Below are 72,089 nucleotides of genomic sequence, written 5' to 3' on the forward strand. Positions count from 1 at the left end.
TTTTCCATCAGGCAAAATATGTTGGACATCTGGGAGGTGGACTAAGTAAAAATCTATTCTTGAAGGTATGTGATTCCAATACACTGGAAAACAGCATTCCCATTGCATAATAGCAAGTTTTGCAGTTTTTTTTTTCTTCCATTCTCCGCTGTGTGGCCCAGCACCTACAGTTTTCTATCAATGCAGGACAAGAAGAATAGGTTCTATATTGTTTCCGCTTTGGCCGATACTAAAGTAGATCTGAAAGGTATGCAAGTATTCCTAATTCTAATGAATATGTTATGCATGAGCATTTTGAGATTTCATTAACTAGTAATTTTTGAGCTGTCATGCTTATGAAGTGTGTCAGAATGAATATTTATGAGTGTTATTTACAACTTGAAAGCTGAGCAGTTCTATCTATAAGGCTTGGTTTGGGAAAAGGTGGCTTGAGAATGGCTCCTGAAGAATCACTGGGAGAAATACTTCAGGTTGGAATATGCTTATATTCACTTTTCTGTAAGCTTTGGATTCAAACAAATTAGAAATGATATTGTTGCTTTGATTTTTGAGAATCTTCTGGCATTTCAGCTGATACTTTGGAATTTATATCGACTGTATTATATTCTTTTGAAAAAATAAAAAAGAAATTATGCTATTCCAAAATTTTTGAGAGAATGTGCAGAAGAGTCCATATTTTACTCTCCATATCCCAAGAGAAGTTGCAAATTCACTTATGGCGTGGTTGTATGGTTTTTTATTGCTATATTGCCATTTTGAAGGTTGCAAAATCTGGCTAGTGGTTGTGTCATATATATGTCATTTCTTTTCTGATGCTGTTTCTTGCATTTTATTTGCAAGGTCCCACTGGGTTGTGTTACTCCTTTTTCCCTGGTGAATGAATCTGCACGGTATACATTACTCTTTCATTTAAGTAAATATAATATTTGTTTCTCTTCCTGATTTTCCATTCACGTGTTATAATTTTGTTACTCTTGGCCTTGAACTTAAAGTATTTTACTTTTCTTTTGAAACAATTTGAATCAGTTATTTTTTATCAGGCAATTGATGTTGCTTTGCCTACGTAGCAATACAAATTAACATTAATCAGCAACTGACCAAATATAAGTTGTAATTATGTCCATTTTTAATTTATGGAAAGATATTCCATTATCATCCTTACCATTTTAGCTGGCGGAGTTCATGTTAATGAGGCTGTGTGTGGTGCTAGTTTACTCCCTTTTTGCAATTTATTTTTTCTGTGAATTCTCTTAACTTTGTCTGCCCTTTTTTGTTGGTAAAGCCAAGTCTCTCTGTTGTTGGATCAAAGATTTAAAAGTCAGGAGCGTTGCTTCTTCCACCCATTGTCAAATGACATGTCAATCTGTAAGTGATAAAGGTTTCCACCACTTTGCATCCATGATTTGGCACTGCAATCATTATGATCTTTTTATTTTATTTTTCTTAAATAAGATTACCACTGATCCATGACATATGTTATATGTTTCTGTTTCCAGCACTTAGCACCCAGGGTCTTGACAAGTTTATTAAATCAATTGGGAGGGACCCCTCATATGTTGACTTGGAGGTAATTAGAATTAAGTTTGTCAGTAAAGTTTATTGAATACTAGATTGCTTTGTCAGACACTATTTGTATCTTGCAGGCTAACCCTTCGGTTGGGAAGGATCAACCTCCTGATCTTGCTTCTCTTGTTCCATCTGGTTCCACAGTGTTGCCAGTTCTCCCAGAAACAGCAGCTTCCTCAAAAGTTCATATGGAAAATCAAGTTTCTGCAGGTAACAAGTCAACGGCAAGTGCAGGTACTATCATTTGAAAATGCGATTCATTGTTGATATATAGAATGAGAGTTGATTCCGGAAAAACTTATCCTTAGCAAGACTGACCTTAAGTAAGGACTTAGTGGGCGATTGGCTCAGCACCAGCATTAAGGAGGCCCCAAAAAATTTCCATTTATATATATATTATATCCAGAAAAGAAAAAAAAGAAAGGCCCTTTCTTTTATTGTAAAGAGGCCCAAATTTTTTGAGAAGTCAGTTTTATTGCAATTGTAAAGAGACTACAACAATACATTCAATGTTCTTTTTAAAGAGTCCCAAAAAAAAATTAAGAGATCTAATTCAATGAAACTCAAATTTATCATGGGTCTTATAGTAAATTTGATTTCATTTCTCTGACTCTCTAACTCGGTTTTTTTTTTTTTTTTTCCCTATGAGTTCTTGATTTGAGATTTCTATCTTGATCTAGAGGTTTCTATAGCTTCCTCATGTTGAACTTGTGTGTTAATTGGAATGTGTTCCTAGTAGATTTATCCAATGATGAGAATTTTACTATTCGATTTCTCTAAAGTTCAACTTTTTTATACTCATCAGTATAGTTCTTTGATAAGTCTATTTTTTCTTTATGATAAAGTTCACAGCGTTATTTTTACCTTGTACATTTAAGTATTTCATTAAATTTATTTTTTTTTTATTTTTTTTTATACAAAATTGGATATTCTTGTGTGGGATTTGGGGTATGTAAACAAAGGCTTCCGTTTTTTGTCATTCATGTTAACCAGTAAAATGTTCTTTCATGATGCAGCAAATGCTTCTAAGCGATCCATTAGTGCCAAAAATACTAAGGACAAACCGGTCAATGGTGTGCATCAGTCAAAGTCCGTAACAGATGTTGGGAAATTGGTCGAAGATTTACTGGACAAAACATCTGCACTATTGTTTTCAGAGGTTAGAAGAATACTTTGCTTTTCTCCGTTCTCAACTTTAGAATACTTCTTTTTTAGGAACTTAGGCTCATGGAACCAAGTCATACAGATCACGGAGGAGACTATTAAGCAACATGGAGGGCAGCTGGGAACTGTACTATCCAATAGTATCAAAAGCCATCTTAGTGCAGAGTTGAACAGCACCATTGTAAGTATTTTTCTTTGATGATTGAATTTTTTGTTTTGAAGCAGTGGTTATTGATTAATTAAGAATCTATTAGATTATCATCACAATTTTATAGAGCACATGGATTTCATATTGAGGCATGGCTCTTTGCTGTCATTGCTGTATATCTAAGTCTGAGAAGTTTTTGAAACAATGGTTTGAGTCCATGGTTATGAGATCATCTTTGTTGCAGATGACGTTTAAAAACAGTGCATATAGTGAAGGGTTTCATGCTGGCGTGAACCATCATGCAAAGCGTACGTATTGATGATTTGTTCTCCCTCTCAAGAGAGTATTGCAGAATCACACTGTACAATGTTCCTACCAATTTTCAGTTAGTTTTATGCTATGCTATATCAAATATTCTTTACCACACTTGAGAGAATAGGTATAATCATCTAACTGTTTTGGATGCCTCGTTTTCTTTTTTTCTTTTTAATGCCCATTCATGTTTCTTCATTATGATGGATTGGTTGTTCTGGGTTTCTTGATATTTATCAATGCTGGCAACAAAATCTGACCTAGTGGATTTGACTTATTACTCCCTACTCATTAGCGTGTGTCCTTGGATTGCAAAAACGGCATATTTGGAGGATTAAAACATGTATCCATGTATATATTTACATAGTTAAGACATTCACAAGAATGCCCCATGTATAAAAAGCAGAAGTATAATATCACAAATTCACAACATTAGAAACAGGGTATTTTGGTGAAATGGTTGTCACAACATTAGAAACAGGGTATATTTTTCATGCGTTGTTGAATGCCAATTATGATGTAAAGGACCAGCTTTGCTCCTGCACCAAAAAGTCATTAAGGGTCAATCGGCTAATGTGTGGATGCAAACTTTGTCCAGAAGTAGAAGCATGAAAAATATACCTGATCATTTTTGAAGTGATTAATTCCGATTGACATGATAATTAGGAGTGCAGGATCGATCACATACCAAATTTTAACCAAAGGTCTAGAGAATAGAGCAAGAACGCCACCATGGATTCTCTGCATCAAAACATGAGTTCTGCATGAGGAGGCTACGATGCATAACAATAATTGAGAACGTACAAACTTAAAAGCTTACATATTTTAACGTCAACTCTATTTGTAACAAAATATTTTTTCACTCATTTTTGTCTGTTGAAATTCATGGGTTCCTTCATCTTATTTACAATTATCAATAGTAAAACTGAAGAATACATCATATATGATTTTTGAATTTTAATAGGCGACTTAGATTACAAATCAAACATGAAATTAAAGCTCTTGAAAGAAATTAGAATTACAGATTTTTTGTTTTCCTTTGGCGGGAAGATAGAGCGATGAATTCATTACTCACCTAATCACCCAGCAACGAATTTCAATGATCAGAACTGTTTATATTTTAGAGGATCATTCAAAGATTACCTTTACAAAAAATCAGTCAAATCAGAAATTGTTTAGCCAATAAATCATTTACCCTTTTATCTGACATACTGTATTTGTTTGCACAGTTTGGATGATTGATTTTTACAGGAACGACCCTTAAGAAGATACCGAAAAAATAGACTGTCTCGATCATTGAATTTCCCGTTATGTGGTGGCTGGGTGATTAGGTAAGCGTGAAATTACCGAAATTACCGCTCTATGATGAGTCTTTATATATAAATATATAATCCATATTTTCATTTTATTAGAATAATTAAGGGAGTTAATTACATTAATTGAACAACACTAACCAAGTCTAGAAGTAGCATTACGATCCTCATTTCCATTACCAGCACCCTGTACTGGTTCAATTGGGCGATATCTTCTCCGAAACGGCCACAACGACCCCAACCGACTCCACCTCAAGCACCGCCGACCCCTCCCTCTCTCTCCACCACCGCCACCAGAACCCTCCGACGACGACTCAAACCCATAACTCAAGTCGTCCTCGGACCCAACCGGAATCTCGACCCGGCAAACCGGGCAAGAATTGTGGAGCCTCAGCCACGGAACAATGCACTCGCTGTGGTACACGTGGTTGCACGGCAGCTCCCTCGCCTCCGCTCCCACCTTGAACTCCTCCATGCAAACCGGGCATTGCGGGTCGTTGGTCAGATGGGTCTCTCTGATTTTCACGGTGGGTATTGCGTTGATCACTGTTTCCGGTACCGGAGGGGGACCGGGTCGGTCGTTCTGGGTCAGCTCCTCGATCAAACCCTGTAGACCCGACCCGAAAAAGAAGTCTCCACGATCAACTCCAGGTGGTACTGGCAGTACTGGGTTTGGATTTTCCCGTCTGGAAATGGGCCCCATTGGCTGAGAAGGATCAATGGGTCGGACTATAATCCAAGTCCGGGGACGGTTTCGGGTTCCAGGTTCGGGTCTCGGGTCCCAATTCGAATTCTCTATACCGTCAAAGCTACGGTTCCGTCGCCGGCGGCTCGGCCTCCTGGGAGCTTGAGTTTCGGGCTCCGGGTCGAAGAACCCGGGATTGAAAAGGCGGATGGGCGGGTCGAGCATGAGGGAGAGCGCTTCGAGCAAACGGGCTTCCGGGGAGGCGTCGAAGTCGGTGTAGTCCACGAGGAGTCGGGGCCTGGCCCGGTCCATCTCGCAGAGGAACTGCCCGAAACAACGCGGGCAGACAATGTCTGATGGGTTGTTGTTGGTGGCTGAGGGGATGATCCTGACCGTCCGATGGCATTGGTAGCACCAGTAGAGCTGGGGGGTTGATCTGGCGCCGTTGATATCAACGTTTCTGATCACGCGAGGTGGGCTCAGAGACATGTCTGTGATGAATCAAATTTGGGTTTTGATTGTTTGGAAGTAATTAAAATGGGAATATATTGTAGAAGAAATTACAACTATTTATGGAAATGACTGAAAACAAAGAAAGAATGGCTTTTGGGGTACACAAAAGTAATGCTCTCTTTCTTTCTCTTCTGGGTTTCACACTGTTTCGTTGTAACAAAGAAAAGGATGAGTGCGAACTGCGTACTGAGCTATGCAAAATTTGAATTTGGAGGGAATATTGGTAACTGCTAATACCTACTTTCTTCGAGTCCAACTGTTTAGTGGGCCTAGACTGGGCCGATGACCCAAACACGAGCCAATCTGGGCTTACGTCATTGTTTTGATCTCCAGCCCAAAAAAGATGAAATGCTTAAGCCCATCGATCAAATTTTGTTAATGGGTCACATTACCAGTCACAGAATCACATGCAGGATCACAGACTCACAGCTCACATCCACGAGATAAAAAGTGAGCATAATTATAAAACCAAGAAAGAAAGATTCTAATGATTTGAATTTTGAACTTAAACAATGGCGTATTTAGGTAGCAAGCACATTCAACTGTGCAGATATAAAGTTGTTTACTGACTCACAACTTTTTAATGGAAAAAATGACAGCTCCTATCACCTATTCACCTCTATGTGCTATTCTCCAAAATTCATGCTAGCTCATGATTCAAATGAATGAGTAATCCAATTCTTTAATAGAAAAAAATTATTTCTATAATAATATATTATAAATTCCATTACCATATTCTTTTTTAGACGATGAGGAAATATTTTTATGGTTCACTCTTGTCATGGTTAAGACAATCAAATAAATTTTAGAGATAATTAGGCTTGAGTTTTTTAGAAAAACAATTTTTAGATGGAAACTGAGGGTGTTTAAAAATTTATAGGAAAATTCTTTTAACTCATAATAAAGTTCTTTAATTTATAAGAATTTTTTTTTAATTTATAATAAAGTTTTTTTAATTTATAAAAAAATCATTTTAATTCATAATAAAGTCATCCCTCTATTTGAAGGGTATTTCCCCTCCTAGGGTGTAGAGTGGACTTTGTAGAAGCTACATGTTAGGTTTTAACTTCAGAATTTTGGGCTCTACCTAATATAAAGCCGTCAAAAAAAAAAAAATAAAAGGATTTGATTAAAAACTCTAAATTATTATTGATCTTAATCTAAAAAATACTCATAAAATAAACTGAATTCTAAATCCCCCTATTTATTTTATATAATTTGTCTAGAAAGGAAAGAAGGGTCTGACCAAAGTTTAATTTAATTGTAGCCCATATTTTATGAGATGAAGTAATGCAATGATACCATTGGCAGACTGCAAAATAATATATGCCACTGTAGCTTATTTCCCAAGGAAACATATTCAATGAAGGTAGTGAGTAGTACTACAAGTACTAGTAATATTTTAATAATTAATGCAAACCAATCCCTTTGACAAAGGATGATGACTGATCCACATAAATTTGTTGGACTAAAATATTAACAGAATGATAAAATAGAGTGTAAATATATGTGCATACATGTGTATATTTATTGAATCTTACATAATGAGTGACGTAATGGCTTCCGTTACGATCTTCATTCATTTGATCAACTTTATATATAACTAACTTTATTCAGTTATATATGCATTCAAATGTGTGTCCTCTAACTTAATTCCCTTATCAAATATTCATTTTAAAAAATTGTTTTATGTGCCTGTCACGTATATAAAATTTAATTTTTGATGAAAAAGACAAATCGTAGGTACCTATATTTTATTCAAAATAAACATGCTTTACTATAATTTTATTTTATAAATATAACAAGGAAACGTATTGCATATATTAAACAAAGGTAGAGGACCAGAGGTTACTATGAATTGGTTCCTTCCGTTCCTCTCTACTTTTCTAAATGTATTATGATTAGACCGTATTTGGTATTGTACAATGGTTTATGGTTAATTAATAAATTTTATTTTTCTATGGATGTATGTATGTGCCGAAGTTATATATATATAAGGTTTTTTTTTTTTTTTTGAGGATTTTTGTCGCCAAACACTTGGTGATTGTACCGATCGAGCACTCAATAGTAATTTTTTTATAACAGCCGAGCGTTGCAACAATTACTCGTCACCGTTTCTTCCTCCGATTTTTTAGAGTACTTCCCGACGGTTTACCCCATATCCTATGTCCAAAATTCTGGAATTAAAACCTAACATAAAGTTGAAAAATCAGTGCCGAACTTTCAAGAGAAAGAAAAAAAAAAAAAAAAAAAAAAGACATTACCGTTAAAAATTCGTGAAAAGAAAAATGCGGGCAACTGCCCTAAAAAAGGACTGTATATACTCAAATGGAAAAAGGTTGCTAGCATTCATTTTCTTTTACGAAGAATTATTGCATTATATACGTACGTGTATATATGTGTATATTATAATTTATCAAAAGTTATACATATGTAACGTGGGCGTACATCCATTTTTTGTATGACAAAGGCCAACGTCAGAGCTAGGGATTTAAAACTGGATCCAAATAAAGAAGAAAGCCAAAACTATGTGCATTAAGTCAAGGAAGAGGAGAGGGATTAGGTGACTTAAACCGCTCACAACCAGTCCCATAATAATTTGACAAAAAAAAAAAAACCAGTTCCATAATTGCCAAGGAAGACCAAACAAGTGGAACATGAGTTCATAACATCATCTTTGCCTCTTAGGCTTCAAATTAGGCCTTTTAAAGGTGTGCATGGCATTTTATTAAGTGCCCAAAGTCAACAACATGGATATATTAAGAATTACAAGTTATTTTTCTTAAAATAAAAAAAATAAAAAAACAAAAAAGAGAGAAAAATTTGTTTAGGTGTTTCATGTTTGTATGGGACCGCGGGCAACGGGGCAAGTTTGTGTTTGAACGTTGAACTTTGAACTTTGAAGGCAACTCTAACAGGGTCATGCATGATACGTTCATGACATCTCTTTCTTTTGTTTTTTTGGTAAAAGAGGGGGCCAAAACATCATCTCTTTCTTTGACCTGCATTCTTTTTGTTTTCTTTTCCTTTCTTTCGGTATGTGAGGACAAGTTTTACGTTGATAATCTACAAAGTTATTGCCAAATTAAGACAGGTCATAATGGCACTACATAAACAGTGTTGAGACTCACAACTGCACTACATAAACAGTGTTGGTTGCTCATGATATATTGAGAAAGAGCATCGTTAGGACTTATCAAATTTATGTATCAAGTTTTGTTTCCTGAATGCTCGATGTGGAAGTATTTCATTAATTAATTCATATATGATTTTATTTCGGGACTCTTTATTTATTTTTAACAAATAAAATATTGACGTATATTGTGACATATGATTTGGGACTGAAATTTGGTACACAAGTTTGATATCTCTAATATTATTGATTGAAAATTTTTTTTTTTTTTGTCAAACATCTTATATATTCTGTTATTAAATTGTTAATTATGATAATTCATTGATTAGATAAAATCACATGTGCCTGGTATTGATTGTTGATATGACAATATATATATATATTATGTCAAATTGTAGATATGACAAAACAACAGTATTCCTGATACATTCATTTACATTTACAATGTAGGTATGTAATTGTTCAAGATGATGAAATTGAACCTCTATCATAATGCTGTTCATGAGTAATGGCCCTTATATGAGGTGGAAATTAACCTCACCATGCGTGTCAATTCAGATGCATGATAAGACTATGGGCCGGGCTTCCATTTATGGGAGACACCCTCATAGACTTTCATGAATTACTTTTCTGTGCCTGTCAAAAGCTAGCTTCTTTGATTTTCATCTTTTCACATTTTTGAGGTGGCAAGTTTAAAATAGAGTAGGAAGCTAGATTTGAAGGTGGTCTTGAATCCTTAGTGAAAGCTTTAGCTCAAAATGACAAAAGTAAATTAAAGAATAACAATTACTAGCTAGCTATAGCATTTTGACCGAACATGTATATATATATATATATATATATAAAATAATACTCTAAAATTAACTGATTAGTAAGTTAATACAAAGTTAATCACCTTGTTGGGCCAACCGCACACTATAATCTAAAAAATCCAAACTAAAATAATCAAATACAACCCAAAACTTGGTCTAGCTAGAAAATAATAAAAGGGTTAGAATGAAAAGTGCAAAAGCTACTTGAATGGGCATACATAAGCTTTTGTCATTAGTCATTTTCATTGCATTTGTGATCTCAAATTTATAAAAAGCATCAATATATTACTCCTCTTTTGATTATACATGGCACCACAAAGTTACAAAACAATGCAAAAAGTTAACAGAGGGTCGTTTGAAACTGGGTTTACTTTATTGAAGGAGCATTTCTTTTTGCATCCCCATGTTCCCATGGTTCTCAGTATATGGTTTAAGATGTTAAGCTAACCTGCAAAGTTTGGTAAATGCAAAACGAAATTTTTTAAAACAGAAAAAAGACTTTTCTTGGTGCTTTTTGAAATCATATGCTTGAAATGGACTACTAGAGTGATCACTTCCATCTCTTAGGCAAAGCCAAATTTTCCTTAAAATGTTAATTTTTTTAATAATTAACGACAAAAAAATTTCCGACTTACTTTCTCATTACAATCTATTTTTTAATGTTTTTTATGAGTACGACTGTGCAAAGTATTAAAGTAAATCTCATATACTTGCAATCAATAATTTATAAATGACACTTGTTTGTGGATAAACCCACACCGATCCAACAGCCAATCATGGCTGGACACGTGGCTGGTCAAACCCAACTTCAGTGTTTGACTTCTCAGTGGTCAGACTTTGACCTCCATATCATTACAGCTCAGCACTTCCTCTGCCAGCTCAGAACGGATCTCCATGCCGAGTCCTCTGTGCCCGATCCGACCCGAACCGATGATCTTCCATAGGATTGAGTGTTCATCTTTCCACGGTCATCCCGGTTCGGCTCGGCTCGGCGCAGGAGGAACCTCGTTTCGAGTTCTAGCGTCAGCCAGTTACGACTCGGAAGGACCCCTATCTATTGGATCGGTTCGGTCAGGATTTTCATGTCCGATCCGATCACACATGGGCTTCATGTATACGCATAAGAACATGTGTTCGGGTCAGCTCGGCTCTCCGCCGCCATTCCAAGGAAGACCACGTTGGGATGAACCGCCACACTTAAATGCACCTGACAAAGGTCTTCTGACAAAAAAAGGCAACCCAGCCTGCATTCATGACTACTGAGGCAGTTCACCTGGATCTTCCATACTTGCATTCAATGCAGCATTGAATGCAAAGGAGGTGGGTAGCTGTGCACGCCACTGTTCACGACCGAACGCGTGGACCTTTCTCAACCAGCCAACCACATGCAGGTAACTTACTTATCACAAACTCATTTGCCTATATATACCAACTTATATGTGCAAAATAGCAGATCTAGCTATCAACCTCTCACCAGACAAACACTTAAAAAAAAGCCTTCACTCACCCAAGAGCATACCCAACCTGCTGGGAATAAGCCCAGAACATTTGCCTTGTTCTTCATATTCTCCCAAGTTCATCCTTTGTTCTTCCTCACCTACCATCAAATACACCATCACTGACTTCATCATCGGAGCGTGTTTGGCTGGTACCACACCGGTCTATCTCCTTTGACCTTGTTTCTCTTACAGGAAGATCTCACATCATCATCCAGCAAGACTTCGGATCAGCCAGGTCACTATCTCTAAGTTGTTGCATCTCTCTTACGGAAATTTGCATCAACAGATTGGCGCCGTCTGTGGGAAGATCATCTTCAGCCGTTGTGTTCATCACCACAAGTGCTAATTTCTTCCTCCAAACAAGTCATCATGGCTACCATCTTTCGTGACAGCAGTTCTTCTTCAGGAGCATCCCGGAGTGATGAACAACATCAGCCTGAGACACCTGAGAAGACGAGGGGAGCACAACTCCCCAGGACACCAAAGTCCAAAGGCCCCTCAAAAATCAGGGCTGCTCACAAACTCCTTAGGGAGAACCAACGACATCTGGCCGCTGAGAATGCACTTCTCAAGCAGAATAACGAGCTGCTCGCAAAACAGGCCGAGCTGGCCGAGGAGCTTGCGCGTCATTGTGCTCAGCTCGAGAACAGCGATAGATCGGGTTTCCGATCGCGTCGAACCCGAACCGAGCAGGAGGTCCTTTCGCCGTCTCCTTCTCGGCAGAGTACTTCGGCCGAGCCGGATGATCAGCCCGCTCGGCAGGATGCGGATTGTACATTCCCAGCCTTCGAAGACATGCCCCCGGCCGAACAGGCCGAGTTCCTGAACGCCCACCGTCTCCTTCAGCGAAAGCAGGCGGCCTTCGGGAAACATTCTTCCGGGGGTTTGAGGGAAAACCGTGCTGATCTCAACACCAGTCAGTGACCTCCAGTTCGATCCCGATTGGGGGCCATCAGTCCAACCGGTTCAGCCGAACCCAGGGTCCCAATCAGGGATAGGCTCGACCCTACCACCAGCCAAGATCCTCCCCTATCAGGAGCTCATTCGGGCAGGCGATCCGTGAGTGACCGACTAGGATCTACCATGGTCATGTCTGATCGACGTCCGGTAGGCGAGAGGATCACTCGTCAGCCAGTGAATGAGAAACTCGGTAACCGCACAGAGTGCTCAGGGGAAACTGCGGCCGAGCCGATTCCACCCAATGTGGAAAATCTTGTCCGGACTTTGGTTCAAAGCCAAATTCGGAGTGTCCACGATCGGCTCGGCCAAGTAGAGGTTTCCAGGGGATATCTCGGCAGAACCGACCACGGGGAAGAGCTCCCCCTCCCGTACACCAAAAGGATCATGGATGCTGAGGTCTCCCGGGATACAAAACCCCCCAAGATGGATCAGTACGACGGGACCAAAGACCCATACGATCATCTTGACAGCTTCAGATACGCCATGGAGGCCCGCCAGACATCTGAAGCCACGAAGTGCAGAATATTCCCTTCAACCTTGAAGGGATCGGCTCGGGGATGGTTCCGAACTCTCCAGCCGAACTCCATTGACTCTTTCTCCGATCTCCGGAGAGCCTTCCTGACGAGATATCGGGTTGTATCCGAACGACTCTACAACTTGAACGATATGTCGCTCATCAAACAGCAGGAAGGGGAGAGCCTTAAGACCTATCTGATCCGCTTCAACATCGAGTATACGAAGTGTGTCGATTGCGACGACAGATCGGCTAAGAACGCTCTTATGCAAGGTCTGCTCGCCGGGGGACTTCGCTCCCATCTGATGAAGAACCCTCCATCCACCTACGATGAGCTTTCTGCTGAAGCCACCAAATGGGCGCGGGCTGAAGAGTGGGATGCTCAGGTGGAGGCCCTGAAAATCTAAGCCGACCCCGGCCAAATGGAAGGAAGAAGAGGTCGCGAGCCCCAAGCCTCAGGCCCAAACCAAGAAGTCCCGAATTGAGGAACCGCGCCAACTTCTGGGCAAGGGGCCCAAGTTCGTTTAGTACTCGGAGGACACACCAGATCGGCTCGTCCGAGTAGGAGCCTAGCTCAACCCTGAACAACGATCGGCCATACTTGACTTCCTCCGTGCCAATGCGGAAGTGTTCGCCTGATCTTACGATGACATGCCAGGCATATCGTCTGACGTGATCACCCACAGGCTGAACATCGACCCGGGATGCAAACCGGTCTGTCAGAAGAGGAGGTCGTACGATCCGGTCCGATATGCAGCCATGGCTGAAGAGGTGACCAAATTGCAAAACAACGGGTTCATCCGGGAGGTCAACTATCCCAATTGGCTTGCCAACGTAGTCATGGTGAAGAAAAATAATGGGAAATAGAGGATGTGTGTGGACTTCACCGATCTGAACAAAGCATGTCCCAAAGATAGTTTTCCACTACCCAGGATAGATCAGCTCGTCGATGCGACGGCGGGACACAAGCTCCTCAGCTTTATGGATGCCTATTCTGGGTACAACCAGATCCTCATGCACAAATCTGACCAGGAAAACACATCCTTCATAACCGATCGCGGCATGTACTGCTACAAGGTCATGCCCTTCGGCCTCAAGAACGCTGGAGCCACATACCAAAGGCTGGTCAACCACATGTTCAGATCTTCCATAGGCAAATCCGTAGAGGTCTATGTGGACGACATGCTGGTCAAAAGCATCAGGGCGGATGATCACGTCAGGGACCTCTCAGATATGTTCGGAGTCCTGAAAAAGTATCAGATGCGGCTGAACCCAGCCAAATGTGTCTTTGGGGTTCGGTCAGGAAAGTTCCTTGGCTACCTGGTCAGCCGACGGGGGATCGAGGCCAATCCAGAGAAAATCCAAGCCTTGATCAATATGAAGTCCCCAAAGACACGCAAGGAAATCCAGAGTCTGACTGGAAGAGTCGCCGCCCTGAACCGGTTCATCTCAAAATCCACGGACCTGTGCCTCCCTTTCTTCAAAGCTTTGAAGGGAGCAGGGAAAGGCATAGAATGGACCCCCCAATGCGAGCAGGCCTTTCAAGATCTGAAAAGGCACATGGGGGAACCTCCTATCTTATCCAAACGAGAGGAAGGTGAAGAACTTTTTCTCTACCTCTCCGTTTCTGACTTGGCTCTCAGCTCAGTTCTGGTAAGAGAGGTCGGCGGCGTACAGCATCCAGTCTTCTACACGAGCCGAGCCCTCGCCGACGCCGAGACCAGGTATCCAAGATTTGAGAAGATGGCTCTTGCCCTGGTCAGCTCGGCTCGGAAACTAAGACCCTACTTCCAGGCTCACTCAATCATCGTCTTGACTGATCAGCCACTCAGGCAAATCCTGGCCAAACCTGAGACTTCGGGTCGGCTCATCAAATGGTCAATCGAGCTTGGCGAGTTTGACATCATCTACCGTCCCAGGACGGCCATCAAAGGCCAGGCCATGTCAGACTTCATCTGCGAGTCAATCGCTTCAACGGAAGATCATGCGCCGACGCTACACCAACCGCGTCCGATCCGAACACAAACGGCGATCACAGCCAGGCTGATTTTCTCACCTGGACCCTCTACGTGGACGGATCTTCCAACGCAATGGGAAGTGGAGCCGGGCTTGTTTTGATCTCCCCAGAACAAGTCGTGATGGAATATGCTCTTCGCTTCAGATTTCAAGCATCTAACAACGAAGCAGAGTATAAAGCACTCATCGCCGGACTCAGATTGGCAAAAGAGCTCGGTGCGACCAAATTGAACATCTTCAGCGACTCCCAACTCATCGTCAATCAGATATTGGGAGAATATGAGACTCGAGAACCTAGCATGACTGCCTACCTCGAGAAGACCCGTTTACTGCTCGGGAACTTCCATGAGTACAAATTATCCCAAATCCCGAGGGCAGAAAACTGCAGAGCCGATACCTTGGCACGCCTGGCCTCAGCCACAGATACCGGATCCGCTAGGCACGTTCCGGTTGAAATCCTGAATAGGCCTAGCACTGCCGAAGAAGGATCGGCCGTCATGCAGACTGAGGCCGAGCCGAACTGGATGACGCCGATCATCAGCTACTTGGTCTCCGGGATCCTCCCCCAGAGAGGGACAAGGCACGTCTCATCAAGACAAGGTCAGCTCGGTTCAGCATGATCGATGGTCGGCTCTACAAGAGGAGTTTCTCCCTACCCTACTTGCGGTGTGTCACCCCCCAAGAAGGTCAGGATGTACTGAGAGAAATCCATGAAGGGATATGCGGAAACCACTCTGGAGGAAGAGCCCTCGCCTACAAGACTATCAGACAGGGTTACTTCTGGCCCACGCTGAACAAGGACGCAGATCATCTCTCCCGTGCTTGCGTCAAATGCCAACAGTTTGCCACGATCCCCATCAACCTCCTCAATTGCTGACCTCCATATCCAGTCTCTGGCCATTCGCGCAGTGGGGACTCGATCTGATCGGCCCTATGCCGAAGGCGAAAGGGCAGGTCACAATGGCTGTTGTGGCAGTCGACTACTTCACAAAATGGGCCGAAGCTGAGCCCTTAGCCACCACTACAGCCGAACGGATGGAAACCTTCGTCTGGAAGAACATCATATGCCGGTTCGGCATGCCGCACACAATCATCGCAGACAATGGCAAACAGTTCGACTGCAAGAAATTCAGGAGTTTTTGTTCACGTCCGAACATCAACTTGCGCTTCACCGCCCCTTACCATTCGCAATCAAACGGACAGGTCGAGGCCATCAACAAGATCATCAAGAAAACCCTGAAGATCAAGCTTCATAATGCTAAAGGGAATTGGCCTGAGCTCTTACCAGAGGTGTTATGGTCCTACCGAACTTCCTATCGCAACTCCACAAAGAAAACACCTTATTCATTGGCATTCAGAATCGACGCTGTTGTCCCGGTCGAAATGGGGACTCCTTCATTCCGGACCGGCACGTACAATCCAGAGACCAATGACACCGGACTTCGGCTCGGCCTAGACATGATCGAGGAGAGGCGAACCAACGCCAATCTTTACCGAGCCGCCTACCAACAGAGGATAGCCAAGTACTACAACCAAAGGGTCAAACCTAGAAGCTTCGGATTGGGCGCCCTCGTCATGAAGAAGAATCCTCTCACCATAAAGGAGAGCTCGTTCGATCCGAACTGGACCGGACCATACAGAATCACAGGCATAGTCAAGCCTGGCACTTACAACTTGGCCACTCTGGCCGGGAAGCCTCTCAAGCATAGCTGGAACGCTGAACACTTGAAGACTTATTATCAGTAAAATGTAGTTAGGATCGGGGACTGTCCGACCTAACATTTGTTCCAATCAATGAAAGGATGAACACATTTTGACTCATCTTCTTCTCATTTTTCGAAGCAAACACTAAGGACTCTACTCCTATACACTTTCAACAAAAAGGAAAGATCTAAATGTTTCCTTCGAAAAAATAATAAACTCATGTGCCGAGCTGAAGTGCCATTTTCGGTCCGACGCTCGGTACATTACAGACTCATCAGGTCTATAAACTCATGTGTCGAGCTGGCGCGCCATTTTCGGCCCGATGCTCGGCATATTACAGACTCATCATGTCTATAAACTCATGTGTTGAGCTGGCGCGCCATTTTCGGCCCGATGCTCGACATATTACAGACTCATCAGGTCTATAAACTCTTGTGCCCAGCTGGCGCGCCACTTTCGGCCCGATGCTCGACATAGTACAGACTTATCAGGTCTATAAAAATCCATGTCCGAGCCGAAGTGACTTTCTATAGTCCTAACGTTCAACAGGATATTTCTAAAAGAAAAATATACCCTCATCCCAAACTTTCATCGTGCATGCCGAGCCGATCTGAAAGTAGGTTTGAATATTTTTCTCAAAAACAAAAATCCTAATATTTCAATGGGTATATCAAGCCCATCTGGGATCATTAGGGTTTCCAAATTCCTACTTATCCTCATCTTGCTTATCAGGCTGATCCGAAGACAAGTTGTAATTTATCATTACAGTTTATTCAATTGCGATCGCCAAGTCGGGCCGATCTCAAAATTCCTTTGTTTTTATCATGATTGTTACTTTTATCACTTTCTTATTCATGTGTTACTTGTTATGTCTTTAGCTTTATTTCCGAGCTGAACTGACAACAACTTAATTCATAAAGAAAGTACTGAATAAATTAACAAGATAAATAAAAAAAAAAAACAAATTGTTCATAACCGATCAAACCCGAGCCACACATCGGCTTGGGGAGAAAACAAAAACAAAAACATAAAAAGCAAAAACATAACAAAATCAGCGATCATGCAGATGGCTCGGCAGGCCCCTCCAGGATCGGCTCGGTGGACCCCTCGGACGTCTCCTCCCCGAGCTGCACCACCTCGACCCCACCGATCTGCATCTCGGCGTTGGGATCAGATTCGGGGATCGGAGGAGTCGGGGTCGGCTCGCACTCAGGCAACGAAGGATCCTCCGGAGTCGGCTTGGCCACTGACACGACCACCTCGGCGGGGGCTTGGCGATCGGGAAGAGGAAGCTCTCCCTGCTGACTTCCCTGGGTATCCTCCTCACCGTCGGACTCGCCGAGGAAGGACACATCCCAGTCCGGTCTCTTGGACCGGATCTCCTCCAACAGCTCTTGGTACCCCTCAAATTGGGCATTGGCAAGTGCCTGGACGCTCGGCAGCCCAGCTTGACGCCGAGACTCGACGGCTCTCCGCTCGGCAGCCTCGACGTCTTGCTGGAGATCGCCCACGAACTGGCCCAGGTCGGCCACCTTCTTCTCAGACTCCAGGAGCTCCTTCCCGAGCCGAGCCACCTCCACTTCCCGCTCAGCCAGCTTGGTTCGAAGACCGGTCGACCGATCGCGCTCCGCCTTGACCTCCCGCTCGGCCTCGGCTAGCTTCTCCCTCAGCTCGCCGTTCCTCTCCCGAAGCCTCCTCATCTTCGCCTCGGCGTCGACTGCGGCCTGGGCTGCTTCAAACTGCCTTAGGGCCAGCTGCAAAACAGAGAGAAAATGTTAGTCCGAGCCGATCATAGAAAGGAAATAGAAGCCGAAGTCAAACATACTTACCACCATGGCTTGGCGGGAGGCATTCAGGGCCTTGCTGCTGAAGCTCGGCGTCTCCTGACTGGCCCAGAGTCCCTCCACAATCTTCGGCGTCACCACGAGCTTAAAGCCCGTGACGAACGGCTCGATCGAGGGATCCACCTCCACCGTCTTCAGGGAGGCCGAGGCAGACACCTCGGCATCGGCACCACTGGGCTCGGCCCGGGTCCTCTTTTCTGGCCTGGCCTCGGTCGCGGGGCTCTTTCTCTTCTCTCCGTGCCGATCTGACTTCGGCACAGAGGGCCCAGGTTGGGCTGCCGCCGCGGCGGGCGTTGGGATCGGCTCGGCTGGGGTCCGACCCGCAGCCTTCCTTTGTGCACTCCTTTCCGATTTCCTCCTCAACCGAGCCTCCATATCGGCGGAACTCATCCCCTTCTCGGCTCTCAGATTCTACCTGGGTACAAACCAGGAGATTCCGCTCGATCTGATTTGGGTTTCCCCGAGCAGAAACTTGGTGGATAGATATTCTGCTGGTGAGTCCCTGATCGCAGCGATCTGATCCTTGAGCTCGCCTCGGAGTTGTACTTGCCCCAGCTAACTGCAAAGATGAAACAAAAAGGAGTTAGCCACAAGAAAAATAATTATCACAAAACATATACAAGTTGCCCTCGGATCGGCCCCAGACTTCCAATGCCCATCTGGAATCCTAAAGGCTCTGGGGACCCGAGCCGGAGTGGGGCTGTTTGGATCAGCGAATTCCCAATCCCCAAAAACAAAAAAGTATCTCCTCTTCCAAGTCTTCTGGGAAGAGGGATTCCCTGAGAACAGCGGCCCCGAGTAGGCCTGCAGGTTGTAAAAACCGAGCTCGGTCTGCTTCGACCTCAGTGCATAGGAGCAGAACAGGATATCCTTGTCTGGCACATACTTGTGCACCTTGTGCCACAAGATGTGCATGGACAAGATTATCCTATACACATTGGGGTTGAGCTGGTGCGGCGCCGCGCCGATCATAGCCAGCCAGTCCTACAGGAATAGATGTAGAGGAAGCCGAACCCCGTTCTCGAACATTTCATGGTACATGGTCACCCATCCCTTGGGGGGTCGGCTCGGCTTCTTTCCCTCGGTCGGCAGCCTTGTCAGCACGGATTCAGGGATGGCGTACCGAACCCTCAGATCCTTGAGATGAAACTCGGTCATCTCATTGGGAATCTAGTCGGCCTTCCACACCAACTCCTCGTAGAAGTCTGGATTGATCGGACTCCCCATCACCGATCCGAAGTCGACGCCTCATGACCCCTGTCCCTCTCTTCCGAGCCCGAGATGAGTCTCCTCGGAACACTTGAGCTCGGCTCGGCCTGGTCAGCCTCCTCATCCCCCCGGGGTTGGCGTACTTCACCTGGGTTACGATCTAAGGTCGAGATGACCTCGTTCAGCTCCTCGGACAAACTATCCCAGTCTGCCTCACCCCCTGGTGGGCTTCGGCTCAGCTAGGCCTCACTATCTCCTTCGAAGGCATCCCCCGAGCCGAGCCGACCACTCGAATCGGTTCCAGACATCACAAACACCTTTTTGCTTTTCTCTCTCTTGCTTTTTGAATCAAAAAGTGTCTTTTTCAAGAACACTCAAGAATACACCCAAAAAAACCCGAAAATACAAAAACTCAAAAGTGGACAGAATCACTTACTGGTTTTGTCCGGCCAAATCTCTCCGCCCCTAACACCCTCAGAACCACCTCGCCTATGACCGTACCTGGTCGGAGTTGGGATCGGACCACCGCCTCAGTCGCGGAGAGAGAAAGAGATTCGCGGGAGAGAGAGGGATTTGCAGAGAGAGAGCTTGAAAACTGGAAATGAGGGAGAAGAGAGAGAAACAGCCCATTTATACCTCCATGCAAACTGATCTCAGCCATCCAAAAGTGGCGCTTCAAATCCCAGATCTTGCCACATGTCAACATTCAAAATACCCATAAATGATGTGACCTTTACGTTCCCCCATGCAGACACCAAACGTCCCTTCACCTGTCCAAGAGATATTTTGGCCAGGCACAAGTCATCACTTGTTCGGATCTTCGGGAACATATACCTGCCCGGTTCGGCTCGGATCAGGCAAACGTAGCACCTTTGGGAAAGCCATTACACTTCAACTTCCAATCCACCACTGTCCGCTCGGATCGGAAGCTGGGGGACTCCTGTTTGTGGATAAACCCACACCGATCCAACAGCCAATCATGGCTGGACACGTGGCTGGTCAAACCCAACTTCAGTGTTTGACTTCTCAGTGGTCAGACTTTGACCTCCATATCATCACAGCTTGGCACTTCCTCTGCCAGCTCAGACCGGATCTCCATGCCGAGTCCTCCGTGCCCGGTCCGACCCGAACCGATGATCTTCCATAGGATTGAGTGTTCATCTTTCTACGGTCATCCCGGTTCGGCTCGGCTCGGCGCAGGAGTAACCTCGTTTCGAGTTCTAGCGTCAGCCAGTTACGACTCGGAAGGACCCCTATCTATTGGATCGGTTCGGTCAGGATTTTCATGTCCGATCCGATCACACATGGGCTTCATGTATACGTATAAGAACATGTGTTCGGGTCGGCTCGGCTCTCCGCCGCCATTCCAAGGAAGATCACGTTGGGATGAACCGCCACACTTAAATGCACCTGACAAAGGTCTTCTGACAAAAAAAGGCAACCCAGCCTGCATTCATGACTACTGAGGCAGTTCACCTGGATCTTCCATACTTGCATTCAATGCAGCATTGAATGCAAAGGAGGTGGGCAGCTGTGCACGCCACTGTTCACGACCGAACGCGTGGACCTTTCTCAATCAGCCAACCACATGCATGTAACTTACTTATCACAAACTCCTTTGCCTATATATACCAACTTGTATGTGCAAAATAGCAGATCTAGCTATCAACCTCTCACCATACAAACACTTAAAAAAAAGCCTTCACTCACCCAAGAGCATACCCAACCTGCTGGGAATAAGCCCAGAACATTTGCCTTGTTCTTCCTATTCTCCCAAGTTCATCCTTTGTTCTTCCTCACCTACCATCAAATACACCATCACTGACTTCATCATCGGAGCGTGTTTGGCTGGTACCACACCGGTCCATCTCCTTTGACCTTGTTTCTCTTACAGGAAGATCTCACATCATCATCCAGCAAGACTTCGGATCAGCCAGGTCACTATCTCTAAGTTGTTGCATCTCTCTTACGGAAATTTGCATCAACAACACTTAATGAAAAAATTCAATTGCCTTTGCAAGATTTCGAACTCAGGACATAAGAATTTACAACTCATTCTATGCTCAAAACTTGGTCTAGCTAGAAAATAATAAAAGGGTTAGAATGAAAAGTGCAAAAGCTACTTGAATGGGCATACATAAGCTTTTGTCATTAGTCATTTTCATAGCATTTGTGATCTCAAATTTATAAAAAGCAATTATACATGGCACCACAAAGTTACAAAACAATGCAAAAAGCTAACAGAGGGTCGTTTGAAATTGGGTCTACTTTATTGATGGAGCATTTCTTTTTGCATCCCCATGTTCCCAAGTTCTCAATGGTTTAAGGTGTCAAGCTCACCTGCAAAGTTTGGGAAATGCAAAACGAAATTTTTTAAAACAGAAACGGACTTTTCTTGGTGCTTTTGAAATCATATGCTTGAAATGGACTACTAGAGTAATCACTTCCATCTCTTAGGCCAAGCCAAATTTTCTTTAAAATGTTAATTTTTTTAATAATTAACAACAAAAAAATTTATAACTCACTTTCTCATTACAATCCATTTTTTGATGAGTAGGACTGTGCAAAGTATTAAAGTAAATCTCATATACTTGCAATCAATCATCTATAAATAACACTAAATAAAAAAATTTAATTGTCTTTGCAAGATTTCGAACTCAGGACATATGACTTTACTACTCATTTTTGCTCATCTTTTTATCGTCATAAAAACATTACATTGGTAGTTGAAGCTAGAAAGCAGAGTAAGGTGGCATTTGCATTCCTCGTGTAAAAGATTTCACCACTATAGTTGGGAAAATCGTTTAGGACTCTGAGAGCATAGGCTAAGCTAATTGTGGTACCAAGGCACCCAGCTGGACACTCCATTATTGAAATGTCGTTTTACAAAATCAAGATTTATATATCCAATTACATCATGATGTGATCGAATTGGAGTCAACAATAAAGGAGAATCAAATATGGTTGTTTTGTAATTGTTCCTTCTCTTGTCACTGCAATTACCCATTTGCTGAAACTATATGAACTATGTTGCACATGCCATTTGGCTTATATATGCATCAGTTTGGTTGTTTAGGCCTAAAGAGGAAGAAGAGGTGGAGGGTAGGTCGAAAGAGTCTAGCTAGGTTCTTGCAAGAAATTCACTGAATGTGGTACAATGAGGTTCCTAAGATTGCTACTCCATGTAGATGAAATTAGAATAGTGCTCCTTGCACAAATCTTATCTACATCATGGTTTTTGTATTACAAAAATTATAGGTATGGCAACAAGATATGATGTCAAGAGGGTAGAATCATGTTACATTAAGTAGTACAAGAATTATTGGAGATAAAATACAAGAGGAAGTTTGTAGGAGCAAGGCCACTACTTCATGTTTTTTTAGGCTTGACATGAGATAAAATCAAAGACAGTTTTAGGAGAGTCAAGTTGATGTAGAACAAATGGCAGAACGGTTCATGCAACAACTCAACCGCCAGAAAGCTAAGAAAAGGAACAAGCTTCAGCCCGGCCCAGTGTCAGAAATGGGCCCATGATATACCGATTCAAAAGAAACGACAGGACAAATCCAAATCATCGCCACAGGCGATGATCGAGAGCCTATTTTGGCCAAATTCCTTCGTTTAGGGCTTCAAATAAGCAATTTAGTAGTTTTGAATAAGTTTCCTAAATTGCACTTTATTTACATTTTTATTTTCGTTTTGAATTTCGAATGTTTAGGGTTCTGAACGTATTTAAACAACTTTTTTGGCTGTTTGTATTTTTTTTTATTATCATTTTTCAATCAGAAAACCTTGAGATTTCTCTCATTTCTCTGGTGGACTCTAGATTATTTCTTAGGGTTAACGCTGATTTTCTCTAATCTCTTTTACTTGCGTGTTACGCTGCGTCACAAGTGAGGCAACTATTTCATACCCCTAAATATTCAAAATTCTCAAATTTTATAAACTTTAGGTCCACCGTCGTCCACGTGATATAAAAAAGGTTTTAATGCCCAATTAATTCAAAAACAAGTACAACCTAATTTTAAAAAGAAAAATCATCTATCATTATGTTTAACTATGAGATGATTGAGAATATAAAGGATAAATTAGCTAAGAGATCACTACTTGACCCAAACAAAGATGCATTTCCCAAAGAAAGGTAAATTTAACATTATTGAATTTAGAGTTAAATATAAAAATTGTCCATGAACTTTACAGTAAATTTCAATTTGGTCCACTAATTATAAAAAGTGTCAATTTGATCCACAAACATTAAGGAATGCTCAGTGTGATAATGGATAATCAATGCATGAACCACACATGCCCTTAGGTACACTGTATTTTTAAAATACAGAATCTCTGATAGAAAATCTCTGAATGCTTCAAATTTCTTAGGTACACTGTACACATGCAGTAGGTATTGCCATGAACTACTTCATGCTCAGAGGGTCTCCGATCTCTCTTCTTTCAGTTTCTTATATTTTTCTTCCTTTCTTCATTTTTTTCTGTCTTTTGTCTTTAAGTTTTTTACACTAGGTTTTCTATTATTAATCCAACTCCGCGAGAAGGAGATTTTAAACTTGGGACAACATATGTAGTAGTAAATGCTTTTAACCATGAAAATAAACAAGCCTCATAATAATCTAATTAATTTACTTCCAACATTTCTAGACTTTTTTTCTGAAGGAGGTCAATGTACTTTTTGTTAGAATAAAAAAAACAGTACGACTTGACCATGTCTTATTAGGTTTTTGAAAAAAAAAATAAAAATGTTTGGATATTAAAAATAACAATAATAATAGTTGATCCAGATGCATCTCAACTGCTTAAACTTTTAAGATCAGTAATAAATTAAATGAAAAATAATTTCTTTTAAAGAGATTAGAGATCTTGATCATATATATTAAAAAAATATGGGAAGTTTCACCGATTTTCCTGTTATTTAATAATTGAGTAGAACCCAGGAGGCCTCCCATTTTAGTTTTGAAGAAAAACATTTTGTGGGGATTCACCCCAATTAAGAAAACTTGAGTGGAACTAGAAGTCTAGATTAGTGGTTCAAAACTTCAAATTAAAGAAGAACAAAGCCCTAGAGATAAATATAAATTTTATAATAATTCAATCCAATCTCTTCACAGTGGTCAGAAATTGAACCCTTCCCAGGTAACCCAAAGAAGAATTCTTGCATTTTATAATCATATGTTGACCACATTATGACAGCCCAAATGCGAGTGTATTATAGTAATGGAAGGGACATGCTTCAAGACAAATATAAACAACAAATTAAAAACAACAAGCATACATACATACATACATACATAATCTTATTGCAATTTGCACATCTCTCTCTCTCTCTCTCTCTCTCTCTCTCTCTCTCTCTCTCTCTCTCAATCCCCACCATTAATGAGACCAGGCTAGCAGCGTATATGTTTGGGACAAGGCTAAGTCAGGGTTCTGATGTAGTCCCTATCCATTGGGATTTTTGAACCAAATCCACATAGAGGATTGGTCAAAGATTGGCACATTTAAACCCCCCCCCCCCTTAAAAAATGTTGGTCCAACTGCCTTTTTCTTGTTGGACTCTCTTTTGTGAAATGCATGTGGGAGTAGTTAGAAAATTAACCTGGGGAAGATATTTGAATCTGAGACTGAGAGGGGGGCATTATTACCCTTGTGACCAAAATAAACAAAGCAATAAAAAAAAGAATCTCACATACTATATTTTAAAATTTAAATAAAAAGGCAAAAAGAAACAGAGAAAGTAGTTCTTCTACTTCTGTTTTTTTTTTTTTTTTTTGGCTTTTTTATATTGGGTGCAACAGAGATTGTGGATCCAGCAAACATGAAAAGTTACAAGATTTTTGAGCCAAGACAAGAACCCCACCCACACCCCCACATGATGTGCTATTTTTGTAAAAAAAAATAGTACAAATAATGCAATTCCCTAACATTATCCTACTGGGGGAGGAGCGCACATGCCTAGTTAGCATTAGTTTATTGATAATTATACACACATATAGGCCCTATCGGCATTGTACTAAATTACATTTTCTCTACAACTTCGGACTCAACTATTTGTCACATATTGTCTGAAAAATATTTATCCGTCGAGACACAAAAAAAAAATCTCAAAATTTTAGATCTTCAATAATCAGTTTGATTGTAGAACAGTTAACTATATTATGCATATCTGTGTGATTTAAAAGAAGTTTTTGACCGTTTAAACAATATGGTAAAAACAACAAAAAAATGCATGTTTAGGAATTAACTCTCAACTTATAGGTGTTAACAACAACTCTACACTTTCAAGTAACAAAGTGTAGCCAAAAAATGGATCAAAAGCTTAAAAAACATAAGTACTCGCTAATGTTCGAATGACAACCCCTCTTACTCGAATGGCAATTATATAATAATATTTTATTTATTCATATCTAGATTCGCTCATAATAATATATACTAACATGTCACCTAGCTACCCCGCATTTAGTAATCAATTAAAATTCCAAAAAAAGTTACAATAACTCAAGTATTATTGTTGTTGTTACCCCATATGATTTGAAAAAAGCTTTTCTCAAATGGGGTTGAAGAATGAAGATGATGGGTTATCGGCATTTGAGTAAAAGCCACTTTAGAGTAGATGTGGGGTTGGTGTTGTGTTGGCATAGTGGAATAGTGTTGATCAGCTATGGTGCCAAGATCTTTGCCATCTTCTCACGCTACTTATGTTGACATTTTCTGTCATATGGGCTAATGGGCATGCTATGAATCGGTCGGGAGCTTCTTTGTACGGAAAAGGCTTAGCAAACACAAACTTATCCATAAATTGAATAGGAAGGAATATATGTATATATGGAAATTTTTTGCCAGACCCTCTAACTATCAAGCTTTCAATCTAAATCATTAATTAATTAGGTTATTAATAATCTAGGCTATTGATAGATGCGTTTTTAATTTTGTGTGGCACATGCATGTCAAACTACTATGATACAACATTATCGACGTGGATAACTATCAAGCCTTTAATCTAAACTAAATTTCATTTTTGGTCCATGTAGTTTGAGTTAGATTTCATTTTAATTTCTGTAATTTCAATTGTTTTAATTTTAGTCATGTAGTTTAGAAATCGTTGCAATTCAATAGTCTTTAATCTAAATCATTAATTAATTAGATTATTAACAATCTAGGCTATTAATAAATGTGTTTTTAATTTTGTGTCACACGCATGCCAAAGTTTTAGGGGTGGGCGCAGTGCGGTTCAGTCCCGTTCTCCCTCGAAACCGGGCGTCGCGCCAGACATTCATACGCGGTGCGGTTTGGTGCTTAAAACTGTAAAGGGAGTAAAAAAACCAAACCAAACCAGACCATTCCATGTGCGATGCGGTGCGGTTCTGGTTTCGTTTACATATGTTTTAAATATGTTAATGTTTTATAATTTATATAAAACATATGTTTTGGGATTTGGCCATGTTGGGGTTTCGTTTTTTTATTACATTTACATATGTTTTAATGTTTTATAATTTATATAAAACATATGTTTTAGGGTTTGAGCAATTGGGTTTGGTTGGGCAAATCAGTTTATGTAACTAGACTATATAGAGTATATAGAATATATAAAATTTTAAACCTTAGGGTTTAGCATTTAGAGAATGAGAGATGAGTTGCAACCAAACCCTATACCATAAGTTTTAAATCCTTATACCATAATTCCTGATATCCTATAGGACCTATACCATATCCTAAACCTTATACCATAAATTTTAAATCATATACCTTATATGGCATATACCCTACACACTTATATAGTATATAACTATATATTATACCCTAGAACTATAAACAATTAAAAAATTTAATATAGAGTATAAACTATAAATAATATACTAATTTTTTTTATATAGAATATAAAGAATATACTAATTTTATTATATAGGGTAATGGGTATAACTCAAATTATATACTAAAATTATTAATGTATTATTATATTATATATCTAGAAAATAGGTCATTGGGTTATATAAAATATATTTTAGGGTCTAAACTCTAAAATATAGCTAGGTTAATATTAATTTTAATATTTTATTAGGGTTTATGGTTTATGGTTTATGGTCTAAAGTGTATAAAAATGTGTACAAAAAGTGTATAAAAAGTATATAAAAATAGTATAAATATGTATAAAAAATGTATAAAATGGTATATATGTATGTATAAAAATATAAAAATATATATTTTTTACAATTATGCGGTGTGGTTAAATGAGGTGTGGAATCGGAATCGGAACCGGAGAGAACCGGTGCGGTTCGATTTTTTGGCGGTGTTGACTTTTTTTAATCAATGCGGTTTTTTACGATTTTTTGACAATGTGGTTCGATCGGTTTTGGCGGTGCACGGTTAAAATGCCCACCCCTATGCCAAACTACTATGATAGAACATTATCGAGGTGGATAACTATCAATTTCCAACATAAAGAAATTTTATATACAAATAAACACGTATAGCATACAAGCACGTATTTGAAGGAAGCCAAATAAACACGGATGCCATACAAGTACGTATTTAAATCTTCATTCGACACTTTTTCACCGGTAAAGTAAAAACTTTAAGTTACATTTGAAAACAAGCTTTCAGCCTTTCACAAAGTTACTTTTGGGTCCAATGATGAAATTTCCCTTCAGCTCTATAAATTTGCCAACTTAAGTACACTTCATCAAAATTTGGAGGACGAAAACATTAGGGCAGTGGGCTAGAAAGGTTAACATTGCAATTCTTGTGTAAGGCTCCTAAATTGAAGATAGGATTTGAAGGTACCACTTGCTATACTTTTAAAAGGCCCTGACATTAACGATAAGGCTTTTTCTCCTTTGTTGTTGATAAGTTGATGACCATGATGATGCTATATATAATAACAGATGCACTGGGATCAAACCTTTGATCTCATTATTGCAGAGTCTAGAACACAATAATGCAACTTCAAGCACAACCACACAACAAGACATCACTGAATATAAGTAAACAACAACAGACAGGAACAAGGAACAAAATTCTCTGAAATTTCATCTTCCATTGATATACATGGGTGTATGTACAAGTTACAGTGTGATGATCGAAGCCTCAAACATATGCTCTCTCATTCTCACTCTCTGTCAACCTCCGACAAGCTTTGCTCGCTGGGTCAACATCTCCAAAGCACTTTAATTAGTAAAATTTACACTACCAAATCAAAATAAGTAGTAGTCTTTCAGACATTTGTGTCACAAAATTTGCCATCCATTTGGTTTTGAACAGCTTTGACAGCAGCAACTCTGCCAGCAGTGGCAGCCCTATTCGCAGCCATGACTGCCTTGTTCACCTGCTCATCCACCCGGCGGAGGTTAATAGCATTCTCTGCAGCTTTCCCAGCAGCCTGCAATTTAGAACAAGAAAAAAAAAAAAAAATAATGGAATTAGTATGCAAACCATTTTGGAATGATACTATGTTAAGTACCACAATTGAATGAGACAAGAACGATACCTGAACTGCTCGAAGAACTGCATCGGTTAGTGGCAGAAGAGGGTGCTTAAGGGTGCCACCATCCCACACACCACATCTTGTGTCACCATTTCGGAAAGTATACATGCCATAGCCTTGCTTACGGCCCTCATGCCATGACCCCTCATAGCAATGGCCATTAGCAAAGTGATAGATGCCGAATCCATGGATTTTGTCTCCAAAATACTCCCCTGCATATCTATCTCCATTTCTACAACAAAATCAAAGTTACCATCATTGTCAGGTTCCTTCTTCAAAGTCTACGAAATAACTTAACCAAGAATACACATACTATCAATCACTTACAGTTTCAGCATCAAATTCAACTCAATGTCAGATGACTTGAGTGCATAATTGAATTGCATAACAGGAACAAAAAGAAATAACATCTATAATTAAAAACAGAACCATCAAGGAAACTATAATTACAAAGCAATACCTAGAAAGATTCTTCCATGGATCTATTAATAGAAAACCAAAAAACAAGTCAAGCAACAACAATCAAATTCCACTCTTTTATTCATCATGAACAGTTCAAAAATAGTAACCCCACAAGATCAGAGGTCAAAACACACAAAATCAAGAAACTAAGAAAAATCAAACCAAAAAATCCAATTCAAGCTAAAACAAATACACTAATACATGCTTAACCCGCAAGATTGCATAGTCAAATTCTAAACAGATAATGAAAAAGGATGAATCTTTACTGTACTATCTATGAAAACAAACCCAAAAAAAACCCCAAAATTAGTAACCCCATAAAAAAAAATTGAAAATAAGAATTGAAGAACTGACCTAAAATGGTAGCACCCAAGTCCATGCTTGGCTCCATACTTGAATTCACCAACATAACAGCTACCATCAGAGCAAGTCTGTACTCCAACGCCATGACTCTGCCCATTACACCACTCCCCAGAATACGAGTCCCCTGTATAGAATCTATAAACCCCATATCCATGTCTCGAGCCCTGCCTGTACTGACCCTTATATCTACTCCCTCTAGACCAGCTCTCTATTCCATACCCATCGTACCTCCCATCGATCCAATCCCCTTCGTACCTCCCATTCACGAAGTAATTGTAAACCCCACTCCCATTACACTTCCCCTTGTGGAACTCGCCCTCGTAGAAATCGCCATTGCTGTAGAACTCGACCCCTTCACGGATAATTTTTCGCTCTTTTCGGGCGTCTTTCGCATTCGGGTCGGACCCTATGAACCACTGGACCGGCTTCGTTTTGGTGTTGCAGAACCGGAACCGCTTCGCGTTCTCGTCCCACGAGTGCTTGAGGACCGACAAGCTGTGGTGGATCAGACCCTTGTTCTTGTTCGCGAGAAAAAGCGTGACGGCGACGAAGACCAGAGCCAGGAGGAGGTTCTCCGAAGTGGGTATCTCTTCCCTTCTGACGTAGACGAAGATGAAGAAGACGAAAGAGCTGACGAGGGTGAAGAGCGTGAGCAAAACCATGGCCAGGTACTGATGGTTGTTGATCCGGTTCCAACCGGTCCTCGGCGTCGAGCTGGACCGGAGGGGCTTGTTATTATTATTACAATTCTTGGGCTTCTGCTCTTCTTCGTCATACTGTTGATGGGCAGTGATAACGTCCTCCTCGGTCAGGGAGGAGAGGCTGTGAATGGAGGATCGGATGGTGGGCGAGGACCGCAGAAGCGACGACTGGGTCCTCGTAAGCTTCGCCTGGATTTTCTGGCCGTCCATCGGAAAATGATTGATTCAATCCCAACCGTCCGATCGAATCTTTCTTTCTTTCTTTCTTTCCCTACTGAACCGTCGACCTCCTGTACCGCGAGATTGTTATCACCACCGTTCTTGGCCTCGAGACCACCACCGGCGACATCTCACACACAAAAAATAAACACCCCCGGCGCACGATATCCACTGTCCCCGGCGCAAGTTAGCGCCAACCAACCGAACAAACCCCTCTGGAAATTCAGAGAGAGAGAGAGAGAGAGTGTGTGAGACTGTGGAGTTTGTCTGGAGAACTGGACCGGCTTCTTGCGGGTTTTGATTTTATTTATTTATGCTTTTGCATTGGGTAGAGAGAAAGAGAGAGAGAGAGAGAGAGGGGGGGAGTGAGATTTAATCTGGGCTGTTGGATCTCCATCATGCGGTGGAGGTTGGAAGTGGAGTTTGGGCCATTGGATTGGATTAGGAAAAGCCCCGGTCTTGACGGGAAGATGTGGTCGTCGGATCTAGAATTGGCTTCGGCTCCTTTTCGCTTTACTGTGCAGGCCGGCACGTGCCACAGCCACGTCATCATCATCTTTCCCGGGCATATTCCCCTGCAGCGTAGTCCCATGGTGTTAAACTACTCCGAGTTCAGGCGTTACTAGGCAATGAGGTCATTGAGGTGGATGGTTTATAACTTTAAAATAGTTTTCTTGAATTATTATTAATAATAAACAACAATTATCATTATTTTATTAACATTATATTATTATTCTTGGAGATGCAATGCACAGGGTGAGATTCTTAGTAGTTGATCAAGTACTGAAAGTTACTTGGGAATCCCTTTGCATTTAAAGGAAAGTCATTAATGGTGATATGTTTCACAAACTCACAAGTCACAAGCATAAGATTTTTTTCCATGGAAGAAGAGCAAAATCTTATTAACCATGCAATGCAAGTGGGGCCCACCCATTTTAGGGAAAACTTGGGCAAAGTAATAAATGGCCCCTGTGGAAAGACCTCTACATGTTACTCTGTCTAATTTATTTCACCTTATTCTATACAGACTATACCTAAAAGACCTCTACATGTTATAGATTGAGCCCATTTTGCATCTTCCACCGTTCCCACCGTTCCCAGACTATAACCGTAAATTCAATTATTTTGCATATTTCACACGTACCTCCACCGTTCCCACCCTCTTCCCGGCCTCTTCAAGTGGCCGGATTTTTCTCCGGCAGAGATAAAGCAGATGGGGAAAAGGAGACAGACTACCCATTTGATTGTTGTTCTTCCTTATTCCCCGTTTGGTAAAGAGTAAAGATGAGCATTATATTCAAACCTTATAGACTTCAATTCTTAAATATGCAAAATAATTGAATTTACGGTTATCTATATATGTAGGGAGTATTCTTAACTCAGATTTTAATAAATTTTAAAATTCAAGAAAATTGAGTGAAATTCTCATAAAATTTGTTATGTGTAAAAAATACATTCAAATTTATTAAAATTATTCATTTAATGAAATTCATGACTCTTTTAGAATATATAAATTTCATTGGAATTCATTAAATTTGAGTTGGAGACACCTTGATTTTTTTAGAATCCATTAAAATTTAAGTTAAGAATACTTAAATTTCATTAAACTTATAAAATTTAATAAAATCTAATTTCGGACACTCCTTAAGTTTGTGAATAATTATACTTATTCAGAATCCACTTGAAGGCTTGATAAAATAGGAAATTGTGAAGATTTTTATTCTTGAAAAATAAAGGGAAGTTTCTGTTTACTTTCCAATTATCGTCAAACCTACAACCTGTAAGACAAGTAAGATACTAAGATCCCACAAAAATCAAATTTAACGGTAGAAGACAGTTCTTATCCCAAAGACGTGGCTAAGTTGATGAATGCCCCGTCTTAAATAAGCTCTTATCCCAAAGTCATGGATTCATGGCTAAGCCGAGGAGTGACCTAGTACAACATGACGATAATGATATGAAGTTATGAACCATCCAATAAACCAATGAAAAAATTGAAAATAGAGTCCAAATTAATGAGCCAATTGGGAAGAGAGAGAATGATGCATATAAACTCACAAGTTACAGTTGACAGTGAATCGCACATCTTATGTGTAAGAGTGCTACGTAAGACCCCCCCGAACACACACAAAAATGGATTGTTGCACATAACAAAAGTTGGAACATATGATATTAAAATTTTGACCAAAATCTTTACTTATGCCCTGCCAAAAGCAAAACATAAAGAAAGCCGAACAAACAAAATACACCTATTAGACATTTAGGCCTAATTTCCCATATCTGAATCATGAGGTACATATAAACCTTTCAAAGATACATCCAGATTTCCCAGTCATTTCAAATTTTATTGCTCAACAGTGAAACCCTTTTATGAATCATGCCCTTCTCTACAAAGTGACAAACCAGAAACTTGTAGTCTACGAAGCACGCAGACTACTTTGTCAAAATTTGCATGCTACCAACTGTTGGTAATGGTATGTAATCTCAAGCAAATAATATATTATGCATTTTTGTGTGACATATTGTCAAATTACTTTTTGCAATTAGTTGTAGTACTGAGATAAACACAAGTGGACAGTTAATCAGCCATGTACCTTTCACTTATACTGTTTGCAAGACAATTAATGTATTTAATATAAAATCGCTTACTTCAAACTAATTAACTGATAATGTTATTTATGCAAATCGTGATGATCACTACTATTCTTGCTTTGTATTTATATATGCCAATGATACTAACAAGAATTGTATATCGAAACTATTATAATATTCCATGCTTTAATCTGCATATATCAAGGGAAGATTTTATTGATTTAATTATAAAAAGTTATCGATTGCATGATTAATAAAATGGAAAATCAGTCCCAAAAAAAAAAAAGTTAAAGAAAACAGGTTCAACTTGCATATAACAAGCTCAAGGTTTCAATTGCAAATTGGTGGACTGAGATTCAATTATTTAAGTTCAGGCCCAAAATTGATTCACGGGTATAAAGTCATACGGTACCACCAACGTCTCAAACTCAAAAAGGTGGTACATTAGTTTAAGTAGTCCACTTATTCATAATCAAAGCCAGCCAGGGTGGAGTTGTTTTGGGTCAATAACTAGGGCTGCCCAACACAGGAAAACAGAAAGCAACGGAAAAGGGCCCAACAAACAAAAGTAACCCAACCCAAAACAACACCTAAAAAGTCCAAAAAACTTAACAGCATCAAACTTTAAACCCTAGAAAATGATCAGGCAGCACTAAATGAAAAACACACACACATATATATATATATATGGTGTTATAAAACTAATAGAATAATAGGAGAAATTGAAGGTCTGTATTTTCTTCACATAGGTCCTTTATTTATAGGTTTCAAGAATGACTTAGGATGAACATCCAAGTCGATAAATACATTGGATACATATGGACATCCATTTAAGAAATAATATTTATAACATATGGTGTATAAAAGAGAGGATTTTTTTCTAGGGTCTAAAAAAGGGGGATTATATCTCCCAAAAAGTAGCTATATATATTCATGCTTAAGTCTCGCAACCCACATATGAAAAGCTTTTACGTACACTTGAAAAAGCTGAATGCATGCATATATAAGAGAGGAGTCTTAATTTGGTGAAGTGAGGGTATTTCATATAGAAAAGAGAGCTGAAAGGATGGAAGTTTTAAGACATGCACTATATTAATTAACACTCCAATTAACTAGCTAGGAACAAATGAGACTCGATCATTAATTAAGTCTAACTTGAAAATATTCAAACTGATCTATCAACCAAATTATTGACTAAATTAACTGCAGCTACGTACGTACCAAGACTAAATTAAGCAAAACGTACCATGAAAAAAAAAAATGTAAGACATGAAATTGTTGTATGTATCAAATCTCCTAAACAGTACCCTGAATGGCTTCTTCTTCTTCATTCTCTCTGGACATCTCCTCGAGCGATTTTCCCTTGGACTCGGGCACCAAGAACGTGAAGAAGAACCCTAAAACATTGATGAATCCCAGCACTATGAGAGAATTCCTCATTCCAATCCCCGGCGGGTACCCGGCATCCGCCTTGGCCTTGTCTTGATTCTGCGACGCGTAGAGAAACCCGAAAGCCCCGATGATCGCCCCCGCCTTCCCGGAAGCCGCCGAGATCCCATGACACGTGGACCGGAACCTGGCGGGGAAGATCTCCGCCGGCACAACAAATGTAGTACTATTGGGTCCAAAATTGGCAAAGAAAAATGTGAGACCGTATATGACAATGAACGGCAAGTGGTTCTCTGGTCTGGTCCAGTGCTGGTAGGGAATTGCCAAGGCGAACATGAAGACGGTCATGAAGAAGAAGCCGATCAGCTGAATGGCGAAGCGGCCAAGGCGGTCGATGAGAGCGACGGTGACCCAGTAGCCGGGGACGGTGCCGCAGAGGGCGATCAGGGTTTGAGCCCTCGCGATTTTGTTAAGCTCGTGGAGTGCACTCATGGTGTTTGCAGGAGGGAGCCAACCAACGGCGCTGAAGATGTCCTTTTGGAACAGGTTTTGGCTGTAGTAAGCGATGTCTAGCAAGAACCAGCAGGTGGCTGTGCCCAACAAGTGGGCCCCATGTCGCCTAATGAACTCTTTGGAAAATAGTCCAAAGGAGGGAGATGGCTTCTTTTGGAGTTGGGTTTCTTGAGTAGTCTCTTTGTCTACTCTGATTTCAACATTCAAAACCTTCGCCATGTCTTGGCAAGCTTTGTTTTGGTCCTTGGCTACCAAGGCCGTGTAGCGAGCGGTTTCCGGCATCTTTATCCGCCAATAGAATGTTATGGCGGCCGGGACCGCTCCAAACATAAGAATGATCCTCCATACGTAGTCCGCTTCAGGCGCAATGGACCTGATTGGGTCCACTGCGTATGCTGGCTCTGGAAACAGAGTCCTAAAAATAGCGGAAACAATAATAGCCACCATCCCACCAGCCAAAATCCCAAACCCTTGCATGGCAAACACTGCAGCAATAAACGTACCGCGGGTCTTCTTGTTGGCATACTCAGCCATTATCGTGGCGGAAAGTGGGTAGTCGCCGCCAATGCCAAACCCTAGCCAGAACCGGAAGAAGCAGAGCGTGCACATCACGGCCTTGGGAGAGGAACCAAAGGAAAGGCCTGAACATATGGAGGACAACACCATGAGGATGAGGGTTATGCCGTAGACGCGTTTGCGGCCGAGTTTGTCCCCTAGCCACCCGAAGAAGAGCTGCCCGGCTAGGGTTCCACAGAGGGCGACCCCGTTGACTGCGGCCGCCACATCAGGTGGAAGGCTGCCCGGTTTCTTGGAGCCTTCCACCTGGTAGTAGAGGCGGCCGAGGAGTTTTGTGACGAGGGAGATGCAGAAAAGGTCGTAGGAGTCGGTGAAGAAGCCCATGCCGGAGATTACGACGGCGGTGAAGTGGTAGAACTGGGTTTTGGCTACGTCCAGCATGCTTAGGACCTCGAGCTGCTGGTCTTTGGCCATGGTGGCGGTGGTTAATTGGATCTCAATCTCTCTCACTCTCTGTTATCAAATCTCTTTGAAATCTAAACTTTGGTACGTGAATGAAGCAAAGGAAATGCGTTTTAATATGAGTACGTAGTAGTATATATCAGTTGCGGGTCTCAAGTGGAATCAAGGAATATTCCCCAAAACTCCTGAATTCAAGAGGAGAGTTCGGCTAGAATCTATCTCTAGTTGTGCAGTTGTGATTTTCGGGATTGACTAAAATTCTATAACACCTCGCTAAAATTCTATGGTTGGAGTTTTGAATTCTAGTTGGACTCAAACTCCTACTGTGAAGTGTAAATTGAATGAAATCCAATTTGTTTAAATTAATTTTTCTCAAATTTGGTTAGTCAACATCAAGGCAGTTTTTTAAGATATTAGTCAATTGATGTGTAAAAGTTGGTCCAGAACACAATATCAAGACCCAAAACAAACAAAAAAAGGAAGCATTAAGGCAGTTTTTGTTAACCACAATATCAAGACCCAAAGAGGGGCAATAATAGACTTTGGAAACAAGTGAATAATTACATGGTGAAAATGAAAATTCACATTGCTTAATTAATATTCTGGACTGGGTACCAACACCCAATCGTACATAACTCTAGCCTCCAGCTGAATACATAAGTCACCAGGCCCATAATCCATATATTCTCCATAAAACAAAGTCACACTCCTTTGCAGTACAATTTGATTTGACACGTAACTAAAGTTCCACTTTCTTGTCGAGAGAGTCTTCGGTGTGGGGCTGGAATGCCACTCACCCAATGAGACTCCCATTTATGTGGTGACATCTGTTATATTTTTTATTCAACTGTATCGGACCGAGACTCCTCCAATCTCTGCCTTTTCTTTTTGCCTCTTTCGCTTCCCTCTTCATGTCAAATACGACGTTAATAGAAAAAATAAAATATTTTCCCTCTGTTTCCCAATTTTTCCATCCAATCTTGAATCATCGATGCCTTGCCATATATCAACGACGACTCTGCCAACCCCGACATCAGACGAGAAAGGTCGACTGGCTAAAGAGAAAAATTGGTAGACAAGATCGTGGAAAAGTAAATTTTGCTGCTTTGTTTGCTAAAATCCCATCTTTGATTTAAGTTTTACTGTTTTTTAGTGATAACTGATAGGTTAAGATCTGTGAATTTAAATCATTCCACCGTTTATTGATTCGACTCGCAAACGATCAGCAAGTGAAGGACCGATCCTTTTGCGCCAATATTGGTATTATGAGAGAAGCACACTTTTATAACATCAGAAGGGGGGCAGGGGAGCTCATTGAAGACTAATATTAATTTGTGTTTCAGATTGCTGGTTCGGTTAGCGATTCCAAATCCCCCTTCTACGTACCAACGGAAAGATTGCAAATCTCCCAAAAAAGCCTATTACTTTTGCCTTTGATATAAATACTGCAGAGTATTGATATAGGAACAACTAAAGTAGAAAACTTTACTTTATTAAACTTGGGTTATATATATTATATATATTTGGTATATGTTCAGCAATGCACTTGTATTTTTCTGGTGACTTAATTGTGTTTTCTCATTATTTTCTTTGGTTAGTTGTTTCTTCCATATTACTATGGTGATTAGAGCAGGAATTTTCAACATTTACCACTAGTTTTAGGTTTTATTTGTGCTACTGTAGGTGGTTGGTGTTCTGCTTATCAATTTGTTTCATACTGTTGATGCAGTTGATAATTCCAAATCTGCACATACATACCAGAGGAAAGATGACAATTTTCTTTCACCAAAGGCCAGGTCTCCTAGTAAAGTCTCTTGCTTTTGCCTTCACTATAATTTATGTATACTTGAAAGTCATGCATGAGAGGTGGTGATACCAGTGCTACCAAAAGAAGATACAGTAGGAATGATATCCCAGTTGTTGTCCCTCCGATCGATCAGTAATGGCCTCTAACCATATTCATCACTCATCACTCATTATTAGTGCACTAATTGGATGTAACTGATGGTGAAAAGTCTGCCACAATGAGCAAGATGATTCGAAGTTATTGACACAATCAAGAGCTCTGTGGAGAGTGCATGCAGTGGAGTTGTATCATGTGGCTCATATCTTTTGTGTAATTAATTTATACCTCAACTTCTTTTATGTATTAATTTGATCGATGAATGTAACAAACATTCATGATGAATATAGATTATTCCTTGGTTTGCAATAAAGGATATAATTTTACACCAGTGTTTCTATATTTCTTCTATGAGAATCTGTTTTAGTTTTGGCCAATGAAATGCTTATGTTTCATTCAACAAGATGGAGTTGCTTCAAACATAAAACAAACATTCCTTATCAAATATAAAAACAAGTATTTATGAGAAAGCAACCAACAAACTTGGCCAATAACAGATAAAAGAAAATGAAGAACATAAACTAAAAACTGAGCAGCCACAGGGGTATATTAATCAACAACTAGAAAAATTCATCCAATTCCCATTGACAATAGTTATATATGCATACAACAGTATCCCAAGACAAATAGTCTCATACTTAGGCATTCATATGCAAAAAATACAATTTCCCTCATGTACACAAAAAATTAGACTTTCATTCTATTCTGTATGATCAAAAAAACCAATTAAGTGCTGCCTTCCCAAAAGAATCTGTATGTTGCTCACTATTTGTAGCTGCTGGAATCCTGTAAGTCACAAATTCACCAAAAATTAGAATGCAATTATAAGTTACTTTATTTAACAATTAACCTAAGAAACTAATACTAAAACTCAAACTTGACTCAAGTGACTTAAGTGAGGCATATGTGTATTGCTAAACTAAGATCGAATTGGGATGTCCAAAGTGCCAATTTAAATTGCCCTACAAGAGAATAAAGTGTCAAGATACTAATTGCATATAATTCACTAGAACTCTAAATTAAATTTTGCAAAAGGCATACGTGATTATAAATTGGATGATGAGATAAACCAAAGTGATAAGTTGATGGATTAAGTATTGGCATTTGGGGTGGTGCTACTCGATGAGATGAAACATTGGAAGTTTCTTGACTACATTTTCTTATATATGTATGTAAAGAATAATTAATGATACAATAAAATAACACAATCATAAAATTCAATTATATGCTAAACAAAAAGCAGTGAGAACAACATCTAGCTAACAAATTACATGTACCTTTCGTAGCCTTTTTTTTCGCTTCTCTAAACTGCTTTTTAGTCGAGACTTTGTCATTTGCGCCCTCACAATTGGTGGATTCAGAACTGTCGATTGATTAGGGAGAATGCTGTCATTAGATTGTTCATCCATTTTCTTTAAGTTATTCAACATATTTGTAACTTCCAAGTCTTTTTCAAGACGCTTCATCGCCTCTACTAGCATTTCTTTAACAATCTTAGTTCCACAATCACTCAATGAAGCTATATCATAGACATTTCTTCCTTCATGCATCAACTCACTAAGGTGCAATAATCTAGCTGACTTTGGATCGTTGCTTATAGAAGCACTTTATTATTAATTACTCCACACAATCCCTTTCTTTGCATCCTTAGTCCACCTCTTCAATATGTATTGTGTAGGTAAACTAGTGAAGTTATTCAAATCAAACACCCTTAAAGCATGACGACACAAGATCCCCATTGACTCAAATAGCTTACAAGAACAAGAAATATCCAGGGTTATATTCAATTATATATAATCTTTGCTGACCTTCTTCAAATACATCATAGGCATAAACCCCATCCTTATGGCAAACTTCTTTCACCCTCACCGTAATACAACCCAATAACTCCTTCTCAAAGAAACTAAACAATTTAATAGTGTACACATTAGCTTCATGACTCAACATTCCATTCCTTACTCGTAGACAAGGTACACCATTTTTGCAACAAAAATCATCTTCCAACTCCGCTAAACGCATCTCTTCTATTTTTTTCTCATAATGATGCACAAATTTAATGAGCTCCATTGTTTTTGTAGAAATTTGATGGAAAATATTATTTATACTCTCACTCCTTTGGGTTGATCTCATATTTGCTGAAAAACTATCCAAACTAAAAGCTGGGCACCACTTGTCTTGAAGTGAATATAACTTCTTAAGCCATGGCTGATCTCCAAGGTTCAATTCATTAATCATTTCATCCCATGAAGCCTCAAATTCAGTTTCACTTTTACACCCATTAAAACACTTGTTGAAATGCTTCTTGAACTCAAGATTAGAAAAAAGACATCCAAGATTTTCTTTTGCTTTCTTAGCAATGTGCCAAGTGCACAACCGGTGGCGTGTCCTTGGAAACACTATTTTAATTGCCTTTGCAATTGCCTTATCCTCATTTGTAAAAATAGTTGTTGGCTCTTTGTTTCCCATTGCTTCTAAAAAAGACTCAAACAACCAGACAAATGACTCAGTACTTCGATCTAAAAGAAAAGCACAACCAAATAAGACATTCTTCCAATGGTGGTTAACTCCCACAAATGGAGCACAATACAAATTATATTTATTAGTTCAAAATGTTGTGTCAAAGCATACGACATCACCAAAACATTCATAATCTAACTTTCATCTGCTATCTCTCCAAAAGAAATTTGTCATTCGACTAAATTGATCCAATTGCATTGAGTAGAAAAAGTTAGGATCATCACCTTGCTTACACTTAAAGTGGTTTAACAGACTTTGCCCATCCCCTGCTTCCATCATTTCATTCTTCTTCCTTTGCAAGTAGTTCTGAACATCTTACTTAGTGAATCCAATATTCTCAGCACCACCCACTTCATTCGCTAGGTAGAAGTATGATTTTGTCGGTCTTATACCAGCATCAACCATAGAACTAATAACACTTGTATGTGCATCAATTATTTTTTGACCCGATCTTAAAAATTGTCTTTCTTCAGCTTTAGCAAGGTCATGGTTGTGATCTGAAATAATATGAGAAATTGTCCATATATCATCTTTCAGATTAAACCGAACCAAAGCCTTGCAACATGTTCTTGTCTCTAACCGATTGAGTTTTCTCACTGCAAGTGAATTTTCATTTTCGAAAACCCCTTCTTTGGAACACAAAAATTATCTTTGGCGAATATTCCCTGATACATCTTTTCGTAAATGTCCTTTACGAATACTAAAACCCTTTCTTAAAACATAATTATTGTACAAATTGTAAGCTTCATCATCAAAGTATACCTTTCTTCCCACTTTGAGTTCTTCATCTACATCTTCTCCAAATATCTCATCATGATCACTTAATATCTCTGTTCCACAATTTGAGTGCTCCATTGGCTTAATCAGCCTAATCACATAAATATATATATATATATGCATTTAGTTAATACAATATACAAAAAATTTTGGGCATTACAATCCTATTAGCCTAAATTTGATTGAATTTTTTTTCCAATTGTTTTCCTTACTATGGCTTATTAAACCATCAGACTTAGCTCAATATTGGCACAAGGTTTGCACTGGGGTCAATAAAATTCACACCAAAAGGAAAAACATAATAATAGATTTCTCATAAAATAAAATTAAGCAAGTCAAACAAAAAGTAACATAAAAAAGTAGTTGAATAAGCCTCACCTTCAAAGACTTTCTTGATTAGAATTGTTTCACTGATCTAATGTTTTTCCTATTCAATAGGCTTTCTTCACAATTGATTAAAGCAAAGAAAATTCAATAAAGGCATTGTTGATGCTCAAAAATGGTAAAGCAGTCAACGTCAAGTCAAACCACGTGGATCCGTTGACCTACCACTGAGTGGATGACATGTCGAAGTGGGGTAGGAACGGGTAGCTGGGTCCGACAAGTGAATAGTGGAAAAGTGATAATATCCAAAGCACCCTGCGCAAGCACACAAAAGTGAGCGGGAAGGGCACCGATGTGGTATCGGCCGAAGCTCCTCCGACGCTCAAGTCAGTGTTCAGAGAATTTGTGAGCAGAGTGAGTGAATAGTATAATATTGATTGAATCGTCCTTTTGTGACAAGAAAGTACTTCTTTTATAGTACTTTTGGAAGAGTGTCAACCAATCCGGTGATGACACGTGTCCCTTGTAATGACTCACACTGTAAGAGCGCCACATGTCACATGTCTCGAGGATCCGAGTGAGTTGACACAGGTCGGGGACCAAGAGGCTTGAGCTTGGGAGGCCGGAACCTAGGAGGTTAGGACCTAGGGGGCCGGAGCCTGGGAGGTCAAGGCCTAGGAGGCCGGAGCTTAGGGAACCGGAGCCTAGGAGGTCAAGGCCTAGGAGGTCAAGGCCTAGGAGGCCGGAGCCTAGGGGGCCGGAACCTAGGAGGTCAGGGGCTAGGAGCCCGGGAAGGGCTTAGTCTTTAGGCCTAGGAAGTCGATGCCTAGGAGGGGCTTAGCTTTTGGGCCTAGGCCCAAACAACATGTTGTTAAGTCTTGTGTGACTTGTCGTTATGCCCAGATGATTCATTATACGAACATGCATCTTCTTTGGGCCTTCAAACTTTGGAGGAGAGCATAACCCTTTGATGGAAAAAGAGCGCCAACAAAGAAAAATTGTGGAGGGAAAGCTTTTGTTTTCTTTATTAACGTCGTATTTGACGTGAAGAGGGAAGCGAAAGAGGCAAAGAGAAAAGGCAGAGAATGGAGGAGCCTTGGTCTGGTCCAACTGGATAAAAAATATGACAGATGTCACCACATAAATGGGAGTCTCATTGGGTGAGTGGCATTCCAGCCTCACCGAAGACTCTCTCCTTTCTTGTCTTCTTGAGCCCATATAAGAACAAAATACTTCCGCGGATCCAAGTATACTGAATTTGCACAACTCAAGCTAGTTTTAATGCTATTAAGAAATTAACATTTCATAGCAAATTACCATTTTTTGTATATATATATCAACAAATGTGGTCCATTAAATTTGAAATTAAAACTTCCTTCCATAAAAAGAAGACTGCACCGGACAAAATAGTTTTTGAAAATGACTAGTTAAGGATCAAATTGCCCGTTGTGAAATAAGGTTGGTCTAGTTGGCCGAGGACAATAGCTCCCTTCCTATACACCTGAGTTCGAACCCTTCCCTCTCTTCTGTACTAAAAAAGGATCAAATTGCCTGTTAAAAAAAAAAAAAAACAAATCAAAATACCTGTTTGACTTTATTTTTTATTTTTTATCAAAGACCCTGTTTTACTTTGGCCATGTGAGAACTCCGTTCACCTCTAACATATGAAGTTACGAACACATAATTTAACGTGGCCCTCTCTTACACAACTTTCGAATGGTGGCTGAATATTAATATAAAATTTGTATGAATTTCTTGCATTTTGAAAAGGATGGATTGTGAATAACTTTCTGAAAGTCATTTAAAAAATGGATTATGGCTGTAAACTAGATGAATTTTCATTTTTATTAAAGAAATAATATACAAGATGGTCAGTTAAACCTTGGAGATGTGGGAAGGGTTGATTTGTGCGAAAAATAGACACAAGTAGTAACTTACGCTGCCAAATTTAAAGAGATTTAATTACCCAATAAAAAATCTATTAATCTTGATACTAACCAAACCATACAAAAATAATTGTAAAATTATATAATGACTCATAAATACATATTAAAAAATGAAAAATAATTTTCTTTATATAATACTAATTAATTGTGTTTATTATATTATAATCGTATTATGCGTGTTTGACATTAATCTGATTCATTTATTATGAATAACTTTTAGCCTGTTGTGTCAAATTTGTGTTTATGTCAATAAATGGTCAACTCAGATCCGCTAACTTTATATGTTCAAATCATATTGTTATATTGCATCAAATATGGCCACATCTAGATAGGGTCGGCAGACTAAGTGAATTAGAAGGTGAAATTCACATTGCTCAAATGGTCAATATTCTAGTCTGGGTACCCTCATATAACTCCAGGCTCCGGCCATTAATTTGAGTCACCAGCCCCATACACCATTTTCCACACAATAAGTCAACCCTTAATCCCTTCATCAAAAGCTCCAAGTAGATGATTCCAGGACATGTGAGAAGTGTGTGGCTAAATGCAGCGAGTTTGAGTATAATACATTGTGGGAAACCAAACATGTTCAGTAGCAAAGAGTGAAATAATGATGGATGTTAGTAGTTCAGGGTTATCACATCATAAAGGAAACTCTTTAAGAAAGCAAAAGTGACCAGAGGAAAAATTTATCACAAGCCACTAAAATTCTACATAGGTAAAAAATCTTATTTATCATAATTCTAGCAGATATGCCTTCAAATTGCAGGGCAGAAAGATATTTTCCTTCAATTCAAATGCTTAGTTACAAATATGAGTTTCACTTAACCTAACCACGCATTTGAATTATTTTCTCAATTTCTCCTTCATCCTATCAACTGCAGCCCTAAGAGTACCCTCATCTTTGCAGAATGTAAATCTGACTAGATTCTTACCATCTTCTGGGTTTAAGTAGAATACACTCGTCGGGATTGCCACCACCCCAACTTCCTTGATCAGATACTCGCAAAACGCAACATCATTTTCCAGCCCAAAAGGAGTGTGATCTACAACCACAAAGTAGGTCCCACTTGATAGATACACTTTGAAACCGACGGCCTTCAATCCCTCCACCAAAATTGCCTTCTTTGCCATGTAGTCTCTTTTCAGCTCAACATAGTAGGAGTCTGGGGCTCTGAGAGCTGTTGCAGCTGCCCACTGCATTGGAGTGGAGGTAGCAAAAGTGAGATAAGAGTGTGCCTGCCGTACTCCCCATGACAGGTGTGGGGGAGCTATAGCCCAACCGATCTTCCACCCAGTCAAGGAGAATGTTTTCCCCAGGGAATTCATGGTAACTGTACGATCATACATTCCAGGAAGAGAGGCAATTGAAATGTGATCCATTTCAAAAGCCAACTTATCATAAACTTCATCACTGAACACCAGCACATCGTTTTCAATGCAGAGAGATGCAATTGTGTCAAGTTCCTCTCGGGTGAACATTTTTCCAGTAGGGTTATGCGGAGTATTTAAAAGAATTGCGCGAGTATTCTTTGAGATAGTGGATTTGAGCTCATTGATGGGGACAGAAAAATCCGGAGGGCGTAATGTGATACCTTTTACTTTAGCACCAGCCATGGATAGGGTAGCTTCATAAGAATCATAAAAAGGAGCAAAGAGGATAACTTCATCACCAGGATTTATTAAGCCCAGAATAGTTGCCGCAATTGCCTCTGTGCAGCCAGAAGTAACAGTTATCTCTTTCTCAGGGTCTACAACAAGTCCAGTATCTTTCTTGAATCTCTCGGCAATGGCAGAGTTAAAGTCTGGAACCCCATATCCACGAGCATATTGATTCTTCCCATCAATGATGGCTTGAATTGCTGCTTTCTTCACAAACTCAGGACCATCAAAGTTGGGGAAGCCTTGCCCAAGGTTTATTGCTCCATGTTTAATGGCAAGATTACTCATTTGTGTGAAGATTGTCGTCTTGAACTTTTCCAAGCGCTTAGCCACCTGACAACAAATGCCAAACATTAGGCTCTGCAATTGTACTGATATTCAAGGAAGTAGTATGCACAAATGTAGCTCAACAAGAGATGAAAACGTTATGCAGCAAGCTGCATTAAAATTCACATGCAAGAAGTCAAGATCACTGCCTATATTTCATCTCAATTGGATATCATTTTCCCCATGACATTGATACATATGACCTTCAGCCAAGTAATTTGGCACTACAAACATGTCAAAAGCTTTTGGAAGCAGCCATGCAGTGATATACAGATAGCAAAAGCAATAAATTGTATGATTCAAGAATACAATATTGGTACAAGAACTGAAATCGATAAGGAGGGAAAAAGGAATGGACAAAAGAGGGAAAGCCTATAAGAAGAAACAAAAGAAGATATAACTAAGTTGAGAAATAGCAACTTATGACACTATAAATTCCACCCTCTAATAGCAAAACAGTACTAGAATGTACTTGGAAAAACCAATACGACTGCCTATAACTCTAATTAGTGATCACTCGTTCCAAACCTTAGAGCTTACCTCAGGTGTTTTTTTTTTTTAATCTGTCACAGGTGAGCAAAAGCCTTTAAATAGTCTCAGTTCATTTTGTTGGGAATTCCTCATTGGAGGACTCACATGAGAAATGTATTCAGCCAAAGAGTTAACTTAAGGAAAATAAAAAGTTTTGCAGTCTCTAGGAAGACTAGGATGTATATTTAGTTGGCTAATGTATTTCCTAATACAATTCATCTCTCAAATCAATTTATTGTATTATTTCTAACACTACTTTCCTTGAAATGATACAAGGAATCTTGGACCGTATAGCATTAAACTTATGCATCAGTAAGAATCCATTCTGCAATGGTAAAATTATATTATTATATTATTGACTTATGAACTTGCTTCAGCTAGATTAAGTTACATAACATGATTAGATTGTAGTCACTTCATAACAATTTGAGCTTGAGGTGGTTTCTTACCTACTACAAGTAAAGAGTGAATTGTAAATTAAGTGAATCAGACACACATAGAAGAAAACTAAGGCTAAAGACATTTTGCAGTTCATCCAAGCTAAAAATGAACCCTTTTGGCCAGATCTAAACAGTAAATTGCCAAATAACTAAAAAGTAAAAGCCCCAAAACCCAATTCGATTCGATTCAATTCAAACCACATCCATATAAATTGAGCACACATTGGATCCATGACAAGCAGGCATACCTGTAAAGGCTGCTGGGTCTTCTGGGTCGGCTGGGTTTGACCCGAAACGGGATCGTTTTCGGCGGAAACGGTGGACATGGCGGCTGAGAAAGATGGGCAAGGAGTGGCTGCTCCTCTGGTCCTAATAAATCTAGAGTTTGAGTAGAAATGCTTGGAAGAGGTTAGCAAAGTGGAAGAGCTGAGTCGCATTTCATGGGATGGCCAGGTGCATTGAATCTGCATAACAATTGAGAAAGTCACCGCAGGGTCAACAACCAAAGGGTTTTAAGGTTAGTGAGAGTCAGAGTTGGACTGATCTGCTTGGTTTGAGGCTTTGAGCTGAGAGTGCTGGACTACTATTTTTGTGTCTGAGATTTCTTTATGGGTGTGTTTCATTTCATGCCACTGCTATAATAACTTAGTGGGCCCATTATGAATTTATATTGGGTACGGCCTTGGTAATGCTATGAATGAGTAAAACAACTAATTATTGATAGCATATTTTTCCCATTTTGTTTTTTTTTTATTTGTAACTCTTGTAAGTACTTACACCAAATATTATTCATTATGTGCTAAAACTTGTCCTATTTCAATTTTTATTCATTTATAAATAGGACGGTAAATCGGCTCAATTCAGGCTCAATTCAGTTCGAGTTCGATTGGTGGACTATTTTTTGTCCTTTTGAGCTTGCAAAGTAAACAATTCCTCAAAAAAATGTGATCTGCTTTTAATTTCTCTTGGCAAAATTTTAAATTTATCAATTTATATCTGTCATATGACATAAGTCATAAACCATGAGAGTGAGAACATGAACTTGACTACATATTGCAACAGAATGGCCCGTTACAAATTCTTGGGCCCATTATGGCCCGTTTCATATTTCAACAGGCAGAGAAGCCCAAAAATGCAACAGAAATATATATACGTGTAAATTTAAGTTCGGCATTGATGAGAAAGGTTGATACCTTTAGCATTTACGTAGTATTATAGTAACACCATTACACCACCGAGTCACTGACAGCATACAGCCAATTTTGTTCTGTTTGGACATTGGTTGGGCAACTTTGTCCGGCTTGAAAATTGTTCATGGATAGGTGCTCTGAATCTCTGATGGGGTACCAATTCTTCATGTATGCAAACAGCAGATATGAACCACATATGATCATAAGCTAATCTTTAGTTCCAAAATGAGTTCAGGCTGGCTGGTCCAAGCTTATGAGACTTGGAGACTTGAAAAGCACAAAATTAACACAACTAATGAGCATTAGCTGCCACTAATTAGTTAATGTTCGTTGAGTCATTTCACATAATTTATTAAATAAATCAAATTAGAATTTATTAATATTTGACACAAACACGACCCACTACAATGAATTACTATCTGTAATCTCGACCGCATAATTAAAGAAAGAATGATATCTATAAAAACATATACCCCAAGCCTCGATCAGTAGGTGACCTCTACAATAATAACTAGCTGCAGGTAGCTGGTAGCTGGTAAAGACTTAAAGGGGTAATTAGTGACATTACGATTCTAGTTTGAGGCATGCATGTATAATGGTTTCTCTTTCGGCATTTTAAAGGGACCATATTCCTTGCATTGTCAAACTTTTGTTGTTAAAACAAATTTCAAATTGATAATTAACCACGCCATAGTTAGATTTGAAAAGCAATTTTGCAATATTTTCATATAACATATAGATTGTGTTATGAATATTATATTAGTCTTTTTCGATGGCCATTCGAGTATTTTGTTAATGATGGGCTAATGGCGTGTCGATGATACATAGATGTAGAATCTCAATGAACTAATTATATGTATTGATGGAGATTGAAAAACTTGTAACGTACATAGATAAGTGATTTGGCATCACTAAAAGATGAGGGAGGAAGTTTTGCATAGTATTATGTTGGTGATACCGTATCAACTATTCTTATTATAAGGAAGTTTTTCTTGTATTGATAATTAGATGCGTATATATATAATTTATTATTTAACATATATCTACGTAAGGAATAAAATTTTCATTTTTTTGGGATACCGAAATTTTATCACATATCCCTTATTTTTTGTAAAAATTTCAGCGAAATTTCGCTTAAATTTCGCCCGAAATTTCAATTATAGAGCTAGTGTGTTTTTTGTAAAATTTCTCCAAATTTCGTCAAAATTTCGCCGAAATGTGGCGAAATTTCGCTACAACTAGTGCCGAAGCCACAAACCCAATCTTCATTAAGTCAGTCTAACATTCCAGCGGCAAACACCAGAGGGAGAGAGGGGAGGAAAGGCGAGCTGGCCTCGTCGCCAAAGGTCGTCGGAGGCGGCAGATCGGAGGGTGAGTGAGGAGGAAGGAGAGAGAAGAGAGAAGAGATTGGGGAAGGAGAGGATATCAGGGAGGGAGAGGAGGAAGAAGGAAGGAAGAAATCATGGAGAGAGAGGGAGGAGAGAAGACTGTGCGCAGGGAGAGAGAAATGAGGGAAGAGGAAGAAAGTCACTGCAAGGAGGAAGAAGTCACGGGCAAGGAGGAAAGGAAGGAAAGGAAGGAAAGAAGAAAAAAGAAAAGGAAGGAAAGAAAAGAAAGAAAAGAAAGAAAAGAAAGAAAAGAAAAAAAAAAAAAAAAAAGGCTTTTGGGTTGATTGGGGTTTGGAGCCTTTAAGCAATTGGAAAGAAAAAAAAAAGAGTTTGGGGTTTTGTTTGAGGTTTGGTTTGGCTCTTTTGGGGTTTCACTTAGTTGTTTTTAAACCATAAACCCTAATATATTTTTATATAAAAAATAATTAATATCCTAAAAGGCCTAAACTCTAATATCTTATATCATATCATAAATAATATAAAGTATATAAATTTTAATGCATAGATAATATAGAATATACTAATTTCATTTAACAATATTTGCTTCCAGCGCGCATTATATTCATCTTATATCACATGAAATTTATTATATAATTTGGTTTCTTCAATATTTTTTTATCAATGTAGTAGATAATATGTTAAATAAACATATGGTTAAGTTTCATTCAAAATTTCCGTATTTTGATAGCAATTTTTGTCGTTTTTGTCTAATTTTGTCAAAATCGAAATTTCCGCGAAAATTTCCATCGAAAATTTCCTCGAAACCGAAATTTTACTCCTTGTATCTACGTTATGTATATAAACATAATATGTATTATATTATGAGTACATATAGTTTTGTTAAGATGTGTGGGGGATTATATCATACATGTTAAACCAAGAATTAACCAAGCCGGCCAGCAGAAATATATCAAGCTCACTTTTATGGACTGTGCCCCGTATCAGTATTAATTTCAACTTCATCCTACCTAGTTAAGGTAATAGAATTTGAGCATCAAACTTAAAACTAATTGGCAATGGATAGAAAGGCCCAAGATCTTATAAGCATATACGCTGAGCTCTAATTTTTCAATATAGGATATTATTCCACCTTACTCTCAACACTAGGTTCCAAATTAATTAGATGTCCAATGAGCCCTTTTTCGAATCCAATGCACATGCATGCGTGTATTCCTGAAAATCACAGAAAATAATAATACTCCAAAGATGCATCTTTATAGACTTGACTAGAAGTCTTTGATTAATTTCACCGGTGAGCTAGGTTATTTAACTTGAGTATATATCGGAGAGTACGTATTAGGCCGGTACCAACCCAGAGCTTTCCTTTCCCTTTTAATATTGCAGGAGTAGTTCTAATGGGGCAGAGAGCTATGTACATAGGGTTTTTGTCACCTACGGTTGACGAAATGTTCACGTCAACAATACATGCATTTTGTAATTAATATAACCCAAATTGTTATTAATCTATGAAGATTGCGGGCTTGCAATATCTGAGGGCTCTGAACCATATATTCTCTAGAGAAGCTAGCAACCATTTTTGGTGACCTCCCATAACATGTTTTATATAAAATAAGTGGAGGCTTTGGATAGCGATAGAGTGAGAGCATCTCAAGCTATTTTTGTCATGTACGTACTCAGATGTAGTGTAAATCCAAAAGCAAAATTTGTTGTTAACTTGTTAATTAAATGAATATTCTGAGGAATAACCTTTCTTTGCATACGTGATTGTCCCACAAGGATGGCTTACACATGGAAAGAGATTCGGAGATGGATATGTGCTAACCACCAACACCAATAAATTGCGTCACTATAGCTGTGTTAGCTACTTTGCAACTATATGAACTTTGATAGTTTATTGGGTTGTACGTTGTATACGTTCAAAAATTCAGTTTTATTTTCAAATATATCTTAAGTCTCATCACTCTTTGGAGTTTGGGCTCTCACCCTCACTTGTATCCAATGTCAAAGTAGAGGGACTTTGAAGTCAATGGTAAAAGTGACAAGAATGGAATAGGAAATAAATTAACCCATGCATGTAGTGATAGATCAATAATATCAAAAAGAAAATTTACTAAGTGTTTGTGGATAAACCCACACCGATCCAACAGTCAATCATGGCCGGACACGTGGCTGGTCAGACCCAACTTCAATGTTTGACTTCTCAGTGGTCAGACTTTGATCTCCACATCATCACAGCTCGGCACTTCCTCTGCCAGCTCAGATCGGGTCTCCATGCCGAGTCCTCCATGCCCGGTCCGAGCCAAACCGATGATCTTCCAAGGGATCGAGTGTTCATCTTTCCACGGTCATCCCGGTTCGGCTCGGCTCGGCGCGGAAGGAACCTCGTTTCGGGTTCTAGCGTCAGCCAGTTACGACTCTGAAGGATCCCTATCTGCTGGATCGGTTCGGTCAGGAGTCCCGTGTCCGATCCGATCACACATAAGCTTCATGTATACACATAAGAACATGTATTCGGGTCGGCTCGGCTCTCCACCACCATTCCAAGGAAGATCACGTTGGGAGGAACCGCCACACTTAAATGCACCTGACAAAGGTCTTCTGACAAAAGAGACAATCCAGCCTGCATTCATGACTACTGAGGTAGTTCACCTGGATCTTCCATACTTGCATTCAATGCAGCATTGAATGCAAAGGAGGTGGGCAGCTGTGCATGCCACTGTTCATGACCGAACGCGTGAATTTTTCTCAACCAGCCAGTCACATGCAGGTAACTTACTCATCACAATCTCCTTTTCCTATATATACCAACTCATATGTGCAAAATGGGGATCGATCTAGCTATCAACTCCTCACCAGACAAACACTTACAAAAAGCCTTCACTCACCCAAGAGCATACCCAACTTGTTGGAAATAAGCCCAGAACATATGCCTTGTTCTTCCTATTCTCCCAAGTTCATCCTTTGTTCTCCCTCACCTCTACCACCAAATACACCATCACTGACTTCATCATCGGAGCGTGTTTGGCTGGTACCGCACCGGTCCATCTCCTTTGATCTTGTTTCTTTTACAGGAATATCTCACATCATCCAGCAAGACTTCGGATCAGCCAGGTCACTATCTCTAAGTTGTTGCATCTCTCTTACGGAAATTTGCATCAACACTAAGCCTATTTGTACAATATATGTTGTTATTGGTACGTACTTCAAGGATAATTATAGAGAGATCCTTTTCTTTCTGTTAAGGTTTTTTTTGTTTTCTTCCTTTGATGTGGGATTTTCTTTTAAGTAACCAATCACAAGAATTTTGCTGACATCTATAATTAGGGGTGCGTTCGGTCCGGTTACCGAACCGAGAACCCCAAACCGGCAACCGACCGGACCCCCCTCGGTTGCCCCTTTTGGTTACCGAGACCGGAACCGAAATGCCCGTAAACCGGCACTCGGTCGGACCGGCATTTCGGGTCGGCTCGGCTCGGTATGGCCATTGACCGGCTTGAGTTAAGAGAGAGAGAGAAAGAGAGAGAGAGAGAGGGAGAAGAGCAAGGGAACAGAGAGATGCCATCGAAGGTCGAACTGGGTGGCTTCGATTCGCCGCCTTGGGGAGTCGTAGGCGTGAGGGAAAGGTACCAAAATGACCGGCTCGATGAGAGGAATGAGTTCTGGGTGGTGGGAAGTCGCGAAGCCGTCGGAGCACAGAGATCGCCGGCAAAGGGCTCGGCTCTGCCCCAGCTCAGGTTACCGCGATCCTTGCCTTTCTGGAAAATCAAAACACATGGGCAAAGAGAGGAGGGAGAGGCGAGCATTTCGGAGGTGGTCTCGCCTCCATTAGCCGCCGGACGACAGTGTATCGCCGATCAAAGGCACGGCGAGAGAGAGAGCGTGACGTCGGGGAGAGAGAAAGTGAAAGTCAGAAATGAGAGAGAAAGGGGGAGTTGGCAGGAGAGAGAAGAGATGATTAAAAACTAAAAATAAAATGTTTTAAAAATTCATTAAAAATTTAGACAATAGGATATTTTGGGTTTAGGGTTTAGGGTATTTTGGGGTTTGGGTGGGGTTTAGGGTTTGGACTTTGGGGTTTAGAGTTTTTACTTTGTATTACATATGTTTTATAATTTATATAAAACATTTTATATAATGCATTTCTAAACCCTAAACATTTATATAGACTATAGTTATTAGTTATAGACTATTATCATCTTATACCATACTAAACATTTTTATAGACTATAGTTATTAGTTATATACCAACTATAAATTATTGAATTATTATCAATTATAGTCTTAGGGTATATGGTATATAGGATATAATAAGCCTTATAATGTATATGATTTAAAAATTTTAAAATACATAATAGGGTTTAGGATTTAGGGTATGAGATATAGGAATAGGATATAGAGTTTAGTATTTAGTTTATAGTTATATGATATAAATTGTTTAGAATATGGTATAATATTAGTTTAGGGTATTTGTAATTAGTTTTTATATAGAAATGTATTATATAAATTAAAAAACATAGAAATTATTAATTATGGGGTTTAGGGTATAGAAAGGGTTTAGGGTTTAGGGTTTATAAATTTATATATTTTTTATATAAATTATAGAAATTTATATAAAGGTATTATAGAAAGGTATTTTAGGGTATAGAAATGTATAAAAATGTAATATTTAAATTAAATGTTATATATACTCGGTTCGGTTCGGTAAACCAACGGTTTTAAGATCTGAAAACCGGAACCGGAACCGAACATACCGGTTCGGTTGGCAAAACAAGATCTCGGTACGGTTTCTCTCCGGTACGATTATTTTCAGTATCGGTTGAAGCGGTTTCGGGTACGGTCTCGGTTTTTCGGTCAAACCAACCCAGCCCTATCTATAATTGTAATTTGTAACACACACACATGAATACCTGACAACATTTTTCTTTAAAGAAAATTCCTCTAGCCGCACAACCTTGGACGAGTTTCTAGCTACTAATGTTACTTGCAATATTAATTGCATGGTTTTTAGATTTATTTTTTCTTGTAAAATTTCCTTTTTTATGTTATAAAATGTAAAAAAAAAAAAAAGGTTTTCGTTAATACTTTGTACCCAATATAAAACCAATCGTGAAAATTTTTTCCGTTACCAAAAAAAAAAAATGCAGTTAACAGTAGCATATGTAGCTTACAAACTAGCTGTTGGCAAGCTTTGAAAGCATAACTTATTTATAATTACATTTCCAGTCTACCTCCTTCACAAGCTTGGGCAACTGTGCCATTTATTTTATTTACAAATATCCTTTGAGATTATCCTCTGAGGTTCAAAGTTCAAAAACCTTAAAAAGTCCTTGGACCAAAAAATAAAAACTTAAAAAGTCCCAAACACAACAAGGTAAACACTTAAAAGAGCTCATCAACTGCATTGGCTTGAAAAGAAGGAAATTTTGTTACAATTTTGACCAACATTCGGTTCAAATTAAGTTACAAATTGAAAACCATGTTCTGGGGTTTGGGACCTAATTGGAAAAAGACCAAGTGAGAAAAGGAAGAAAAAAAAGGGGGCCATGATAAAGTTGAAGAAGCTAATTTACAAAATCAGATTCTGTGGGTGACGTCCAAATAGAGGCAGATAGTAAACAACGAGATTTCCAACCTAAAACCAGCCTATGATTCGCGACCTCCTCCACTCTATAACCATCATTGAATAGACCCAACAAGAGCTTTGCTTGACAATGATTAGCAAAGCTTATTGGCATTGGCTTAAACCCTACCGCACCTAACCACTCCCACCAAGAGCAACCCACCTCTCCGTGGGCACGGTAGATTCGGGCCAACGACCCGGCTATTCGGGGGCCCAAGAACACTCTCTCCACCAAGGCCCGAGCCCGGCTTTGCATTGGGAAGCCGGCCTCAAGTGAATCGTAGACAGCTGAATAGTGATACAATGAATCCATAAAGCGGGCCACGAAGCCTCCATCCCCCGCGGGCCTGACCTCTTCTTCGACTAAGGTTACAAGTCTCGGGTTTAGGGTCTTGGCTCCGGATAAAAAAGAAGCAATTGAATCTGGAGCCCGATAACTAAAGTGTGGTAAGTTTAGCATGCAATTGATCACCAAAGCTTCTCCTTTCACTAACTTTAAAGCGGACGGTCGAAATGTCTCATCCGAGTCCAATCTACATTGATGAAATGAAAACGGTTGACCAATCGACGTGGCGAATGCAGTCAAACGCCGACCGGTCTCTTGAACGGTCCCGATTGACCGCCGGCCGCTCCCGCCCCTCGACAATGCTGTGATCTTGAGATGCGGGGTCGGCGGGCCGTCCTTCCTGGATACCAAGGCCTGCATCAAGGAGGCCCATTGGATCCCCTCCATGATGTCATAGTCCACTATGTGGACCCTCCTATCGTGGGCCACAGCTTCCAAAATCGCCTGATTGGCCGTGAAGTGCCCAAACTTAACATAAGGGGACATGTCCTGGAGCAGCTGAAACGCAGCAATCACGTCCGTCGGATGGTGCCCATGATGGTCCCCCCGCTGGGGCCCATTTCCAATCAAATGCTTACCATGGACACCCCCGGCTCCTTCTAGCAAACCCTGGAGAGCCTCCGTAAAATACGCCGCGAGCCTCTCCATGTTGGTACCGTCGGTTGGGGACACCAACTCCTTGAGCCGAACCAATATCACTCGAGCCAGATCTCGGCTCTTGTTCGCGCCGGTCAGCGCCTCCGCCGCCGCCATCAAGAGGTGGACCAGCCGAAGCCCCTTCGAGTCCTCGCCGACGGCACCGCCGTCCTCCTCCGTCAGCTGCATCATCGTCGTCGTCGTCGTCGTAGTGAAATTAGACGACTCCTCGTTCGGCTCGTCCCGAGCTGACGACGGCGACGAGTTCAGGTCTGCGGTGCCGTCGTCCTCCTCCATCATCGATTCGATGAGCTCGTGGAAGTCGTCGCAGGGGAGGTGGTCCATCGGCGCCGCCAGCGCCTCCCAGTCGACCACCGGTGACCAGTCGTACCAGTTGGAAATGGTGTTGGAGGTGGTGGTGGTGGTAGTGGTGGTGCTGCATCCAGATAAGTCCAGATCGAGCTCAATCTCATCCATGGCCATGGCCATGGCCATAGCTGAGGAGCTGATTAGCAGCTGTGTCATGCGATTTAGGGGTGTTCTTAGCTGGTGTGGTGGGTGTTAATAGAAAAATTTGATGGAGAAGAAGAAGGAGCTGGAACAAGAGACAGTTGAGGTTGCTAAGAGACTGAGTAATTAAGTAGCTAATTATCAAGATGGGATCATCTATCCCTGGTTTTATACACTCCGGGTCTTAATCAAACTTCATTAATTAAATACGTTTAGATTTTACACTGCTGCCCTTGTGTTATGACATAATCTCAAGTTAACCACCTAATTAATTAATTAATGGGTAATTGGGTATCTTTTTAATTCATTAATTTAGAGCATCACCGATAGATGAAGCAAATGATAAGGCAAATTTTATTTGTAGTGACATTTTGGGCGTACAATTGATAAGCCAAATTCATGGTTAAATTTGATCTAAAAGAAAATCATTGTATATTTGACTCTGTCAAATTAGAACAAATTGAGACTCATTTACTATTCAACCAATAAAAAACTAACATCTTAATTATTTCATTAATTCCAATAAAATAGTTTTATTAAATCAATAAAATAATATTTGCTTTAATTATTTACCTCATTTATTAGAGTGACAAATTTTTAAAGTAATAGATTTTCATGTCAAAGTGTCACGTGGATTAGCAAAGGACACTTTTGGCCTATATATTTGCTACCTTCATTGCTGATGCTCTAAATTTTCAATTTCAAATTTAGTGTTTTACTTCCATGCATAGGCCCCTCTACTAGCAGCCTAAAGGACCCTCAGAAACAACAAGTTACATACAATAATATGATTAATAATGCTGATAATTAATAATTAAAGTGAAGCAATTAATGAGAGGTAGTTGTTTTAATTTTCAAGTTGTAGTTGGAGTTGCAAATAGGGAAGTGAATGGTTCAAGTTTAGGCAGGGATCGTTTTCATTTAAACATGTTGTGAAAGTGAATGTCATGCAAGTAGTAGAAGTAAATAGTAATTTTTTAGAATCGATCAGTAAATATATATTTTTTTTGTTTACTTATATTTTAGTTGGCTGAGGGGATAGCTCAAGAATCAGTGGGGATCTGAAGCTCGACTCTTCCCAAATTTAGTGAATGCGTGTGGCCAACACATAATTGTGTGCATGCATAGTTTTCTTTTCTTTTTCTATCTCAATTTTTTTAACAAAAAAAAGGCTGGGAGACAGATTCTGATGTAAAAAAAGAGGTCAAGTTACCATATATTTAAGTAAAAGGGCTTAGTAAAACAAATTAAGGTTTTTATGTTAGTTGATTAAACTTCAACTTCATGGTATCATTTGGTTAATTAGATGCATGTCAGATAAAGTAATTACTAATTAACTTCCTAATACTCTTTCCTTTCCTTTCATTATGTTCCATTAGTTTTCTTCTCTAGAAAAAAAAAAAAAAATCACATGGTACAAGTTTTGTGTTAAAAAGGTTTTTGAATATTCTATCTATTAATTAAAGACTAAATCCCATTAATCAATTTTTTTTTTTAAACAATTTTGGCTTTTTTTTTAGCTGAAACCAATTTTGGCATATAAACAAAACCCTTTCTATTATTTTTATTGGTTAAAAAAAACATATCATTCTATCATTTGATTAGTTTTTCATCGATCATTTGACATATATAGGGAATATTGACATTATACAACAATTGAACTTAAGTTTTTGAATAACATTAACCTATCAACTAGCTAATATATAGACTAGGTTACTATTGTACTCGTCTAGCTAGAGAACTTAATTTAAGGGACAATGTATTTGGAGGTTGGGTTCACTTCAATTCATTATTAAATTTAATAGCTGTGTCAAATGACTCAAATCCAACAATTAAATGCAATGTCTCTCACTTATTGAACTTCATTATCTGACTATTTTTTTTGGTAAATTTTATTATCTGACTTCTACTCTTAGAATCCAGATCTTCTATGCTTGTTTTTCTCTATTTGTTTTAATGTTGTTTAATTTTATTTGTATAATATAAATTTAAGAGCGTGTAAGTAAAAGAGAAAATTGATTCAAACTACTTTTTGGGTGTGTTTGAAATTATATTCATCAATTCATAATCTTTAAATTTGTAATACATATACAATTAAGATTGAAACAAGTAAAAATAAGTATAGCATGGAATTTAATAAGCATTCTTAAGTTTTGTCTCTATGTTTCTATTAATTTTGATGAACCGTACCACCTCAATATAATATCAAGAACAACGTGAATAACGAAAAATGAGTTATGTATGATTAATAATAATCTACTTTAAACTCGATTATATTATCTCTACATGTCCTCGTTTCCCTCTTTTTAGGATAAACAAGTCCTTGGAATCTCATATCCTTAATTAAGCACGCCATATTCTCCTTATTTTCTTCTTTCTCAGTTCTCATGGTACAAGCTGCAAGCATATTAAAAACGTGTACACACTACAAAGTACCAAATAATCAAAACCCCAAAAAAAAAACGTGTACTGTTGTATTTTGTTGGGTCAATAGAGTCTAGCTAGCTAAGTAGCTAGTACATTATCAGTTATATAAAAGAAATTAGAGCACTTTCCCTCAAACTTGGTGCCAAGCGTTAACAAAATAGATATTGTCTGCGAGATTATATACTCTTTACATGTGCTTTCCAATTAATAAATTAACATCATGTCTGACAAACCAATTAATTAAACCAAAGTATGAAAAAAAAAAAAAACCAAAGTTAAATAAAAGATATTAACTTTCTTTTTATAACAAGAAAACCCCACGTCGTATTTCTTTTTTGGCTATAGAGCATTAATGCAAGATAAATTTGGATTATGTATTGTTGAGAGCACATCACACCCCGAAAATGTTAAGCTTAGAGGCGGAGCAATAAAGTTTTGAGCAAATTACAATTCAGTATCTCAATTTTACATGGTGTTTCAATTTATTACCTCAACTTTCATTTTGTGTCAAAATAGTACCTCCGTTAGTTTTTCTGTCAAATAAACCGTTATGTGCTAATATGGCAGGGGTATTTTCATCTTCTTCCCCATATTTAAAAATAATAATATTTTTAAAACTTTTGAATTAAAAAAATTTGGGGCACAGGGGAGGGGGGTAAAGGTCGGAGAGGGTTGGGTTGGGTGGAGAGAGGCAGGGGGTGGGTAGGACTGGGGGTGGACGGGTGCGACGGGGCTGGGGCTGGGCACCCCCCTCCCACCCAACCCCAAACCTCTCTTCCACCCTGTCCCAAACTCTCCCACCCTCACAAACTCAAGCTCACCCTCACCATTCACCAACGTGGAAGAAGCTCCCGAAGATGATGAGGCCGACGAAGGAGTGATCGAGGAGAAAACCCAGAGCCTGAGACAAAGCCGACTTGAGAAACAAGAGCTCTTCCTCGATCATACACATGTCGACGACGAAGATGAAGACCGGAGACAAGGTGGGTTTTTCGAAAGCCGAGTCGTACTTGATTATGGTGTACTGGGGGAAGAGCTCGGCGGGGAGATTGTCGTTGGGGATGGAGGCGTAGTGGGGGGAAATGGTTGCGGGTGAAGCAGAAGACGTAGATCCATAGCACCGGTTCACTTCCCACCGATTCGTCCAATCTTGAGCTCTCTAACGCTGTCATTTTGTGCCTACCGATCTCCGCCGCCGCTGGACCTTCGAACTGAAACGAGCTGGATCTTCGTCTCTTCATTCTCCGTCCTCTGGGCTATTCCTATGATTTTCAGATTCTGAGCTCTCTTTCTTTCGATTTCAAATTTTTTTGTGCGATGGAAAGAGAAAGTGGAGGAGGTTGAGGTTTCTAGAGACAAAAAAGTTGTGGTTTTTTAAAGAGAGGAAGTTTGGGTGGGAGAGGGGTGCGACAGGGTCGGGGGGTGGAGGGGTGGGGGCGGGCTAGGGAGGGAGGGGAGGGGAGGGGAAGGGAGGGGAGGGGCTGGGTGGGGGCGGAAAGGGCAGGGGCTGGGGCTGGGATTGGGTGGCTGAGGCTGGGTGGAGTGGGGGGATGGGGAAAAAAAATTTAAGAAAATTTTTTATTTTAATTATTTTAAGAAATTTTTTTTATTCAAAAGTTTTTAAAATATTATTATTTTTTAAATGTGGGTAGAAAGACAAAAATACCCCTGCCATATCAGCGGATAACGGTTTATTTGACAGAAAAACTAACGGAGGTACTATTTTGATACAAAATGAAAGTTGAGGTATTTTTTTTGCAAGTTTTCAAAATTGGGGTACTAAGTTGAAACAACATGTAAAGTTGAGGTACTAAATTGTAATTTACTCTAAAGTTTTTATCAAAAAGGCCAAGAATTAATCCAAATGTCTTAATTATGAACCATTATATAATCTTTTTTTTCAAGACTTCTTCGAATACGACAAATATTTCTCAGCTTTTAAAAACAAAGATATATCCTCAAGTGCCCGGTTAAGCTAGCCTTGTATAATATCATAAAATATCTTGTGTGGGGTTAAGATTAAGAAGCTCACGATGCATCTCACGTGACTCATATTTTATTTCTCTTCTTTAGTCATCTTTTCTCTTTTAGACATTTACACAAACATCTTGCTTGCATTCTTACCCCTACGCCTGCCACCAAGACCCAAACTTCTTGGGGTCAAAATTTTTTCTCAAACCCAACATTTCTAGGTTTATGGGGTCAGTTGACCCCATTGACCCCACCTTGCATCCGCCAATGGGGGGGAGGCCAAGTTGGTCCTGTATTTGGCTCTTCCCATGGGACAGACAAACCACGTATATTAGACCTAACGGCCAAATATGCTTCACATCACTCATAATAAATTGTCAATGTGCTTGCCTCAAGTCACACTACAGGTTAGAGATGTTGAGAGAAATCTCACATAAAAAATGTGAGGGCTTTGCTGATCGCTTATAAGGGTTTGAGCACATTTTCGATGTGAGATTTCTCTCAATAAAAGTGTGCATGTGTGGAGAGCATATCTTGCATTGTGAGCATTAAATTTTGTATTATAACATATAATATCTTAAATATCTATACTCATTTACAAATTACACATATAAGGTAAATTTAACTATGTTTGTCTAAACTCCATAATAATATACTATTACTATATAATGATGTAATAAGAGTTGGGGAAATGTTGAAAATGAAAAGAAGCATTATGAAAACAAGTAGAGATAGGAGTAAAAACAAGTGCTTCACAGCAAACTAAACTCCCGACAACCAATTACTTAAATGGAACGCAGGAGAAGAGAGCGACCACTTGTATTTCGCGTAGAAATCATCAAAGTGAAAGCTCCGTTTGCGAAAAGGGCTTTTGGACAAAGCTTTAACCGCATACATACTGTTAGAATTAGAGCATCCAACCCAAAACCAATTGGCAATGGGTGGAGAGGCCCTTTTCCGATGTGGGACATTGCTCCACATTACTCTCAACACGCCCCCGCACGTGTGGCGATATTTTGAGCCTTACACGTGAACAAATTATATTGGGTGACGTGGGAGCACGTGTGACCGTTGGGCCTTACACGCAGATAACCAAGCTCTGATACCATGTTAGAATTAGAGCATCCAACCCAAAACCAATTGGCAATGGGTGGAGAGGCCCAAGACTTATAAGCACATATGCTAAGCCTTAGTTTTCCGATGTGGGACATTGCTCCACATTACTCTCAACACATACACACACACCACTCAATCAGTCAATTACACTAATTAACACAACCTTTGTCTCTGTGGCAGTTTGGCACTTACGATTCAGCTGCTGCAAACCGTTCAAAAAGCTTTGCTTCTGAGTTTGACTGCCTCAGTACATAAGCACCCGATCAGCATCCTCGCCACGTCACCCTTGCCGGCTCGACCGGCTCAGCTCAACTTACTAATTGATCTTCATGATCATCAGTGATTTTTTTTTTCTTTTAAATGAGAATTAATGAGATTGGTTTTATTAATTTGAATCAAATAATTAAGGGCTTCTTCAATTAATCTTGATTAATTAGTCTGTCACCCACTGACCCACTAAGTGCGCTTTCTTTCACTTCACTTGCAAATTTGCACAGAGAATGTCTGTGTGTGGGTTCACCTAGCTAGGCAAAAAACAACATGGTTAGGTGATTCAAACAATTTGGTTCACAAAATTGAATACTTTCATATATTATATCATTATATGTTGTTAGATTGTCTATTTAACTCATTAATGAAGACAAATAGTTTGATAACATATATGCGTGAACTGTATGATAAAAGAATTATTAGTTCAATACCTATATTTAATTAAAGGGTAAATGACTAGCTAGCTAGTTTGGTTTCCGTAGACCATAATTTTCACTTGAGTTTCCGTAGTTTTAAAATTTTCGATCAAATCCTCGTAATTTACTTTTGTTACAATTAAGTCTAAAATCTAAATTTCATCTAAATTTTAGACAAAATTTTTACATAGAGATCATGTGCGGCCATACGCTATCAACCTTTGTAAGTGCAAAGGCAAAATGATCATACAATGCGAATAATTGAACTTCCGCGTTGACAAAAAACAGCTTCACGGTTTAGACTTTAGGATATAACATTTAGATAGAATTTTAATTTTAAACTTGATGGTAACAAAAAATAAACTATGAAGACTCGATTGAAAAAATTAAAACTACAAAAATATATTCAAATAAAAAAATGACCAAACTACGGAACTAATTAACTAAATTGGTTATTTGTCCTTTCTTAAAATAAAGAATAAATAGGGGATAAAAGAAAAAATAAAAAGGCAGTGATTCATACGGGCGCACAAAAATCTACACAAATCATGCATAAAACTATATTTGTGCCATTGGGGTTGCATCTTAATTTATCAGAAAATATATTTTTTTTCATACAATAATTATGACAAAAGAAAAAACAAAAGAGTTGCCCTATAAATTTTTACACGAAAGGTATGTCTCTCAACATGGTACACAGAGGACAGAGGTTTTGATGATGAGTTTACTGGCTTTTTATTATTATTTTAGGGTCAAAGTGCCTTTTCGATGAGGTTATACGGTTATACCACAAATTAGAGTCCTTGACTTTTCTTTTAAGGGTTATCATCATGTATTAATTCTTTTTTCTCCCTAAGTGATAAGTTGATAACCCATGAATGTATGAATATCAGAATATGCATTTGCAACTTCAAGGGTATCAATATAATTTGCAACCCCACCGATTGATAAGGATGTGATGTAACCATGAAATAAGGGAAAATTAAAATTAAATAGTTTCATATTAATGTTACTGAATTGACATACACATATATTTGAAATAAAATATGTGTGAATTTAATTTTATGATGGTATAAAAAGACATGCAATAATTAATTAGAAAATTATGATTAAATATCAAATCCCAATAATTTTTTGGTATAGCATGAAGACCATATAATATTTCAATTGAATTACCAAATTAAAATGTAGTTTTTTAGATTAGGTCATAAATATGTTGGCCCCTTTGATTTGAGCCTTTTTCATTTGACATTTTTATCATTTGACCCACATATGATGAGTGTTAGTTAAAATTTATAAAGTTTTGAAAAAATTGCCCTTGAAGCTTTTATATTATCTTGAAAATTTGCTAATGTAGTCTCACCTTCACATGCATTTAGTCGTGACTGTACGATATTCACAACTTCAAATTTAGTTGTGACTGTACGATATTCACAACTTCAAATTTAGTTGTGACTGAACGATAGTCACATCTAAGTTGTGAGACAGTCACATCCGAGTTGTGAGACAATTACAGTTAAGTTGTGACTTAATTGAATTTTTTTTAAAGAAATTATATTACACTATAGTATAAATAGAGGTCAAAACAATACTTTTACTCAAAATAATATATAGTATAGTGGTGTGAGTTGTCTCTTTTAATTTACCAAGACAGTTACAGTTAAGTTGTGACTGGATTAATTTTTTTATAAATACAATATAGTATAAATTAATGTAATATTTATGTGTAATATTTTTTTTTATTGTAGTGGCATGTGATGTAATATTTGTAAATTCTAATACATTTTACTTTATTAATTTGTTTGACTTTTCAACTAGTATCTAATCTAAAATGCTATTTAATTTTGGTACCTAAACTAAAAAGTTATTGAAATTTAGTAGTTAAAATCAAGAGTCCATTAATTATAAGGTACTAGCAAAGCAAAATATTAACTAAAACTACTCAATTTATTTTTCTTAACTTGCGGACACTATCTACCAGCCCAAAATATAACATGCGGACACCTTCCCAAAGAAACACATCACAACTAAACCAACTACACAAACAGCCCAAAACTGATCTTCTTTTTTTCTTTTCCAAATCGATCTCTTTCTTCAACTTTACCAAATCGACAATTGTTCATCTTCACTCACAAGCATCGTTCTGCAACTGCAAGCTTGCAACTCCAAATAAACTGCAGTTTTAGTAACTGCAGTTTCAGTTGCAGTTAGTAACTGCAACTGCAAGCTTGCAGCTCCAATAAACTGCAGTTTCACTTACAGTTAGTAACTGCAACTGCAAGCATGCAACTCAAATAAACTGCAGTTTCAGTTCATTTGCAGTGCAGTTTCAGAAACTACAGTTTCACTTGCAGTTAGGAACTGCAACTGCAAGCCTGCAGCTCCAATAAACTGCAGTTTCAGTTCACTTGCAGTTTCAGAAACTACAGTTTCACTTACAGTTAGTAACTGCAACTACAAGCTTGCAACTCAAATAAACTACAGTTTCAGTTCATTTGCAGTGCAGTTTCAGAAACTGCAGTTTCACTTGTAATTAGGAACTGCAACTGCAAGTCTGCAACTCCAATAAACTGCAGTTTCAGTTCACTTGCAATGTTCCAGAAATTGCAGTTTCAGAAACTGAGCTTAAAAAAAAAAAATCAAGAACCTTCTACTGATAAGCTCTTAGAGGTGGAGAGCCAAGGCAACCAGGTTCGGGCTCTCAAAGCTGCCCGCGCAACCAAGCTAGAAATTGAAACGCGCTGAAGCTCCAGAAGGAGAAGATCAAATGAACCTCATCATCTACTGGATCTGCTTGGAGCTAAACATCAGAGGTTGGGGAAGGGAGAGGGAAGAGAGAGGAAGGGGATGGGACCCACACCGCCAGCTACTCTTGCCGGACGGCGAGAGTCTGATCTTCAGAGACATCGCGGGAAGAGAGAGCAGAGGAAAAAGAAAAGAGAGACTCGAGGAGAAAGAGAGAAGAAAAAGAAATACCAAAAATAAGAAATAAATGGTAATTGCAGCCCACTCAGGTGGAGTCAACAGAATAAGGTGGAATCAAACTTACCTGATTGTTAATAAAACTAACCTGATTGTTATATATTAATAATTATGGTATTAGAAGTTAAAAGCTATAACAAAGATGTAGTATAGAGTAATTCTTTCTAAAATCAATGAACCTATAATTAATTATGTTACGTGAATTAAGTATATACAATATATATATTGCTAAAAAATAGAGAGAGTAATATATTATACTGTACATTGAATTATGAAAGAACACAATATTCCAACAGTTAAAGTAAGATGTAGAAGTGGTAATTTAAAAATATTAATTTGTTGGTACGTTTAAAGTTTAAACAGAAACTCTACAATTTAATTAGCAGTACAAATTAATTACTTTTCAAGCTAGCGAAGAGACATTTTTAGTGTTAACCTTATAGATTATATGTAAAAGAACACAAATGAATTACTAACCTTGTCCTTGTCCTGCCATATCTCACCAATAAGCCGAGCAACAAAGAAACCTTCAAGAATGCTCTTCTCACAGCAGCTCCTTATGCACAATAACTAGATGGGGTAGTTTGTTGATTTGTGGTGGTGAGCTGTGTGAGAAGGGACCCTTGTATTTATACAGGCATACACCCCAACACTCCTTGCCCATCAAGAAGTTCTGGCGTGTTCCTATTGCCATCAGAATATCAGTCCATGTCCTATTAGAATTCAGAATCCCTTTAGCTATAGGATTGGTCTTTTGCACATGTAAATCCTATAACCACAAGGCTAGTCCTTCTTGAATTCCACGATCAATTCTAAGACTTAGTTTCCTTAGCAGACTAGGAGACCAATATGGTTTGTCTGTTAATTAAAACCAGCTAACAATCTCCCACTTGGTCGACTAGTCAACTAAATCTTAAGCATTGATCTCTTTATGGCCTATGGAATTCATCAAGACATAACTCTTTTCAAAACTTCTGTCAAAAATGAAAAACTCATATGGAACTATCAAGGCACTTCGAATTTTAGATCATTCAAGGACTTTATAGCTACTCATATAAGCATTCATTTCCACATGAAGTACCATCAAGACATGGACACCAAATTGATCATTGTATCTCTTTAATCATGCATTTTAAAATACTGATCGTTTTGTGGTCCTCTTTAACGAGATCACTAAATCTCCCATCTGCAGCAAGCAAATGAATGACTCTTTGGTGATTTTACATTTCAGCAATCAGAATGCTAGCAACTTTCGGCTGAATGTAAGTAATTTGATCACTTGTCAATTTTATCAAGAACAAGAATAATAAAACAGAATTCATGAATTAAACCTCAACTTTATTCCATCCAGCAGAACTATAAAGCAAAAATCTTAAATGAAAATAACCATAAATAAAAACACTCCCACAGACTCTTGCACAAATTAAACATCAAAACCAGCAAGCAATCCCATGTTGGTTACATGGCTCTGGAAAACTGCATTGGGTAATCCTTTATTGAGAGGGTCTGCTATCATTGAATGAGTGTCTATATGCAGCAGCTGCATTTCATTTCTCTTGACCTTTTCTCTAACCAACAAATATTTGATCTCCAGATGTTTAGTTGCATGTGATCTCTTATTACTGTTGGCAAAAAATACTGCTCCACTATTATCACAAAAAAGTTTGATTGGCCTATGAATTGATTCCACAACTTGTAAGCTCAAAATAAAATTTCTAAGCCACATAGCCTGGATTGTAGCCTCATAACAAGCCACATACTCAGCCTGCATTGTTGATGGAGCAATAATTGTCTGTTTGACACTCCTCCATGATACTGCTCCTCCACCAAACATAAACACATAACCTGAGGTTGACTTCAGTGAATCAACACATCCTGCGTGGTCTGCATCTGCATATCCTTCTAATTCTAATGAATCTGTTCTTCTATATACAAGCTTGAAATCTTTGGTTCTCTGCAAGTACCTCACAACCTTTTTCCCTGCAACCCAATGAGCATGTCCTGGATTGGATTGAAATCTACCTAAAACTCCTAATGAGAAGGCTATGTCAGGTCTGGTGCACACCTGAGCATACATAAGGCTTCCAACTAGTGAAGCATAGGGTTTTGCTCTCATTTCTGCCTTTTCTTGTTCAGTTTTAGGACTTTGATTCTTGCTCAGTTTGTCACCCTTAGAAATAGGAACCTGTCCACCATTTGAATCTGCCATGTCAAACCTTTTGAGAACTTTTTCTATGTATCCTTTTTGAGACAAACCAAGCAGCCCTCTTTTTCTATCTCTAGTGATTTCGATACCCAAAACATAGGAGGCCTCTCCCATATCTGTCATTTCAAAACTTTTAGACAGAAATAACTTTGTATCATGCAGCAATGTTAAATTGCTACTAGCAAGCAAAATGTCATCGACATATAGGATGAGAATGATGAAATGCCTCCCACTTACCTTCAAATAAATGCATTCATCCACTGGATTTTCAGAGAAAACATGTGACCTTACTACCTGATCAAATTTTAAGTACCATTGCCTTGAAGCTTGCTTTAGACCATAGATGGACTTGTTAAGTTTACAAACCAAACTTTCTCTCCCTTCTTGAATGAAACCATCAGGTTGCTTCATATAAATTTCTTCAAGAAGTTCACCATTCAAGAATGCAGTTTTAACGTCCATCTGATGTAGAAACAAATCAAAGTGAGCTACCAAGGCCATGATTACTCTAAGACTGTCTTTTGTAGAAACAGGTGAGAAGGTCTCATTGTAATCCACTCCCTCTTGTTGAGTGTACCCCTTTGCCACTAACCTTGCTTTTAAACGATCTATGTTTCCTTTAGAGTCCCTTTTGGTTTTAAAAACCCACTTGCAGCCCACTGCATTGCACCCTGCAGGCAGCTCAACTAACTCCCACACTTGATTCTTTTCCATAGATTCCAACTCTGACTTCATGGCAGCAAGCCAATTCTCATTATGTTCACTAAGCATGGCTTGTTTGAAGGTAGTAGGGTCATCTGAATTGGTTAAGTCATGCTCAGACTCTTGTAAATAAACAACATAGTCACTTTGTAAAGCTGGTCTTCTAATTCTTTGAGATTTTCTAACAGCTACAGGTTCTAAGTTTTGTGGCTGATTTTGCAAATTTTGTGGCTGAACTAAGTTTTGGTCCTCAACCTCCAAAGGCTCTACAAAATTTTCTGTAGGAATCTCAATTTGAGTCTGATCTTGTAAAGGTGCAACTGCTCCTACTTGGTCATTTAAAATGGTGGCCTCGACTGTGGTTGAACTAGGAATGATGACAACATTCTGTGGTTCAATCCTATGTTCATCTATTTCATCAAAATCAAAAACTTCTCTTTCAATCAAAACTTGATCATCTTCAAAAAACACTGCTCTCCCAGTCTCACCAAAACGTGTAAGGTTATTTGGACAGTAGAACCTATAGCCCTTAGTGCCTTCTGGATAACCAACAAAATAGCAGCTAGTTGTCTTAGGATCCAATTTCTTTGCTGCAGGATTGTATAGTCTCGCCTCTGCTTTGCAGCCCCAAGTTCTCAAGTGATTAAGGCTAGGCTTCCTTTTAAACCATAATTCGAAAGGAGTGCCAACTACACTCTTACTCGGAACTCTATTGAGTATGTAATTGGCTGTCTTGATAGCCTCTCCCCATAAGAAATCAGGGAGACCTGCATTACACATCATACTTCTAGCCATATCTTTAAAAGTCCTATTCCTTCTTTCTGAAACACCATTTTGCTGTGGTGTTCCAGGATTGGTATATTGAGCAATGATACCCTCTTGCTGCAGGTATCTAGCAAAAGGGCCAGGATTTCTCCCACTTTCATCAAACCTCCCATAATATTCCCCTCCCCTGTCTGATCTTACAGTTTTTATCTTTGTGTCTAGTTGGTTTTCAACTTCTGCTTTAAAGATTTTGAAAACCTCAAAGGCATTAGACTTTTCTGCTATCAAATACAGATAGCCAAACCTAGTGTAGTCATCTATGAAGGTTATAAAGTATTTATAACCATCGTGTGTAGGAGTAGGGAAAGGTCCACAAATATCTGTATGAATTAATTGTAGGATACAATTGCTTCTGTTTGCAGTTTTCTTTCTTGCATTTGTCAATTTTCCTTTTACACATTCAACACATACTTCATCCATGTCATCAAAATTCAAGGCTGGTAACACTTGTTCTTTGGTCAAGTTTTGTAATCTTTCCTTTGAGATATGACCCAATCTTTTATGCCAAAGCTTGAATGAATTTCTTTTATCCAAAACAGGTTTTACAGCAGTAGCATTCAAAATTAAATTGGACTCACTTTTGCAATTGAATTTAAACATATCATTCTCAAAAATTCCACTGCCAACAAGCTCTTTATTCTTAAACATTGAAAAACCAAGAACATCAAAATCAATCCTAAAATTCGACTTGACTAATCTACTAACTGAAACCAAATTTCTCCTCATAGAGGGAACATAACAAACATCAAATAAATCTAAAAGGAAACCAGTTTCTAACTTAATCCTAACTACTCCAATGTACTCCACCTGGACCTTCATTCCATTCCCAACGAACACCTTCACTTCATCCTTGTTTGGGTGCCTCTTGCTTATAAACCCCTGCAAAGAATTAGCCACATGAGTAGTTGCACCACTATCTAACCACCAAGTATCAGTCTGTATATCAACTAAGTTAGATTCAAAACATACTAAAACTTGACAAGTGTTACCTTTAGCCTTCTTGTTTTCTAACCAACGTTTGTACCTTCTGCAGTCCCTCTTGAGGTGTCCAAATTTCTTACAAAAGAAGCACTTAATTCCTACAGGTTTGGTAGCTTTAACAATCTGGTTGTGCTTCTTAGCATGTGTAGAACTAGCAACTTTTCCCTTTCCTTTGTCATCATCAGGCCTAAAATCATTAACCATATTAACCTGTCTCTCATTCCTATCTCTCCTTATATTTTGTTCCTCATGAACACAAATAGCAATCAGATCATCTAGCCCCCAGCTCTCCTTTTGTGCAGTATAGGTACTCTTGATTTGCTTAAAATCTGCAGGAAGTGAGTTGAGAGCAAAATGAACAAGCAAAGTGTCATCCACATTAACATTCAGATCACGCAGCTTTCCTCCTATGTCAATAAGATTGAGAATGTGCTCTCTGACACATCCATTACCATCATACTTCAAATCAGTGAGCTTGTTCATTAAAATACCAATCTCTCCTTTCTCAGATTCTTTGAATTTCTGTCCTACTGCAGCAAGAAAACATTTTGCAGTATCAGAAACAGGGATTCCACCTCTTACTGTCTCTGAGATGGATTTTCTCATAATAAGCAAGGCCATCCTATTAGCCTTTTCCCACTTGTCATAGAGAGATTTCTCTTCTGCAGTGGCATCTTCAGTAGGCTTCTGAGGTTCATCAATCCTTAAAGCTATGTCAAAATCCATAAGGCCAAGAGCCAATTCCAGATCTTGCTTCCATTTCTTGAAATTGGTACCAGTTAAGGTTTCAATGGTATTATAGTTCAATGAGGCATTCATGACTGAAAATTAAAATTAAACACAATCAAAAACTTTATCCCCATAGGCAAACGTTATCAACATGACCTTACTCACACCAATAGGCAGCAAGTCGATCATGCTTGAAGAACTAAAAGATGAAAAATCCATATGAACTTAATTTTGTAAGTAAAGATTCCAACATCAATAGACAGAAGGATTCTTCTTACCAGTTCATATGGCTCACTTTCATACTTCACCACTGCTAACCACATCAAGCATGAAGACCTTACACCAATAGGCAGTAAGTTTTTCATGCCTGGGTCAATTAGCAGTGCAATCTGACCAATTGCTTTGAGTTCAAAATTCTCGAGCCAGCCAAACTGCTATAGCCCGTTTGGTTAAACTCAAGAATCAAGAAAACTTTGATCAAAACTTGTGTATAAGAATATTAATAATCATGTTATTGAGCAAGCAGATAGAAAAACAACTTTTATTCCAGAAGATAGTCATATATTAGTCATGTAATTCAATAACTTCCAGATTTTTAAACATATAATCATGCTCTGATACCACTTGTTAACCTTATAGATTATATGTAAAAAAACACAAATGAATTACTAACCTTGTCCTTGTCCTGCCATATCTCACCAATAAGCCGAGCAACAAAGAAACCTTCAAGAATGCTCTTCTCACAGCAGCTCCTTATGCACAATAACTAGATGGGGTAGTTTGTTGATTTGTGGTGGTGAGCTGTGTGAGAAGGGACCCTTGTATTTATACAGGCATACACCCCAACACTCCTTGCCCATCAAGAAGTTCTGGCGTGTTCCTATTGCCATCAGAATATCAGTCCATGTCCTATTAGAATTCAGAATCCCTTTAGCTATAGGATTGGTCTTTTGCACATGTAAATCCTATAACCACAAGGCTAGTCCTTCTTGAATTCCACGATCAATTCTAAGACTTAGTTTCCTTAGCAGACTAGGAGACCAATATGGTTTGTCTGTTAATTAAAACCAGCTAACATTTAGATCTATAAATAGGTTTCAAATGGTAAAACTGATCTTCAATGCTAGATGAGCTTTTAATAAGCACTTGAAACTTTTCCTTAATTCCTCTATAGCAATCATCCCTATAATTATCCATTTTATATACTATTTGAAGATAGATATCTTTTCTATACAAACTTGCCCAAATTGCATTTGAGCTAGCCATACTATATCTTTTTAGATTCAGGTT

General features: G+C 39.1%; 5 protein-coding genes and 2 pseudogenes across 5 annotated transcripts in view; 1 reads left to right on the forward strand and 6 right to left on the reverse strand.

Moving 5' to 3' along the window:
- The window catches only part of LOC147279328 (YbaK/aminoacyl-tRNA synthetase-associated domain-containing protein), a 4,452-nt gene extending 971 nt beyond the window's left edge, over window positions 1-3,481 (forward strand). The window contains exons 3-12 of the mRNA XM_086250491.1: window positions 12-65; window positions 187-247; window positions 394-470; window positions 841-890; window positions 1,283-1,365; window positions 1,497-1,567; window positions 1,644-1,800; window positions 2,583-2,725; window positions 2,813-2,911; window positions 3,123-3,481. Of these exons, the coding sequence (XP_086106617.1) occupies window positions 12-65; window positions 187-247; window positions 394-470; window positions 841-890; window positions 1,283-1,365; window positions 1,497-1,567; window positions 1,644-1,800; window positions 2,583-2,725; window positions 2,813-2,911; window positions 3,123-3,197 (870 nt within the window). The 3' untranslated portion in view covers window positions 3,198-3,481. The remainder of the gene's footprint in view (window positions 1-11; window positions 66-186; window positions 248-393; window positions 471-840; window positions 891-1,282; window positions 1,366-1,496; window positions 1,568-1,643; window positions 1,801-2,582; window positions 2,726-2,812; window positions 2,912-3,122) is intronic.
- Window positions 3,482-3,594: 113 nt separating this feature from the next.
- LOC147279329 (RING/U-box superfamily protein) lies at window positions 3,595-5,677 on the reverse strand. The gene is made up of 3 exons (XM_086250490.1): window positions 4,645-5,677; window positions 3,812-3,931; window positions 3,595-3,729 (listed from the first exon to the last, which is right to left on the reverse strand). The coding sequence occupies exons 1-2, from the start codon at window positions 5,675-5,677 to the stop codon at window positions 3,897-3,899; spliced, it is 1,068 nt and encodes a 355-aa protein (XP_086106616.1). The 3' UTR covers window positions 3,595-3,729; window positions 3,812-3,896.
- A 22,735-nt stretch (window positions 5,678-28,412) lies between these two features.
- Window positions 28,413-30,917, reverse strand: LOC147279330 (uncharacterized). The gene is made up of 3 exons (XM_086251112.1): window positions 29,696-30,917; window positions 28,883-29,111; window positions 28,413-28,774 (listed from the first exon to the last, which is right to left on the reverse strand). The coding sequence occupies exons 1-3, from the start codon at window positions 30,613-30,615 to the stop codon at window positions 28,610-28,612; spliced, it is 1,314 nt and encodes a 437-aa protein (XP_086107238.1). The 5' UTR covers window positions 30,616-30,917; the 3' UTR covers window positions 28,413-28,609.
- A 3,595-nt stretch (window positions 30,918-34,512) lies between these two features.
- On the reverse strand, window positions 34,513-36,138 carry LOC147279331 (inorganic phosphate transporter 1-4 pseudogene; annotated as a pseudogene).
- A 2,626-nt stretch (window positions 36,139-38,764) lies between these two features.
- LOC147279332 (protein FAR1-RELATED SEQUENCE 5-like) lies at window positions 38,765-41,371 on the reverse strand (annotated as a pseudogene).
- Window positions 41,372-44,251: 2,880 nt separating this feature from the next.
- LOC147279333 (Pyridoxal phosphate (PLP)-dependent transferases superfamily protein) lies at window positions 44,252-47,084 on the reverse strand. Its single transcript, XM_086250687.1, has 2 exons — window positions 46,772-47,084; window positions 44,252-45,558 (listed from the first exon to the last, which is right to left on the reverse strand). Exons 1-2 carry the CDS (start codon window positions 46,991-46,993, stop codon window positions 44,410-44,412), a joined length of 1,371 nt encoding a protein of 456 aa, XP_086106813.1. The 5' UTR covers window positions 46,994-47,084; the 3' UTR covers window positions 44,252-44,409.
- A 7,402-nt stretch (window positions 47,085-54,486) lies between these two features.
- LOC147279334 (GRAS family transcription factor) lies at window positions 54,487-56,274 on the reverse strand. Its single transcript, XM_086251838.1, has one exon. The coding sequence runs from the start codon at window positions 56,187-56,189 to the stop codon at window positions 54,624-54,626; it is 1,566 nt and encodes a 521-aa protein (XP_086107964.1). The 5' UTR covers window positions 56,190-56,274; the 3' UTR covers window positions 54,487-54,623.
- Between the last annotated feature and the right edge of the window lie 15,815 nt (window positions 56,275-72,089).

This window comes from Dryas octopetala, chromosome 7 (assembly GCF_963921425.1).
Source record: "Dryas octopetala chromosome 7, drDryOcto1.1, whole genome shotgun sequence".
Taxonomy (NCBI): domain Eukaryota; kingdom Viridiplantae; phylum Streptophyta; class Magnoliopsida; order Rosales; family Rosaceae; genus Dryas; species Dryas octopetala.

What these genes read in the sequence shown, in the direction of transcription:
- LOC147279330 (XM_086251112.1), bottom strand. Translation starts at nt 30,615, where the DNA reads ATGGACGGCCAGAAAATCCAGGCGAAGCTTACGAGGACCCAGTCGTCG. An exon ending in CTTGGGTGCTACCATTTTAG is followed by an intron (nt 29,112 to 29,695) that starts GTCAGTTCTTCA and finishes ATTTTGTTGTAG; the next exon opens with AAATGGAGATAGATATGCAG. An exon ending in CAGTTCTTCGAGCAGTTCAG is followed by an intron (nt 28,775 to 28,882) that starts GTATCGTTCTTG and finishes TCTAAATTGCAG; the next exon opens with GCTGCTGGGAAAGCTGCAGA.
- LOC147279334 (XM_086251838.1), bottom strand. Translation starts at nt 56,189, where the DNA reads ATGACACAGCTGCTAATCAGCTCCTCAGCTATGGCCATGGCCATGGCC.
- LOC147279333 (XM_086250687.1), bottom strand. Translation starts at nt 46,993, where the DNA reads ATGCAGATTCAATGCACCTGGCCATCCCATGAAATGCGACTCAGCTCT. An exon ending in AGACCCAGCAGCCTTTACAG is followed by an intron (nt 45,559 to 46,771) that starts GTATGCCTGCTT and finishes ATTTGTTGTCAG; the next exon opens with GTGGCTAAGCGCTTGGAAAA.
- LOC147279329 (XM_086250490.1), bottom strand. Translation starts at nt 5,677, where the DNA reads ATGTCTCTGAGCCCACCTCGCGTGATCAGAAACGTTGATATCAACGGC. An exon ending in TAATGCTACTTCTAGACTTG is followed by an intron (nt 3,932 to 4,644) that starts GTTAGTGTTGTT and finishes GTTTTGATGCAG; the next exon opens with AGAATCCATGGTGGCGTTCT.